At 36.1% G+C, this 72089-nt stretch overlaps 1 protein-coding gene and 1 pseudogene across 1 annotated transcript; both read left to right on the top strand.

Annotated features, from left to right (window-relative positions):
- LOC137390267 (uncharacterized) overlaps positions 1 to 17268 on the top strand; it is a 21994-nt pseudogene extending 4726 nt beyond the window's left edge.
- A 19464-nt stretch (positions 17269 to 36732) lies between these two features.
- Positions 36733 to 63633, top strand: LOC137389558 (uncharacterized). The gene is made up of 9 exons (XM_068075606.1): positions 36733 to 36940; positions 38584 to 38646; positions 38729 to 38903; positions 39218 to 39377; positions 46071 to 46251; positions 51043 to 51245; positions 53106 to 53382; positions 53593 to 53718; positions 62500 to 63633. The coding sequence occupies exons 1-9, from the start codon at positions 36733 to 36735 to the stop codon at positions 63030 to 63032; spliced, it is 1926 nt and encodes a 641-aa protein (XP_067931707.1). The 3' UTR covers positions 63033 to 63633.
- The last annotated feature ends 8456 nt before the right edge of the window (positions 63634 to 72089 follow it).

The raw sequence follows: 72089 nt of genomic DNA, 5'->3' as shown, positions 1-72089 counted from the left end.
TATTTGAACATTACCTCATTTTTGTGGAGCTTTAGCTCCCGTAATAAAGAGCCATACTCATTCACCAGTCACCTTGCTTGCAACAATAATAGATGTGCATGAGCGCTAATACTAATTCCGTATAAGACAACTTGTAACCAGAACCCACTTGCAAGTGGATAGTCAGCGCTGACTTCCACAACATTAATCCAATTTTAACTTTGTTTAGTTTGTGTATTTTTTTAGGTTAAGCGAACTAATTTGATTAGTACTGGCTCAGACACTAGTCAAGGTGTTAACCTGTAAGGTATGCCAATATTACCAGTAAAAAAAGACATATTTATTTTTGCAATTACGACACTGTCATTTCAAAACTAACAGAAATTCTAAAACTATAATAATAATCATGACAAAAGGTTACAATTATCTGAAGAAAGTTAAACCATAAGACAAACGGTTGTCCATGCTTTTTTACTCAGTCTTGCACACCTACGAATTTCAACAGCCAAAGGAGGCAGAATCGTAGTAGCTGTCCTCTTGATAGCTTCCCCTGTTAGTCTGTGGAAAGATGTGCAGGTTCTGAAGCTATTGTTCTTTATGCTGTAGGGGGTTGGTATTTGATTAAAATTGTCTTGAGTATATCACAGAAGTATACAAGTTGGAGGTTATAATTAGTTTCTGCTATTTTAGCCGTGTCAGGTAGAAGTTGACAGAGCTGTGTATGTGCAATCACCTTCAATATCTGTTTGCACTTTTCTGATCCACACTGGTTAGTATAGGTTTTTAGAACATTCACCTCTTAGTTGCCTCTAGCGATTTCCCAATTTTCTGGTTAATACTGTGAATCAAATTTTCAAGCTATGTAAGCCGAGCCTTGTCATAACTCACAACAAAAACAATGTATCCATTCTAGTTGTAGTTCATAGCCAGGGCAACTTTTCGTTTTTATTAAGTTTTTATTAAAGCTACTGGTGCGTGAAAAAGCTGGCTAGTGTGTGAAAAAGCTGGCTGGTGGGTGAAGAAGCTGGCTGGTGTGTGAAGAAGCTGGCTGGTGTGTGAAGAAGCTGGCCGGGGTGTGAGGAAGCCGTTTATATTGACTTGTGCTGGTGTTTTACTATCTGTTGATTTCAACAGCGTAGAAGGTTACTTGAAGGAGATAAGAGTAGGTAGAGAGTTCTGAATTCATATTGCTCTGCGAATGTATAGAGAAGTTACCTCTCTAAAGCCTTACATCAACTAAGATAAGGAATAGGTGGAGCCTAAACATGGACAGTGATTATAAACACTCTGATCATCGGTTAAGCTTTGACAAATTTTCTAATTGATACGAGAGTATAAATGATAAAAAAGTCAGCCCACCTACTTTACTAAAGATCTAAACACATACAGGAAACTGTTAATAAACTGTGATGACTATGAATACATGAATAAAATGATAAATGAACAATGGTAACGGGTAAAATCCTCTAAAGTTTAGTTTGAATGAGCTAACTGTTGGATATTATTGATATTGTTTAGTTTAATTTAAAGTTTCTAAAGTTTAGTTTAAATTAGCTAATTTGCTTCGAGCTGCCAATTCTGGCATCTCAAACACTCTTTGCATAGAAGGTTACTATGTACCGGTTAAGCATTGCTCATGACTATTTATAAGTGTACGGTTAAGCAAACAGTCGGATACATAAATTGCAACCGAAATGAAGGTTTTTATTGAAGACGATTGTTCAATAGCGGAAGTTGTTTGGTATTTAGTGGTTCCCAACTTCACATTACTTTGTTAGTACTATTGCATCACCATACCACTTGTTAGTACATTACTTTGTTAGTACTATTGCATCACCATACCACTTGTTAGTACATTTCTCTGTTAGTACTATTGCATCACCATACCACTTGTTAGTACATTCCTATGTTAGTACTATTGCATCACCATATCACTTGTTAGTATATTCCTTTGTTAGTACTATTGCATCACCATACCACTTGTTAGTACATTCCTTTGTTAGTAATATTGCATCACCATATCACTTGTTAGTACATTCCTTTGTTAGTACTATTGCATCACCATATCACTTGTTAGTACATTCCTTTGTTGGTACTATTGCATCACCATATCGCTTGTTAGTACATTCCTTTGTTAGTACTATTGCATCACCATACCACTTGTTAGTACATTCCTTTGTTAGTACTATTGCATCATCATACCACTTGTTAGTACATTCCTTTGTTAGTACTATTGCATCACCATATCACTTGTTAGTACAGTCCTTTGTTAGTACTATTGCATCACCATACCACTTGTGCATATAAAAGGTAATTAATAATTTGTCTTTAAAAGGAAACTAATATGCTGATGAATAGATCATGGGCACCATTGATTCTACATAGAAAAGAGGTTCACCGACGCTGAAGTTACAGAAATAGCTGATGTAAAAATATGAATAGCACTTTTCTTACAGGATTTCCTTGCAGAAGTCATGTCATTATTCTTATGGTAGCACAGACAGTTTCACAGTGCTTTAGCATTTCTCAGCTCATCCAGTTTGTGCCTTGTTGAAGATATGGCAGAGGCTAGTACAGAGCTGGTTGGTGACTATAAATGTGGATTTTGCTGTCTAGAGTTTAAACGTATGGTTGATCCACGGACACTCCCTTGTCAGCATGTGTACTGTAAGAATTGTCTAGAAGAACATGCGGAGGAGAATGATGGTAAAATACTCTGTGAAGAATGCGAGTAAGTATGGTGAAATAATTATGCAGATGGTCTCACTATGTTCTATATGTATCAATCTAAGTGTGTGTTTGTCTGTTGTATGTCCAGTTTACAGTGATCGGCTAAAATATGCATTCTTGAACTCCTAGAAGAAAACTAGTAGAAGCACATATGAACTACTAAAAGAAAAGCATGGGCCCAGACTTTCCCAAAAACAACGCTTGCAGTTTGATGTACCGTGAGAGATCATTATGTGTAACAGTTATAAGCACAAATATTCGAAAGTGGGTGCATGGTTTAGTGCTAGTGGGCTTGGTTTAACATCTCTGCTTCCAATTTTTTGGGTTCAATTCTTGTAAGGTGCAATATTTTTTTCTCTCATTATTTATCTTTTTATAGTAAAGATTTAAATTAGCTTAAGGTACTCAAACTCTTACAATTCATATATTCATGTTCACGAATTCATAATAATTCGTAATTTACTCAGAAACCTTTTTAATCTGTGTAGTGTCGGGCTAGTATCACCTAGTTCATGATAAGTTTACCAGCGTCACTCAGTGACTACTATATAATGTTAAGTCTTTATATTGCACATTACCTCATTGCTATGACTACCTCAAATATTTTAATAACATTGTCGATATTATGACAGATACAATCAATTTTCTCATTTTTTATTAGCGCTGTCTATGAGAAACCTCTCATATCTAATCTTCCGAAAGTGATGTCACAACGAGTGGTCGTTAAAACTAGACTTAAGTGTGAATGCCATGACTGTACAGGAAAGCAAGCTACCTGTTATTGCTCACAATGCGCACGCCGGATGTGTGACACCCATAAACAGGTTAATGCTTATATGTCATCTAGAGACTTGTGAGAGGGGGACTTTTAATGCTTAGATGTCATCTAGAGACTTGTCAGAAGGGGAATTTTGCAATGTCCAGAGAACTGAGAACTTTTTGTTGCATTATCAAAGCATTCAATGAATCGAGTTACTTATTTGAGCAATTACAGTTTATATGATTTGCTTTGGCTGTTTTGGCAAGTTGTATTGTGAGCTCATCTTTTGGTCTCATCTAAATTGTGGTTTTTAACAGGGTCACTCAGGTTTCTTTGGAGAAAGTCATACTGTGGTACCAATATCAAAATATGCTGCCACACCTGGCAAGTACAAAAGTGTTACATGTAAAACTCATGGTGATGAAGTGATAGCCTGTTGCCGGGACTGCGGCAAGCAACTTTGCCAAAAGTGTGACCTTGAAAAAAAGGAATGTTCAGGTAAGGGAGCTTAACTCCTAGGAATTCAGCTCCTCCATTAATGAACGATTCTCTATAATATTCCAGTGACATATAAATTAGAAACACAACATAGTAAACTAGTTGAAAATATATAGCTAAGTATTGAACTGTGATTTCCAATGTGCCTGAGCTAAAGCTATCTTTGGGATATTGTTTAGTGTCTGCTTGCTGTAACGTTAAATTATATAGTGCCATGTTTCATCACAATTACTCCTATTTTGTATAAACCAATTCCTGTGTATTCAGCTAAATCTTTTATAAAAGTATATTTTAGACTGGCTAAAGAGAGCCAAGGAAATGTTAGGCATATTGGAAAAGCTGATTTTCACTGTTTTTGCTAAGTAATTCGTGAAGGGGGCTGGTCTTTGCTGATGCATTTGTTTGATAGTGTTAGTCATTTTTTTCCAATGTTTGTTTTGTTCTGGAATTACAAATGAGTTGAAACAAGATATTTTGGAATGCGTTAATATTTTCCTGTTTAGGTTAGGGTCAAAGTTAAGTTTTAGTTACAGCCGCTGTTATTTAATGTTTTTTGTATAGGTCCTTGCGTTTGTAGGTTTTTGGTGTTACTGATTATTATTATTGGTTAGTTGGTTGGCTGATATTTTATCCAGGACATCTGGTTTTAACTTTCAGTAGTTAGTAGATTCGTCTGGTCTCACTAATACCTATGTTGGTGTTTTTGCTGATTGTCCTCATGTCTTTTTTAGACTTTGTTTATTAGGTTTGATCGTCGGTTTGACTTTTAGTCTGAATTAGCTTGATCAGTTTAGTCTCTAAAGTCTTTCACAGGTTTTCTATAACTACTGTACTAATGCTGTAACCAGTTTTAGTAATGAGCGTCATATGATACTCGTACGAGGATGACTCAATGAGTATGGCATCATATGAGCATATGAAGATGTGTAGTGGCAGCCAGTCGGGCACCAGAGTCGTGGGGACTGACTTCCTGGTCACCACGGTCACTGGGCCGAGTTTTCCTGCCACTGGGAAGGCTCGGCCACTATTGAGAACAATTGGTGACCGAGTAACCCGCACTATTGAGAATGATTGGTGACCGAGTAACCCGCACTATTAAGAACGATTGGTGACCTAGTAACCCGCACTATTGAGAATGATTGGTGACCGAGTAACCCGCACTATTGAGAACGATTGGTGACCGAGTAACCCGCACTATTGAGAACGATTGGTGACCGAGTAACCGGCACCATTGAGAACAATTGGTGACCGAGTAACCCGCACTATTGAAAACGCTTGATGACTGAGTAACCCGCACTACAGAAGACCGATCGTAAAATTAATAGAAAAATGGCTGTAGCTTAATAAAAGAAGAAACGTAACAAGAAGCAAGAGGCTATTGTTTTAGCAAAGTCGTACTGCACACTTGCTCTTGGAATGTATGTTCTTGGTTTATTGCCTGTTCTTCATGCATTCTTATATATATTTAATAAATATATATAAATACTTATATATATTTAATAAGTATATGTATATTGCTGGTGGCTCACACTCAGGTTGTTTATTGCTTGACTGTCTTTTGGAGAGTAAAGGGAACCGGCAGTTTCCTTAAAGGTTGATTTTCAACAAAATTCACATTACAGTTATTTGGTATCAAAAGATTCACCATGTCTTAAGCCTGGTTCCCATATCGATTGCGATACTCCGGCGGTAATATTGCGCAGCAAAACACTTGCGGTGCTTGGCGCGGTTCTAAGTTCACATAAAACTGCGTCGCATGTGACCACATGGCCAGGCAGCCTCGGAATGTCAAGGTCTTCTTAAAATTGGCCGCTCTGAAAGGAAGGTTAAAATTGCTCGTACTACTTCATTTGAGACAAAAAGCAAGAAGAAGACAGCCACAATTGCGGAGCTTTTGGGTTCGAAGTATATGTAAACACCGAAAAACACACTGACAGTTTCATTCTCTATTTAGAGAACTGGCGAGTGGCGACGGAGAGTATTTCTTTTCAGGTATGTAGGTCGTAGATGTATTTAAAAAAATGTTTGGTCGCTTTGTTATTCGTGGAACTAGCTTTTTGATGGCAATTAATTGTGTATTACTTGTGTATTAGTACTTGTGTATTAATTGTGTATTACTCATTCTTATCATCAAAGCCCCCTGACTATGCGACACTAGATAAATATTTAGCTTCTTGACTCTGGGCCGGCCAAGAGCCATTTCATCTAACCGAAATGCGTATTTTAACAGTTTAATACTAAAAACAACCAGAGATATGCGAATATTTTAATACATGTTTGTACGAGTCTGATGGTCTCCGCTTCCACCTACGTGTGCTCTATGGGCTCTATTTTGACTTGAACTGCACTTATATCTGCCATGCTTGTAGATATATGCGGATGTCACCAGAACGGTTTGAGCATTTGCTCAGTTTGGTATCACCACATATGAAATAAAGGCGATGCTGAAGTTGAGAGGTGATCTCGCACAAGGTACGACTTGCACTTACCATCCGGTATCTAGCTACAGGTAGCCATATTTACCATTTATCTTCAGCCAGTTCCTATTAAGGTGGTTTATTTTATGTTGCTTTGTTTCATATGTGAACAGATTTTATTACCAAAGCAATCAGTACTATTGATAATATATTATGTATATCTGTTTGGTCGTCAACATAAAACTTACTGCTGCAAATTCTCTTGCAGGTGATTCACAAAAGTCGCAGTCATTCAATTTTCGAATTGGACGTAGCACTGTGTGCAAAATAATCAAAGAGGTTTGCCAAGCCATATGGGATGGTCTTTATTCAACATACCTCTGTACGCTAAAGACCAAGGAAGAATGGGCCACCATCGGTGAACAATTCACAGAAAAGTGGCTCTTCCCTAATGTGGTGGGGGCGATAGATGGAAAACACATTATGATAGATTGCCCTAAATTTGGTGGATCGTTGTATTACAATTACAAACATTTACATAGTACTGTTTTGCTGGCAATGTGTGATGCCAATTATCTTTTCACATATGAGAGCATTGGCAGTTTTGGGAGAGATAATGACGCCGCCATTTTTGGTCAGTCATCATTTTTCAACGACTTTAATGATGCGAAACACGACCTCCCTTCAGCTAAATTGGTGAATGGAACATTTCTACCATACACACTAATAGGTGATGACATCTTTCCACTGAAATCGTGGCTGATGAAGCCATATCCAGGTCGAATTCTCACACAAGACCAGAAGGTGTATAATTACTGTCTGTCGGCGTCGAGGCGCACTATCGAAAACTCTTTTGGCATTGTGCCTGCTCGCTGACGGATTTTCTGCAGGCCAATCAGGGCAGCCATAGAAACAGTCGACAAAATTGTGCAGGCTTGCGTTTGCCTGCACAATTACTTAGGCTCAACTGACAATGCCATCTACATACCGACCGGGTTTGTTGACAGTTATGATTGCACTGGCGATGTAGTCCCGGGAGACTGGAGAAAAGTAAAACAGACCGAACTAGTCAACCTTGCTCACATAGCTGGCCCTAATTACACAACCAACGCAAAACTTGTAAGGGAGCAGTTTAAAAATTATTTCAACAGCGCTGAAGGCAGCCTGAGCTGGCAAGTGAAATACGTAAATAGTTGCGGGAAAAAGCTTGACTAAGCAACTTATTTTATATTTTAAATTTAGTTATTATATTTATTTATTATGATACCAAAATATAGTAATGTAAATATTATTTTTCATTTATTATGATACCAAAATACATTAATGCAAAGTTGTTGGTTAAGCTGGTTATTACATATTATAAAAGTACATATGAAGTGGAGAGGCAAATGATTGCTGTGGCGGTTCTCGGTGTGGTTGATGCTGTTCAGCATTTAGCTCTGCTGCATCAACAACAAGTGTCAGTATGTCTAGATGGCATTTGTATTTTGTTAGCTATTTTAACTTCCGCAGCTTCGGAACTAGTGCCACGCAGAAGAGTGTGTCCTCATCCCTGTCATTCTGCTGTTGCTCTTTTATTGCGGCAAGTATAGGCCAATAGATCTGGTAAATAAATTGCTCATCTGATTAATATTTGTTAGCTAGAAATGACTAAAAAAATATTCTGTGAGCATTTGGCAGCTGTGAAGAACTAACACAAAATGCTCTGTCAAATAGTTTATTTTACCTCTTGACTATCTGTAGTTTTTTGCCATGTTATTTTTCTGGCTTGAGTTCGTGAAAATACGGTTGATGCGGACAAGGGTGTGTCGCTGCTGGCGCAGGGTCTGTCGTCGCAGGGTCTGTCTTCACAGGGTCTGTCGTTGTAAGGTCAAGTGAGAAAGGGTCATCGGACTCTGTTGGCAATAAATGTGCAACAGCCTTTACCTCTACAGTTGAGTTTGATTCGGGCTCTCTGTGTTTGATGTGTGTTATGAGGAACCTTGCCACTTCAAACTCTGGCTTTAGTGGCCCCACATCTGCTGCTCCACATCCAGAAGCACCTAAAGAGATTCAAAACTCAGCTGGTTAATATTTAGCTTTAAAACAACATTGGAGATGCTTCAAGTTAAAAAATGAATGCTAGTCCACAACACTCAATTACCTCTTCTATCTTTCAAATATTCAGAGAACCTTGTCCTGAAAGTTCTAAACTTCGCTTCGCACTCCTGCGCACTCAAAATCAACCGCTCTGCAATTTCTTGCCAGGCATTTGCCTTCATATTTGGTATTTTGTAGAACTGGTCTGCAATAATAAATTCAAAGTCACAAAAATGTCCCATACTACACACACATATTCAGCAAATACTTCTGCATACATACACCATAGAATGTATATACATGTATAAGAAGCTTAGAATGCAGTTGTATATAATAACATATGCAAGTATTTTTAATTAATAATACATATCAGTATTGTTATAGTGCACGTATATATATATATATATATATATATATATATATATATATATATATATATATATGGATACACGATCATGTGTTGACTCATGGGCTGAAGAGGACATGCATTTGGACCTTGACCCAAGGGTGAAAGAGCTTGCTGAAAATATCATCTACAAGATGTCAGCTGCTAATGATTATGGTAGCAGGGTACCACTACGAAGAGTTAGCAAGGCCATACCTAAGAAGCTGTTAGAAGACATTAACATGGCACTGGAGTCGATCTCAACTGGATCAATCAGTGAAACTAATGCCTTAATCTACAGTACAGCAACCGTCATCTTGGAGGAGATGGATATTAAGCCAATGCCAACAAGGCTTCAAGCCATTCCATCCTGGCAGCTGAGGCTACAAAATAAGATCAAGGACTTGCGCAAGAAAGTTAGTAGGCTCAGTGAGAGATCTAACCACAGTTTGGAGCGTCCAAAAAGGGAAGCCACAATAGAAGCTCTAGAATCTGCCAAACAGCAGCTAGTAGCACTCTCAGCACGACTGAAGCGGTACACCAAAGAGCGAGATAACAAGAGAATGAACAAACTGTTCATCAATAATCCATCTAGAGTGTATTCCCAGTTCAAAGGTGAACTGCAGAGGCCAATGTCTGAGCCTCCCCGATCTAGCACTTCAAAGTTCTGGAAGGACATCTGGGAGAAAGAGACCACTCATAACACCACTGCAAATTGGCTGAAGAGGCTTAAAGAGAACCATCAACACACTGTGGCTCAGCAAGGACTCACCATCAGCAAAGAAGACATCAAGTGCAGAGTGCAGCGTATGAAGAACTGGGCAGCACCTGGCCATGACATGATTCAAGCCTTCTGGTTAAAGAAGTTGACATCACTTCACACTAGAATGGCTAAGCAGATGGAATACCTAATAGAACAAGGTGACCATCCAGAATGGCTGACCAAAGGACGAACTGTGCTTCTGATAAAAGATCCAAAGCAGGGGCCGATTCCCAAAAACTATCGACCAATAACGTGCTTGCCCACCACTTGGAAACTGCTCTCAGGAATAGTTGCAGACAAACTGGAAGAGCACATGAGTCACTATATGACCAGTGCTCAGAAAGGAATTGGGCGCAACACCCGAGGAGCTAAACATCAGTTACTGGTGGATCGGACGGTCTGTCAAGACAGCAGGAGAAGGCAAACCAATCTTGCCATGGCTTGGATTGACTACAGAAAGGCATATGACTCAATTCCCCATAGTTGGATACTTGAGTGCCTCAGTATGTACAATGTTCACCCTGCTCTTGTGGCATTCATCAAGATGTCAATGACCAAATGGAAGACGGAACTGGAGGCTAATGGCAAAAAGCTGGCGAGTGTACAAATTAAGCGAGGCATCTATCAAAGTGACTCCTTATCACCGCTGCTCTTCTGCATATGCCTAAACCCTCTAAGCAATATGCTGGAGAAGACTCAATATGGGTACCAGTTTAAGAGTGGCACCAAGATAAACCACCTCTTCTACATGGATGACATCAAGCTGTACGCTAACAAAGAAAGGGACATTGATTCGCTAATACACCTCACTCAGGTATACAGCAAGGACATCGGAATGACCTTCGGTATTGAGAAATGTGGAAGGCTAATTCTTAAGAAAGGCCATTCTATGCTCACAGATGGCCTAAGAATGCCAAATGGTACCATCAAAGATATAGAAGAAGGGTACAAGTACTTGGGGATTATGCAAAGCAACATCAACCACGAAGCCGAGGTACGTCACAAAGCCATTACCGAATACAAGAAACGCCTTCGGCAGGTCTTACGGAGCCAGCTCAATGCCAAGAACCAAATCATGGCAATAAATACCTACGCACTGCCAGTAATAAGATATCCAGCAGGCATAATAAAGTGGACTGAGGAAGCCATCAAAGAAACAGATATAGCAACTCGTAAACTGCTGACCATGCACGGAGCACTCCACCCAAAATCTGATACTATTAGATTGTATCTTGATAGGAAAGATGGCGGTAGGGGACTCAAAAGTGTACAGCAGACAGTTAAAGAGGAGGAGCAAAGCATCAAAGCATATGCAGCCTCCATGGCCATCTCAGATAATTTGCTAGCTGAATTTCAATCGGCTGCTCTCACAACGGACCTACGCCCTAGTGATGAGGAAATTGACTGGCATACGAAACCTCTTCATGGTGCTTACCACCAACAAATATCTAAGGTTGGCGATCTTCACCAGACATATATGTGGCTGAACAAAGGAAACCTAACGTCCAATACAGAGTCGCTAATCATGGCAGCCCAGGAGCAAGTGCTCCCAACAAGGCAACTCCAAACGAAAATCTATCACACTAGAGACGATCCTAGATGCAGACTGTGCAAAGATGCACCTGAGACCATCCAACACATCATCAGTGGATGCAAGCAGCTAGCAGGGAACGCATACACTGAGCGGCATAATCATGTCGCAGGTATTGTGTATAAAAGTCTATGTGATGAGTATGGCCTTAATAAACCACAACACTAGTGGGAAGCTCCTGGTAAGGTGAATGAAAATGACCGCGCTAAGATCCTCTGGGACTTCTACATCCAAACTGACAAGCATGTCCTAGCAAACCAACCAGATATAGTGGTGGTAGACAAGGAGAACAAGAGGGCTACTATAATAGATATAGCAGTACCCAATGACTACAATATAGCCAGCAAAGAAAAAGAAAAGGTAGAAAAATATCTCCCTCTTGGAGAAGAAATTGAAAAATGCTGGAATGTAAGAACAACCATAATCCCAGTAGTCATTGGGGCACTGGGCGCAATAACACCGGCGCATAAAATGTGGCTTGCCCAAATACCAACAACAATCAACTCAGGTGAGTTGCAGAAAAGTGCGTTATTGGGAACAGCTAAGATCTTGAGACGAGTGCTCAAACTCCCAGGTCTCTGGTAGGAGACCCGAGTTAGAGCAGAATTTACCACCCATACGGGGTATCCGGGGTGAGGAAACAATTTTTTTTTTTTTATATATATATATATGTATATACATATATATATAATGATCTATGATGATGATGATATTTCTATCATAGGCAGGCTTGGGGCCACTAGCAGTGCAGTGCGCACTGCACTGCACTAGTGCAGTGCATAGTGCAGTGCAATTTAAAAATAGAAATGTCTAGTGCAATGCTAGTGCAAATTTGACATGAGTCCCTGGGTGCACTAGTGCAAGTGCAGTGCTTAGTGTGACATGGTATGTACTAGTGCAGTGCCTAGTGCGGATTAGAAAATTCCCATAAACGCACTAGTGCAAGTGCAGTGCACAGTGCAACATAAAATGCTCTAGTGCAATGCCTAATGCGGATTGGAAACTTTTTCATAAATGCACTAGTGCAAGTGCAGTGCCTAGTGCGACATAGTATGCACTAGTGCAGTGCCAAGTGCAGATTGAATATTATAATTTTCCTTTGATGGAGATGATGGAGATGGCATTATGTTTTACTTTAATATTGGTATTGAATATGGAACTTTGAGATTTCTTTGCAATGATGTTAACTTAATGTTGTCAAGCCTATCCAAATTTGAGGCATTTGGCTGAGCTACATATGCCTGTATTAGCATCATCTGCTCCTGTAGAGCGTCTGTTTAGCCAGGCTGGTCGAATCTTCCGCACAGATAGATCTAAACTGACTGACGCCAACTTTGGAAGGCTAATGTTATTTCGGTCTAATAAACATCTTCTCTGAACAATGTTGCTTATCAATTTTGCCATCAATATGACTTACTGTTTACACGATACTGGTTAATCCAAGGATAGATTTTCTTGTTGTACATAGTACTATTAGTACATTTATGTAATAAGAAGTGAATTCTTCCATTCCATGCTTGCTTAGTATATTTAGTTATTGTAATTGTAATACATTGCACTATTTGATATCTGTTGTCATCTGCACTATTTAATATTGAGAATTATTGTAGGTCTATGGTTTGTTTGAAATTTTAGGTGAGGCTATTTTATTTGACAAATACATGGCTGACATCTTTTGCACGGCTATAATTGTACTATTGCAGTGGATAGCAGTAGATATCTGTTGATTAGCAAGCAATTCTTGCAGCTGCTATGGCAAAAAAGCTCATTGGTCTAGTGTCTAGTGAAGTTTAATAGTGAAGTGCCTAGTGCATTTACACTGCACTAGTCCTAGTGTAATGTCTAGTGCACAAAAATCTTTGCTATTGCAGTGCCTAGTGCATTTTTGACTTCACTTTTTGATGCACTAGTGCTAGTGCAGTGCCTAGTGCACAAGAATTTCTGCTAGTGCAGTGCCTAGTGCATTTTATATTATTACTATGCCATGCACTAGTGCTAGTGCAGTGCCTAGTGCACCTTACTGTCGTCTAGCCAGCAAATAGTGCAGTGCGCTCAATACTCACTAGTGGCCCCAAGCCTGATCATAGGTTATACAATATATATTAGATACATCATAGGTGACACTATACATGTTAGATATATCATAGGTGAAACAATACATGTTAGATATATCATAGGTGATACAATACATGTTAGATATATCATAGGTGATACAATACATGTTAGATATATCATAGGTGATACAATACATGTTAGATATATCATAGGTGATGCAATACATGTTAGATATATCATAGGTGATACAATACATCTATTAGATATATGATAGGTTATACAATACATGTATTAGATATATCGTAGGTGATACAATACACGTTAGATATATCATAGGTGATACAATACATGTTAGATATAACATGGGTGATACAATACACATTAGATATATCATAGGTGATACAATACATGTTAGATATATGATAGGTTATACAATGTATGTTAGGTATATCATAGGTGATACAATACATGTTAGATATATGATAGACGATACAATACATGTTAGATATATTATAGGTGATACAATACATGTTAGATATATCATAGGTGATACAATACATGTTAGATATATTATAGGTGATACAATACATGTTAGATATATCATACGTGATACAATACATGTTAGATATATCATAGGTAATACAATATAAGTTAGGTATATCATAGGTGTTACAATACATGTTAGATATATGATAGGCGATACAATACTTGTTAGATATATCATAGGTGATACAATACATGTTGGATATATTATGGGTGATACAATACATGTTAGATATATCATAGGTGTTACAATACATGTTAGATATATCGTAGGTGATACAATACACGTTAGATATATCATAGGTGATACAATACATGTTAGATATAACATGGGTGATACAATACACATTAGATATATCATAGGTGATACAATACATGTTAGATATATTATAGGTGATACAATACATGTTAGATCTATCATAGGTGATACAATACATGTTAGATATATCATACGTGATACAATACATGTTAGATATATCATAGGTAATACAATATAAGTTAGGTATATCATAGGTGATACAATACATGTTAGATATATGATAGGCGATACAATACATGTTAGATATATCATAGGTGATACAATACATGTTGGATATATTATAGGTGATACAATACATGTTAGATATATCATAGGTGATACAATACATGTTAGATATATTATAGGTGATACAATACATGTTAGATATATCATAGGTGATACAATACATGTTAGATATATTATAGGTGATACAATACATATTAGATATATCATAGGTGATACAATACATGTTTGATATATCATAGGTGATACAATACATGTTGGATATATCATAGGTGATACAATACATGTTAGATATATCATAGGTAATACAATATAAGTTAGGTATATCATAGGTGATACAATACATGTTAGATATATGATAGGCGATACAATACATGTTAGATATATCATAGGTGATACAATACATGTTGGATATATTATAGGTGATACAATACATGTTAGATATATCATAGGTGATACAATACATGTTAGATATATTATAGGTGATACAATACATGTTAGATATATCATAGGTGATACAATACATGTTAGATATATTATAGGTGATACAATACATGTTAGATATATCATAGGTGATACATTACATGTTAGATATATTATAGGTGATACAATACATGTTAGATATATCATAGGTGATACAATACATGTTAGATATATGATAGGTGATACAATACATGTTAGATATATCATAGGTGATACAATACATGTTAGATATATCATACGTGATACAATACATGTTAGATATATCATAGGTGATACAATATATGTTGGATATATCATAGGTGATACAATACATGTTAGATATATCATACGTGATACAATACATGTTAGACATATCATAGGTGATACAATACATGTTAGATATATCATACGTCATACAATACATGTTGGATATATCATAGGTGATACAATACATGTTAGATATATCATACGTGATACAATACATGTTAGACATATCATAGGTGATACAATACATGTTAGATATATCATATGTGATACAATACATGTTGGATATATCGTAGGTGATACAATACATGTTAGATATATCATACGTGATACAATACATGTTAGATATATCATAGGTGATACAATACATGTTAGATATATCATGGGTGATACAATATATGTTGGATATATCATAGGTGATACAATACATGTTAGATATATCATACGTGATACAATACATGTTAGATATATCATAGGTGATACAATACATGTTAGATATATTATAGGTGATACAATACATGTTAGATATATCATAGGTGATACAATTCATGTTAGATATATCATAGGTGATACAATACATGTTAGACATATCATAGGTGATACAATACATGTTAGATATATCATAGGTGATACAATACATGTTAGATATATCATAGGTGATACAATACATGTTGGATATATTATAGGTGATACAATACATGTTAGATATATCTTACGTTATACAATACATGTTAGACATATCATAGGTGATACAATACATGTTAGATATATCATAGGTGATGCAATACATATTGGATATATCAAAGGTGATACAATACATGTTAGATATATCATACGTGATACAATACATGTTAGACATATCATAGGTGATACAATACATGTTAGATATATCATACGTGATACAATACATGTTAGACATATCATAGGTGATACAATACATGTTAGATATATCATAGGTGATACAATACATGTTAGATATATCATACGTGATACAATACATGTTAGATATATCATAGGTGATACAATATATGTTAGGTATATCATAGGTGATACAATACATGTTAGATATATGATAGGCGATACAATATATGTTAGATATATGATAGGTTATACAATATATGTTAGGTATATCATAGGTGATACAATACATGTTAGATATATCATAGGTGATACAATTTATATTAGATAACCGAATATATCATAGGTGATGCAATGCATGTGCATATAGATATTCACTTGCAGTATCCATCTACGGTAATATTTCATTCTTAAATCAAGTTTTTACTGCGAAATCTTCTTTAAGTCTATCAACACGATTCACAAAAGCAACTATCATCACCTTAATAACTCCGTTATTAAATCAATTCCTCAGCATGAAGTCCATCTTCTCTATCAATCAGCACAACATCCGCCTATCAACAGCAGAACAATTTCATTGGTATTTTTTGTAGGAGTCCTGGCAGGCTCTCTTCTCCATCAAAGAACACTGATCAAAGATGACGAGAAAATCTCTGCATGTTTGAAGAGTGTTTCCAATTCTCCTCTTTTGTTCACCTATGTTGAGTACATGCAGATATTTTACCAAACTATTACAGGAAACACTGTCACTCTATCATGTTTTCCTTTTCAAACCATTAAAGACATAAAATCTCTAATTCAAGACAATGAAGGAATTCCACCAGACAAGCAACGCTTGTTCTTTGCTGGCCAGAATCTGGACGATGGCTGCACGCTCTCAGACTACAATATTCAGAAAAAATCCATCCTCCATCTGGTTGATCCGTCTGCGTGGTGGTATGCGGATCTTTTTTAAAACAATGACCGGCAAAACCATCAGCCTGGAAGTCGAGGCGTCCGACACCATTGAGATCGTCAAAGGTAAAATTCAAGACACGGAAAAATTCCTTCCAGACCAGCAGCGTTTGATTTTTGCTAACGAGCAGTTAGAAGATGGTCGCAAGCTCTCCGACTACAATATTCAGAAAAACTCGGTCCTCTATCTTTTCCTAATTTAGCTGTGCATTTATATATTTTATTAATATATGAATGCATATTTGTATTTTATATTTTATTGATATTATGTTGTGTTTATATTATTGTTTATACTTTATATTTCTGTGATGTAATTAGTAGAACAGAATTATCTTATCAATTACTCAGCGTAAGGGAAACTGCTCTAGTTTATTAGTGAATGCAAATGGTCACCTTTAAGTAATTTTGCTAGTAGCTCCTAGATGGAGTTCTGATCTTCATTACTGGCTGTTTTAGCTTATGTATTTTGTTGATTGGTGTTAAAACATTGTACAGTTGACCCATCAGTATGTGGGCAATTTAGGCTATAGTTCCAAACGAATACTCCCAAGGGCAAAGAATGTGATAGGTTTTACCCAACCCTTATATATTTAGAACAAGAGAAAGGTATGATATTTATACCTCTAGACTAAATTATGTGAATAGAAAGGGTCTGAGAGTTTAAATATAGTCACCCTCATGTACTCTCGGTAATCGACTCTTCGGCTTGTTCTAGTGACACCCCTGTCTGTCATGATGAAGCTGTATTGAAAATGTGAGGATTATGATTAAATATTTCTCATTTTATACTAAGGTTGTTAGCCTTATTGTCCAGGACTGAAACTATATGTCTCAGGTATTGGATTGTGAATCTTGTAGTTTTAGGGAGTTCTTGATTACTCTCTAATGTTTAACGTCAGTGGAGATTTCATCGAATGGAATAAATTGTCATCTGGTCGTAAATGCGCATGATGCAAGTCGTTATCGTCTTGGTATGACCAAATAGACGATACGAGTTTTGTTGCTAAGAGTCTAGTCAAGTGTGAATCTTCAATTTCAATCTTTGAGAGTTAATCCACATTTTGATCTGAAATTTGAGTACAAGCTCTTGGTGATTATCCCACCACCAACATACGTAAATGCTGTAAGCATGGAAATGTTTTCTTATCAAATCTGCTATGAAATTTGCAATGGTCGTGTACTTTGCTATTCCCTTTATGCCTAACTGTACATAGTTAACATCAGATATAACACTACATTGTATTATTCATTGGCATAAGCAAAATCTGCACTTCCATTCATTTTAGACTTTCTTCTTTGCATCATTTTCAGTTTACTATTTATAAAAACTTCCAGAAAGCTTATTTGGGTTTCTCAAACAACTTATTGAAAGTTGTCTGCTCTCGTCTCTCACAAGTTTAATGTTTCAGATGAATAGTTGCTCTTCATTACTAATAATACTAGCATATTTTTCTTAAAACCCATAATTGTAAAACTGAAAAGGAAGGTACGACATACTGTTTAATATTTTTAAACGCTGTAGACCCTAATTATGTAATGGAGGACTTTGTACAGATGCACTGAGTAAAAAGACGACAATATTTGAGAAACATCGAATATTATAAATTAGAAGTGGTTGGATGGAATATTGACTCAATTCTATAATAATATCTATAATATAATTATTCTTCAAAATAATTCATCATGAGATGTAATCATAAGTCAAGGTTTGATTGTAATATTAGACATGTTATTGCGTAACAAAACATTTCTATGATTTGAGAAAATCCTAACAATGATAAGTTTTGTATGTTTTCTCATGATTTTTTAATTCTCTGCAGCAAAATATTATCATTGTTGTTCATCTATATGTACATGTATGTTGATTGTCTCTAATATACAGTAGTTTAGGATGCATGAAACTAATTTGATGGCAAAGGCAAACAAACGCTCAAATCTTTCCTTGTAAGCTAAAAGATTTCATGTAGAACCGGTCATCACCGGTCATAACTAGTTTCCACTAGTTATCAGTGAAATTAACTTAAGTTAAGTGCCGATTGTCATTTTCTCTACCAGCATGACAAAACATGGTCCAAGTTCTATTGGGTAATGCTTGTATCTTTAAATGCCATCGAACTAAACTAAAAAAATTCAGCCTGGATTAAATGTCCTAGCTTAATTTCGCAGCTGTTTGGAGATCTCGGTCAGCTTTTTGAGAGGTTTACTTTTTGAATAGTTTTATTGTGCCATTGTTAAAGCAAACCCAATACTGCAGTTTCTTTTTGTTCTCAAATTTCTAATTACGTCAAAAAATTTAAACCGCAATATATGAAGCATTGAGGTAGGAGGGATAACTCCACAGCTAATCAGGTTCACTAAAAATGACATGTAATAAGAGCTGACATACATGTATGAAAGTACAGTGTGACTAAAACCGCAATTTAGTTAGCAAGAAGAACAATAATAATTAAACATGTTATATTTTTTTTTGGTTTAGTCTTCACCCTATTTTCAGTTTGGCATTTTGTTATATTCAATTACCTCAAAAAGCAAAGCAAAGCTCCAAGTACAAACAAATTGAATGACATGCATCTATAGGGATTTGATGATCAAACCAATTAATAATCAGAGAAAAACACAATTAAGTGTCACGTAATGAAAATACAACATAATTAAAAATATGTAAAAGCTCAACTTTAAACTAATCAACTTCAGCTAGTAATACCAAAATAAACGAAACTTCCTCTCCCTCTCAAACACAAGTTTGTTTCCTGCCTACTTGATATCTGCTAAACCAAGCTAATCATTTTAGTCCCTCGTTTTCATTAGTAACTTCCTTATATACAGCTTGTTCAAATCTCTGAAACACTTATTCAAGTACATTTTAGTCCCTTGTCTTCATAAGTAACTTCCTTATATACAACTTGTTCAAATCTCTGAAAGACTTATTCAAGTACTCAAAATCAGTTACTATAATCTAAACTACTCTCACAATCTCACAACTAATAGCAAAATTTGAAGTTGTTGCTCTTATATAATATTGCTCATTGAAATTGTCAACAGTCTGTGGTATATTTACAGCTCTTTTTATAAAAATGATAAATTCAGGTTCATAATGAGGTCACTAGTTCTGAAGACTTTACTGTGCTATATTAGGTCTCCAAACTATTTATATTCAGTAATAATATGATACATGTTTTTGTTAATTGAGAGAGTCAGCAGTATTACACAGTCTGTGCCACAGCTTTGTATCAGATGTACTGAATTCATGGAGTTATCTGACTACGCATTCTGTTATGTAACCATGAAGTCTTCTGTAATGCGTACTAGCTCTTATTTGAATACAAGTTTTTCACTCAATCAACTTTTGTAGTGTGGAAGGGTTTTGCTCGATCTCCTCACAAATAAAAATATTCTAACAATCATAAGAGCCAGGCTTTGCATCAATTGTTATCTTAGAGTGATCAAATGTACACAGGAAGTGCTAATATGGATATCTTTTCACCCTATACACAATAAGGTTTGTGACCTGCAAAAGCTAACAGAATTTTCCAACAAAGTTGTGAAGCTTTTGTGGGGTTCCTTTTGTTGAATGAATGTAATAAAAAAGGTTGGCGGTAATTATGACACGGAGTTCCCATAATTTTCACCACGGGCCAGAGCTTTTTAGATGAAATGGTGGCCCCGAAGAGAGCTGAGAAGGGAAAGGGGAACTGATAAAGCGATTATCTGTCGGTACTCGTATTTATAGGCTGCCAGGGTGCAAAATAGAGCTCTGGATTTATTGCCGTTTATTCAAATTTGAACAGTTAATTATAATGCGCTCTCTTAACACATGTCCGTTGTAGTATAATATTATTATTTGTATGTTTCATAATAGAAAATTTTTATGCTAACCATTTATTACCATAGTGTTTTAGGTCTTGCATGTTACAATATACATACTCAGAAAATTGTTGATACTCATATTAAGCGATTAGTGAGTGAAAAATATTACCATTTTTGCTTTCAAAATATTTTATTGTGGCAAGAGTTGAGCTAATTATTGCGCAGCCAATCAACCGGCGATTTTTCCCTTAATTTGCTAGATAAACTTTCGTTTTTCAACTTCTGAGTGTGTTACTGCTTGCGCTGTAAATTATAGTACCACTAGAGATACTGCGTTCATAAATTATTGTTCCGCTTGATTTTCCAAGGGAAAGTAGTGTATAAATTTCTTTTCACTGTTTCTGACTTTAGCATTGTGATATCAGCCAGTGTATCATAGCTGCATTCACTATAAGTGATGTTAGCTATTGAGCGAACATCAAGGATTATTACGATTGGCTGACTAGGGTGTGAAAGTTGGGAGAAGGCACCAGCTAGTCTGTTTATTTGTTCACCATCCAGTCTGTTTATTGGCTTGACCTTGACTCTGTCTAGCGGCTCGCCTTCGACTCCGTGTGAGCTTGCCTTTGAGTTTGGAGTTGCCTATCCTTGCCTAGTGGGGTTTACTTCAATACATGAAACTTGTCTTGTGTTGAGAGCTAAACTTTACTCCCTCTCATCTATACTTTTTAGGGGATCACACTATACCTTTCGAGCATCAAGCAATGTAATGTCTAATATATGAAATTTATCCTACCAAAACATACTAACTAAACCAAAAACCAGAGTGTATCATGGGGTGTACGATGAAGACAACCTTTCTCTCAAGTAATAACTAATGCTAACCCTTTGAACCCTAACAGCCATTATTCTGGCATTGTGCGTGTCAAAATCTTAACTGCCGGAATACCTTCATTCACATTGCTCTGTTTACAAATGCTGTTTCTAAGTAACAGTTTGAACTGATCAAATTAATTCCTGCACAGGGTGTTAGACTAAAATTTCCATCCATTTTTAGCCGTTTTCAATTATTTTTAACTTCTTCCTTTGTTACAATAACAAGTTTTATTAGAATGATGTTACGAACGATGTTGTTGGTTGGTCATGGAGGATTGTGATGCAAATGAAGAACTTTTAATACTAACTAAATGTACAATTTTCTAGTTTATTTAAGTCAGAAAACGATGATAAACCTGTGCTCGATAGATATGATGCTGTTGTAAACATTTTTTCATGTTTTTAAAATTGCATGAATTTTTATGGTTTTAGCACGAATAACTGTGAAACACTTTTTTTGTTTGGTGAAATTTGCTGTGTGTTGTCGGATGTATTTTTAGCAGTGTTTTGTCAAATATCATTGTATTATGAGCACATTTAAATATATTTAATAAAAGTTTAAAAATGTTTGATCGTTGGACAAATTGCCCACGGTTATCGACACACGTTGACAAGTATGGTCAGGGTTCAAAGGGCTAAGGTTGCCCACTTTCTTTGTCCTGTATATGATGGTTGTACTAAAATGTACTCCTGTACTAAAATGGGTAAACATCTGCTGACCAACCATCAATGATGTTGCCTAGCAACTGCTTACATATAGCCCTGCTCAGTTTCTTTGGCCTGTTATTGTGGTGTGCAGGAGCTGAGAGGCTTGAAAGTATTTTACATCTTACATGCAGATATTTTAGAACTTTTTGCAAGTGTGCTAAAATCAACAACAGCTTTATCCTGAGCAGTGATCATCCTCACTTGAGGACATCTTTGAAACCGACTGTAACGAGTCAAACAGTTCTTCTTGCTACGTAATTTCTCCTGTCTTTCTGATAGCAGCTGCTTCCTCTCAGTATTGCTTCTCTGAGCTAAATGTTTGTAGCTCAGTCTATTACATTTGTACAGATACAGACACTATGTACATATGCACATATTTAACTACATACGTACATAAACATATATACATTACATACGTACATATATATGTAGCCAACTAGTTATCTAACAGCTACGTAAGTAAATCTAATAAAGAGGGCTCAACACAAAGTATGACACTAACAATACAATCAGTTTGAAAAAAATGGATGTAGGCTACTTAGCTTTGAGCTATTGTCAGTTTTGGAGATGTAGCCTGTAGGGTATCCTCTCATTACGCCGAGCTCTAAAAGCAGGGGTGTAGACCTATGTTTTCAAGTGAGGGTACCATTTAGGTGACTTATTATTTACAACTAGGGGTTTGGGGCGTTGTGAGCCCCCAATGGGGTCTGCGGCAAAGCCCGAGCCGCCAAGCCATATGGTGCATTTTAGACTACTTAAAACAACTTTCCTGAGCTTTGAGGAATGGTCATAGGAGATGGTGTGGAAATGATATGAACTATGAATGCTCAATAAGAACACAAGGCAAAACATGAGATATCTATAATAATACAAGACGTAGTGTATTTTCTGTCAGCACCAAAGAAATATCATCACATATCACAGCAAGAAAACCATGTGCCTAGAAGTAAAGCCATAAGGGTGACAGCACTACCCTAAATATAAATGGATAACACAGCTAGTTTACTTGTAGGTGGCAATATCACGTTCTCTATCAGCAAAGCCTCTCACATATTCAGAGATGACTTGCTGTACATCTAAGCTGTCTGTTTCTGTTTTGTAGGTATGTAACCATAAAAGATGATTCAGTCTCTGTTGACCCACACTGTAACGCATGGCTGTCTTTAACCTTTTTAGAGCGCTGAATGACCTTTCACTACTAGCATTAGTGGCTGGCAAAACATTGATGATGACAAGCAGGTCATAGATAGTGGGAAACAAAGTTTTGTACACAAAACAATCTGTTTTAAATATAGAGATGAAATCAATGATATTTGCAGCTTTGATTGTCATATGCAAAGAAAACAACTCACTCTCAAGAGTAGGCCTCTCTATCTGATATAAAGAGCAGAGCTTGGTGATCACCTGCATATCACAGGTAGGATCAGTAAGCACTCTCTCTATATCGGAGTAGACAGCAATACCCTCCTGCCTAAACATATTCTTAATGCCATTGATGACCAAGTCCAGCACTTCCGTGTAGTTCTTCCTTAGCGCTTGGTCAGAGGTGAGTTGAGCAGTGGTGTAATTGGTCTCATCGTATAGTATAGGTGCTCTCCTAGCACGTGGCTATTTAGGAAGATTGATGCCTAAAAGTTAACATGCAAGTTATGAATGACTAATTTGGGAAACTGCTAAGTAATAAATGAACACAACACCGCTGGGTTATTAAACCAACAAAAATAAATAATGTCAGTTTAATGACTTACCTAGCTGCTCTCTTTCCTTGTCTACTTCCTCCTTGAAGCTTAAGAACTGCTCCTTCATCGTCTCTAGCACATTTGTTGTCTTTTTAACCAGCTTCTGCGCATCAACAGTGGATAACTTACTGGTCTGCAGTGTTTTGGTCAACTTGTCTGTAAGTGGTAGCACTTGTAAGTTTCAATCCTAGACAACATTAATGATAAAAATTAGCCTAAGAATTTAGTGTGTGATAGGTAAATATTATTCACATAATTCTTTTTTAAATATAGCTAAAGCAATATGACTCAGTAGTCATTGCAGATCAGACTATTGCAGTAAGAAACTCAAGTCTCAACGGCAAAGAGGTCGAGGCACATTTCACTGTAAGAACATCATTATGCTGCAGCACTACAATATATCTATTACTCACCCAGTCTTACCAAATATAACGCTGTAATCTTCCATCTTTGACTCCACCCCAATCACTCGACTTATTGATGTTGGGTCACTGAACTCTGCTCTCACTAAAGGTCACAACGGGAATTAGAGATTTAGTCGAAAAACTAATGGTCGAAACCGTTGTTGCCGACAAGCTATTTGTCGAATTTGTAGACTATTAGAGTCGAAATTTAAGACTATTTGCCGAATTCATAGAGTATTTGTCGAAATCTAAGACTATCGGTCGAAATAATCAAACACTTTCGCGAAAAATGTTATTTTTTTAAGAGAGCACAACTCTAAGTACAAACAAACCGATTGCAGTTACAGTACTGCCATATCTTCTGATTTTGGTAGTTGCTATTTAATACGATTATTAGGGTTGTGGCTCATTAAAATTGTGTTGAGTCAATTTGTACTAGCAACAATCTTGTTGCATCTACAGCTGCAAAGTGTGCAGTAGGCGATTCTCCCTTGCATCAATAATACTTACTGAACATAAGGAAATAGCAGCAGCTGTACTCCATGTATGCTGTGATAGTAAAAATACTCAATGCATATACACTGCATGGTTGTGAAATGCTCACTACTGCATTTCTGCAATGTTATTGCTACCTATTTTACATCTTGTCATCTATAAGGACTTATCAATCTACTGTAATAGTTTTTGTAATGGTCACAACCTTAACTATTATATATGTATGATTTGACTTCACAATACAAGATTATATTACCAGAACATAACTATATATACAAATATATTTTAGTATGTATTGTAAACTAAAACATCTTATACATTGTATGGGATGTTATGTCATGTTGCATGCTATGTCGTGCTGCACCCACATGTCATGTGGGTGCGGCATCGAGGCTGTAAGGTAGTTATGACTGTAGCCTTGAGCAGAAAATCTTTGAGACGTAATATGCTGATTTACCATGAACATAAACACCATTTAAGTTTCATTTAAGTTACGGCCAAACAATAGAACATATGTTATGTTTCATTTAAGACTGCTGTACTGGAAATCACTAAAACTGAGTAACTCGATAGTGTGTATCATTTTTATTCAGAATTTGCAAGCAGATTAAATATGCAATTAAAACTTTGTATATTTCAACTCTACTGCTTTCATTTAACAAACACCTGGCACGTGTTTATAGTTCGTGCAAAAGATAAATATAGAGAAAGTGTTGAGTTGTTGAGCATTGGTTTCAAATGCTTAACAAACTCAAACAAGAGGAAAGTGTAAACCCTGGAATGACTTTCCAGTGGTTTGAGCCAAAATCTATTAATAGCTGGCTCTTTGCTTCGTGTTGATGATAAAGTTTATTAATAAAATTATTAAGCGTACCTCTTTCATAATTATTAACACATGTTTTGATAGCGCAGCATACAATATGATAATATTATTTGTTTATAGCGGGTCAAATTCCTCATCATCAATTATGCATCTTGATCCAGGACCTAATGACTTTAACAACAGTGACATTGATGATACGTAAGTCAATATAAATATAATTATTATTAGCAATAACCATACAATAAATATGACAGAAAAATCTATCGCTTCTTTAATAAATCATCAATACGACAATGAGTGGTTCTCATATACTAACTACACAATAATAATTATATGTGGGATTCACTTATCAATTATATATAAAAGAAAAATGTCTCAAGGCACAAAATTTCTATATCGATTCAAACTATGGAATTATTGTCCAGCATCGATTGAGATGAACATCTACGTAGTCGTGCTACCAGGTGGTACCAAAACATCCGAGAAATCAACGAAGAGCAAAACTGAAACAGAAATAAAAACACCATGTATCATTCCCATGTGTTATATGTTCATGGCGGTAATGCAATGCAGTTATCTCGCCTCACATGTTTGCGATTCTGGTGTTGGTTTATAGAAAGATAACCATAACTAACATTTACTTTTCTAGTGTGGTGAACTATGAGATTTATCCAGCTGGGAGCAAGCAGCAAGGAAATGTTGTGTCATCAAATGGGTACAGCTATGTCGTCAATGAAATTTACAAAAAATTTGATGGTAGAAAGACAGTCTATTGGATTTGTAGCAAACGAAAAGAATGCAGAGCCAAAGTTACCCAGAGTGACAGTTTTGAATCCGCATACAATGCATCCGGCTTACACAAGTGTCTATCACAAGAATACCTACAGGAGTGAACTGCTTTAATAACTAAGGTAAGAGAAGTAATGTTAGAAGCACTCAATCTCATTAATAATCCTTAAAACTTATTTAATGTAATGTTTGGCTGAAGCTTTTCATACTAAATATTAGCCTATAAAAAGCTGTACATGACTCGACTGATATTATAGATTAAAGATGAAACAAAACTGAAACCTTTCTCAAGTGCTACCTCGATAGTAGACAACAACTTGAAAGAATTTATGACAAAATGTGCAACCCAACAGTAGTTTTTCAAGACAAAATTTAATTAGGATGGCCAATAAAATAAGAGAGAGAAACAGACCAAAACATCCGAAGTCAAAAGATTTCGAGGTGAGTCAGCCTAGAAGTTTATCATACATAATTTAAATATTGAATTAAGATAACCGGCCTTAATTTAAAAAGATTGATTATAATCTTATTGAGTGTACTGCTGCTTGGAAAACCTAACTTCACTTGTGCTTTAACTTTGCAATAGAGGTTGGTAATCTAAACATCTTATATGGTAATCCAACTGTGACACAAATATCAAAGCAGTATCTAAAATATTTTTAGCTTATACTTGATGTCATACCAAAAAACTTCTTGCGGATGGACATTTAAACTGATGGCGAAAGGCACTTAATATTTTCCACTGACACTCAGCTAGATCAACTAAAGAAACCTAGAACTCTGTATTTGGATGGAACCTTCAAGTGCGTGAAAAGGCCTTTTGAGCAGCTGCTAACGATAAACGCCTTCATAAGACGGGGATGCTTCAGCAAACAAGTGCCACTTTTATACGTATTAATGTCAAAAAGAAAAAAATTGGATTATGTTCAGGTACAAATCTTTATAGAATATTTGTATTACAAGAGTCGATTTTCACCCAACACTCCCTCTTTAAACGCTATCTCATTGTGTTATTAGTGCCATAATTTTTTTTCAGGTATTGAAAGACATTAAATAACGGCTAGCACCTGGTTTGAATGCAAAATATGCAATGGCTGACTATGAATTGGGTAAGTAAGTATTTGTTAACACTAATATCTGGAATGAACATTTAATTACACGGGCGTTCACATTGAAATGTTTCATGATGTAAAATAGGTTTGCTATGTCCACTCCAAATTAAATTTGTCACAAAAATTAAGCGGTTATATGTCCCACTTCAAAATATTATGAACACATTTTCAAACATTAAAGAAAATTTTTAATTTTGTAAAACATTAAGCTGTCTCAGTATCACCATGTTGTGTAACTGGACGCATCTGTGATTAGTACAACGATTTGGGTTTAGTCAATAGTAACAATGGTGATTCTCAATGCAATGCCAATGAATATAAATAGAATATTTTTCTCTATTTTAGCACTGTGGAAAGCAGCCCATGAAGTGTTTGGGAAAGAGCTAGAGATGAGAGGTTGTCATTTTCACTTTTGCCAATCAATCTACCGGAATATGAAAAACTATGGACTATTAAAGAGCTATCGTAATAAGAATGGTAAAGTGAGAGAACTGGTCACTATGTTGTATGCCTTAGCGCTGGTACCAGCCAACATTGTAAAAGAGGTGTTTAATTATATATGTATTAGTGCAGAAAGAGACATAGAGGAACAGGACTATAGAATGTTTAGCTTACTGGACTACGTTGAAAGATTTTGGTTAAGTGCCAATAATCAAGGAGCCCAAAAGACTAGTGCGTTTTTGGTTTAGAAATTAGAACCAACAACGACTTAGAAGGATAGCACAGAAAACTAAATGGGCTGCTACCGCATCCACACCCTAATATGTACATTATTTACTTTTGTCCATCCTACATAGTGAGGCAGAAAATATAAACTATGTAGCACAAATGTTAGAAAATGAGCAGCAACTAAGAAAACAGACACAAAGCACAAAATATAGAAATAAAGAATTAGAAAATTTATGGGACAGCTTGAAAAACAAAGCAATTTCACTTTCAAAGTTTATTAAAGCAGCCAAAAATCTCACACCAACATTTGATGGTTTTTGATTGTGCTACTTTTACTACCTATATTTTGTTTTATTTTCCAACATAGAATTTGATGATGTATTATGGCATTATATCAATAATTGTTATTTTTAGCTATTTGTCATTGCTGTTCTTAATAATATTATGAATTATGCCATATATTAATTTTATCAGGTCATTCACTACTGAATAAACTATTTAATAAATCAATTTTATTGATTTATATTAATTTTTGAATGATGTTACTACAATTTTAATCTAAAACTTTGAGAGTTGAATCTTAACAATTATATGAACAAATATTCCAATTAGCTCTTACGAAAGATCCCAAAGCACTACTCTGTAAAATTGCAACATTAACTTTTTGGAGACATAGCTACAATGCATCAATGCACTTCTATGAATATTAATTATGCAGTTACAAGCATACTTGTACAATATGCATATAGGCACATCTTATACACATGCATGTATGCAATTGATTAGGGTGGTTGCACAGCTATACTGATGAATAAATCCACTAGCTTAGAAAGTATACAGGATTATAACACAGTTGCACATAAAAGAACTTGTATTATACCACTACCATTGTGCTATAATTCTGAACAAAAGTGTATAGCCATTACTCTAAAATTAGGATACACTTTCAAAATACTTCACTAAATGTAGCATGTGAAACAAATGAACTTCTGTGTCGATAAAGTAGTGATAGCTTCTAACAAACTCTCACAAACTTTATCATGTAGTAAAGAAGCATGCAATACGATGTACATGTATAAATTATTACACCAAAATGTCGCAGAACTCCATAAAAAATCAGTTGAATGCATATCACAAGTGTGTATGCGAAGTACTTTCTGATACAACAGTTATAGCATAGCATATGTTTAGCTGATGGAGCTAGTACACAAATTTTAAAACTAAACTAACACTAAGTTGAAGATAAACTTAACTAACAGGTAAAAACTTATTAATAATATTAGAATTATTATTGTTTTTGTATTAGTTTCGACTAAAACACCTGAGTTTTCGACCAATAGCCTAAGTTTTCGACCAAAACTACACTTTTCGACGAAAGGCTTCAATTTCGACAAATGGCCTATCGGCAAATGCGTATTTCGACTAATAGAATTTCGGCAAAATCACCATAAACCGTCACAACTCCAGGAGATAGCTGTAGTTTGCCAAAATCTTAGATAAAGTCTCTGCACGAGCAGTTCATTTAAAATTAAATTATTTCTTGATCTAAAGCTCAAAAATTCGATGTCATTAAATCTTTCCAACTTGAAGTGAATCCAGGCTGGTGCATAGGAAGATCACTCAATCACGAACATAACAAAATAACTATTAAAATATTTAATTTATATTATAATTGATCTAAATGTTTGTTGAATAATAATGAAATTTTTATCGTCGTAGGAATATTGCAGTCTGCTACAAAAACCATGTGATTACAAAAAAAACATTGAAAAACACTAACCTGCTGCTTTTTTTGCCCAGAAATTCATGAGAGTTGGTACCTTTCTTTTAGGCGCCATGGCGCTGACTTTAATTACATAAGATTTTTACATAACTCAGCTTAATAATTACATAACTCAGCTTTTCGAGATATGGATCAATGGGAATTACGCATAGTGTGTGGCATTGTGTGATTGTCTCTTAGCAACAACTGGGAACTAGAGCTACTCTAGTTCAGTGGGTTCTTTAACAAGTCGTTACTTATCAGGAGACAAAACAAACACGTCCTAACTTACTGAGCTTCAAGCCGTAAGCGAGTCACTAGAAGATCCCTTCTCCCGGTCTCGCGCTTTTCTCCTTACCTCCGGTCAAGCCGGAGTTGTAGCGAGCCGATAATATCACATCCTCCTTTGTTTGATGGAAGCGACTTTCTCACAGGGGATGTTCATCTAGATTCTGGGAGATCCCGTGAGGTCTAGTCCTCTGCAGCCTGTATAGCCTGTAGGCGACTACTTGCTGGTCTTCTGCACTCTCAAGTGCACATGGGTAAACGTGGGTTTCCCCTCAGAGTCTGGTGTCTCTGTGAGTAGAACCTGGTAATTCTACTTTGCTTCTAGGGCGCTTCGGTACTCCGGGTATCCTTGGAAATGCGAGGTTTAGGAAAAGGAGTCTGGGAACTCCTTTAAAAGGGTTGAGAGTCTAGGATCTCTCCAAATGTCGCCGAGAGTCTGGAATCTCTCCGACGTGACATCCCACCTTGTGAAGATCACACCGTGCTTTCTCCTGGACCGAGCAACAGGTCCTCGTTGGCAGTGTTCATGTATTCTCTCTCTCCCGCCCAGTCTCCTTCTAGAGAAAGGTCTCTGGCTGTGTTGGTTGGTTCAGCGCGGTCTCCTGTGGACAGGTTTCCGGCCGAAGTCGCCTGTTCAGCACGGTCTCCTGCAAGCAGGTATCCGGCTACAGTCACCTGTTCAGCACGGTCTCCTGCAAGCAGGTATCCGGCTACAGTCACCTGTTCACCACAATCTCCTGTTGTGTGGTTTGTGGCTAGTGACGCCCCACTGTCTCCCTCCAAAAGAAGACCTTCGTTCTCGTGGTGGTCTCTCTCGTTGCCCGAGCCTCCACCTAATGCCATACTGTTGTCCCTAGCGGAGATGGTGGTGGCAAGACGGTAGCAGCAGGTTTTCTCTGAGATTTCGGGGTATGGGGAGCTGCCCGGGAACCAGGGGAGTTAGCTGAAGCAAAAATCTCCCTGAGAGGACGAACTTTCTCATACTCTTGTTTTACAGCACGGAGCTCTTTCTCTCGTCTCTCAAGCTCCTTCGGTTCAGCCTCGCACCATCTACCTAGTGTGGCACACTGTTCTCTGAGGGCCCACAACTCTCCCTCAAAATCAGTCTGCTAGTCAACTGAGTTTCGGTTAGAAACTATCCGAACATTCTTATAAATACAGCGGTCTTTCTTTGACTAAAGGGACACTCGCTTTCAGCATGATACTTGCCATCACATATACGACATCGGCTTGGCCTGTCGCACTCACCCGCCATGTGCCCAAGTTTCTTACAATTATTGCATCTAACACGGGGGCAGGTTTTCACAAAGTGATCTGTTGAGCCACACTCATAGCAGCTGTCATTCCTTCTCCGGTATGAAGAGCCATGACACTTTCCCCAATGACCATTCCTGTATGCATGGTCTTTGGAGCCATCTGAATCACTGCTAAGACTGTAACAGTGCCAGCGATAGCGTTTTCCATGACTACCTTCACAGCTGCTAGAGCCATGCCTGTCGCCATTATGATGCCCATGGCGTTCTTGACTACTCTCACGGCTGCTAGAATCGCGTCTGTAGTCATCATAACACCCATTGCATCCTCGAGCCTTGTAAATATCACTACTATCTCTATTCTTTCGACGACAGTCTCGGACTTCTCGCCATTCTACCTCACCAACCTCCTGTTTGACACACAGCTGTCCAGTAGCCTCCACGCTTGCAGCCTTCGAAGAGGTACTAGCCCCTGGGATTGGCTTTATGGCTTCCGGTGTTGCACTAGGTTGAGCAAAAGCAGGTCGATTAAAACTAGGCTCTGCCGTGAGCATATTTGAGGCCTCTTGCACTACATTTCTGGTCCAGAGAAGGTTTCTAAACCTCTCCCAATCCAGATTATTTTGGGCCATCAAATCTCTACTCAATCTTGTGTCACGTAGTCCATTCACGGCAATGACCAAAGCAAAGCTCCTCCGTGAATCATCATTCATGCCAAAATCAAGCTGCCTACTAAGCCGCTCTACTCTAAGGAGAAAATCTCTGTCGTCTTCTCCTGCAAGTTGTTTCGCAGAAACAAACTTTTGGGTCTTGACGTAAACGTTCTCCTCTCTTTCATAATGCCTTCTCAGCAGGTCCCAAGCCTGGTTGAAAGTTGAGTCTGGGTTATTAGACTCAAATCCCAACGATCTTAGGGTTTCCCTACCCTCTTGGCCTATGGCTTTTAAGAGTGCTAGTAATTGAGCCCTAGGAGTGAAGTTGGGGACCACGACGGCCTCCCCCTCCACCGTAGCCTCACTATCCCCCATCTCAAAGTCCTTCATTTCAATACATAGGGTAAACTCTTCGCTAAACTTTTTCCAGCTACCGAATACATCAGTAGCCAAAATCTCTAGCGCAGGCAAGCTAGCAAAAATATTTGCACCCACCCTTCTTCCAGCCATTATTCTATATTAATTTGAAAGAATTAAATAGAATTCACTGAACAGAAATAGTAACGGAACATTCAATTGAAATCCGTTCGTGTATCTATTGGTAGTCACCACACCTCAATGCACCTCGCCGAGCGTCTACACACTCCACAATTGTCCAACACAATTCAATATACTCACCTCGACTTATCACTGTATTATCGTATTAATTTAGCACTACACTATCGTATTAATCTATCACTACACTATCGTATCAACTTATTACTACACTATCAAATTACCATATCACTCCACTATCGTATTAATTTACCACCACACTATCGTATCAACTTATCACTACACTATCGTATTACTTCTCTCCTGAAAGTAAGCACTCGTGGTACCATGTGAACTAGAGCTACTCTAGTTCAGTGGGTTCTTTAACAAGTCGTTACTTATCAGGAGACAAAACAAACACGTCCTAACTTACTGAGCTTCAAGCCGTAAGCGAGTCACTAAAAGATCCCTTCTCCTGGTCTCGCGCTTTTCTCCTTACCTCCGGTCAAGCCGGAGTTGTAGCGAGCCGATAATATCACACAACTAGCAAAATGGCAGCCTTCATGAAAACTAACTTCTTTCGCACAACTTTCATTTTTAACCACTTATTATCGCTTCCACCGATTTTGGGACGAAAAATAAGGGAGTGCCAGGCACACTTGGCACCTTAGGAATCTACGGCCCTGTCTAAAACATACCTACATACTGTATGTAGCTTTTTCGGCAACTGTCAGTTTCAATACATTCCTATTCTTTTATCACTGTAATCATACCTGCCAACTCTCACGCATTGAGCGTGAGACTCACGCAATTACCCCAAAGAAAAAATGAAAATGCGTGAGAAATGCGTGAGATTTTTGCCCCAATTGCCACAATTTTATATACACCATCATTGATACATCAATTTCCCCAAAACCAAATCTCACGCATTGCCCCACTCTTGGGTTGGCAGGTCTGACTGTAATCATACAATCACACAATTCAGTGAATGCACAGAAAACTTCAGCTAAGTGTTGTGATCGTAGTTAAGCTCGCACACTTGGGCGATTGTAATATGTTGGTTCTAAGTTGCTCAAGTAAGGAATATTGCTTGGAGAATTGAAACGCAGTTTATTGTTCGCAAGTCTAGACCAGAAGAGAAAGTTTCAGTACAAGACATGTAGTTATAAACAAAGCTGATAAAGCAAAGCTGATAAAGCTAACACACAGTATAATACAAAGTTGATAAAGCTAACTCATAATATTATAATTAGAGCCAAGTGATTAGTAGAGTTAGAAGGCGCGGATGCATAGAATATACATAGAATGTTACAGCGATAAGTCACATGTTATTAAGAACGAACAGCTCCGAAGGGTTTGTGGGATTTCCTACAGCGTTTTCAGGGTGTGAAGCCCGAGATCCTGAAAAAATATATTCTCTGAAATAGATTGCTACTATTGCAGTAAAGTATGTACTATCCAAGGCGCGAATGCAGTTTCGTTTTGTATGCGCTAAATGGACGTATTGGGATAATCTCGAATAAGCAACAACGCTTGAGACCTATACACCTGTAAGCATAAAAACACTTTTTTAACGTTTCGTACTTCGTTTTTACTTTTCATGGTATAGACATTTAAACTAGTTATCTGAAGCTGTCGAATAGGTGCGTAGGAAATTACTTACCTACCGCGCATGCAATGCATAGCAACAACTACCGTTTTTTGAATATTGTAACAAATTTTACGATGTCAGCGTGATTCGCCAAGAGGCTCATCAAGAGTTTGTTAAAATTAAAAAAATATTGGTCCAATGATCGTTTTCAAGTTTCCATTGCAATTTCCATTCAGTTTTGGATTTCTTTGAATATTTGAGTCGTTTATTGTTGCCATTTCTCTAAGATGCTGTTGTTTGTGAGCACTAATTTCTGTCACATGTTTATTCTATCCTTATTCTTATTGCATATTCTGCTTATTCTGTCAAATTATTATTGTTTTTGTCTTCATTTCAAGGCTGCAAATGGTTTTTGTCAAGAGCTGTCAGCAGATTATGAAACACAACGTACATGCTTAACTTTTAATAGTTCGACTGTTTTGCAGACTAACTTTTCTCTTTATAAGCTCGACTGCTTATGGCTACTCTGAGTTTTTTAATCGTTGCCAGGTTCTTATTTGACTTAGTTCTAAATGTTTTGGTTATAAGCAGATCCTTATTATTTGCAAAGGTGCAGATCTTAGTGCCGATACTTTGTATCCGTTCAGCTTGTCACTCGTAACTAGTGCAGCTTCACACTTTTGGCAAGTTTTTATTTAAGACACAGTTCTGAGCAACGTTTTTGAGATAGCCTTTATATTAAGGAATGCAGATGTAATGGCTTAGCTGTGCAGGTGGCCAATGCTGCTGAAAATACTGAAACGGCTGCTTCCAAAGCACATCTACATCAAATCATGCTCGACCAGGGTTTTGATGCGAAGAGTATAGTAGTGAAAGATAACCGATTGGACAAAAAAGGCTAACTCGGGCCGGCTCGACTTGGCAATCGTAGCAGAACTGATGGAGTATTATAAAAGAAAAGTGAAGGCAAAGATTATTTATTTTTTCTTGTACACACATGTTTTTACATGGCACAAGTGAAGCAAATATATATATATATATATATATATATATATATATATATATATATATATATATATATATATATATATATATATATATATATATATATATATATATATAGAATAATTTAAAGAAGATAAGATTTTTGACTATTATATTTACACTACTAATAGTTTTGTGTTAAAAAATTTGTTATCGTCTTTTACATTATTCTATATGCACTGCCTTTACGGCATTGAGCAATTTTTTAGTCCCAAGATTTCCACTAGATATATTAGTATATATATATATATACCTATACATACATATATATATATATATATATATATATACATATATATATACATATATATATACATATATAGATACATATATATATATACATATATATATATGTATATATTTATATATACATATATATATATGTATATATATATATGTATATATATATATATATATATATATATATATATATATATATATATATATGACCAGTGCTCAGAAAGGAATTGGGCGCAACACCCGAGGAGCTAAACATCAGTTGCTGGTGGATTGGACGGTCTGTCAAGACAGCAGGAGAAGGCAAACCAATCTTGCCATGGCTTGGATTGACTACAAAAAGGCTTACGACTCAATTCCCCATAGTTGGATACTTGAGTGCCTCAGTATGTACAATGTTCACCCTGCTCTTGTGGCATTCATCAAGATGTCAATGACCAAATGGAAGACAGAACTGGAGGTTAATGGCAAAAAGCTGGCGAGTGTACAAATTAAGCGAGGCATCTATCAAGGTGACTCCTTATCACCACTGCTCTTCTGCATATGCCTAAACCCTCTAAGCAATATGCTGGAGGAGACTCAATATGGGTACCAGTTTAAGAGTGGCACCAAGATTAACCACCTCTTCTACATGGATGACATCAAGCTGTACGCTAACAAAGAAAGGGACATTGATTCGCTAATACACCTCACTCAGGTATACAGCAAAGACATCGGAATGACCTTCGGTATTGAGAAATGTGGAAGGCTAATTCTTAAGAAAGGCAATTCTATGCTCACAGATGGCCTAAGAATGCCAAATGGTACTATCAAAGATATAGAAGAAGGGTACAAGTATTTGGGGATTATGCAAAGCAACATCAACCACGAAGCCGAGGTACGTCACAAAGCCATTACCGAATACAAGAAACGCCTTCGGCAGGTCTTACGGAGCCAGCTCAATGCCAAGAACTAAGTCATGGCAATAAATACCTACGCACTGCCAGTAATAAGATATCCAGCAGGCATAATAAAGTGGACTGAGGAAGCCATCAAAGAAACAGATATAGCAACTCGTAAACTGCTGACCATGCATGGAGCACTCCACCCAAAATCTGATACCTCTAGATTGTATCCTGATAGAAAAGATGGCAGTAGGGGACTCAAAAGTGTACAGCAGACGGTGAAAGAGGAGCAAAGCATCAAAGCATATGCAGCTTCCATGGCCATCTCAGATAAGTTGTTAGCTGAATTTCAATCGGCAGCTCTTACAACGGACCTACGCCCTGATGAAGAAAGTGACTGACACACGAAACCTCTTCATGGTGCTTACCACCAACAAATATCTCAGGTTGGCGATCTTCACCAGACATACATATATGTGGCTGAACAAAGGAAACCTAACGACCAATACAGAGTCCCTAATCATGGCAGCCCAGGAGCAAGTGCTCCCAACAAGGCAACTCCAAACAAAAATCTATCACACTAGAGACGATCCTAGATGCAGAGTGTGCAAAGATGCATCTGAGACCATCCAACACATCATCAGTGGATGCAAGCAGCTAGCAGGGAACGCATACACTGAGCGACATAATCATGTCGCAGGTGTTGTGTATAGAAGTCTATGTGATGAGTATGGCCTTAATAAACCACAACACTGGTGGGAAGCTCCTGGTAAGGTGAATGAAAATGACCGCGCTAAGATCCTCTGGGACTTCTACATCCAAACTGACAAGCATGTCCTAGCAAACCAACCAGATATAGTGGTGGTAGACAAGGAGAACAAGAGGGCTACTATAATAGATATAGCAGTACCCAATGAATACAATATAGCCAGCAAAGAAAAAGAAAAGGTAGAGAAATATCTCCCTCTTGGAGAAGAAATTGAAAAATGCTGGAATGTAAGAACAACTGTAATCCTAGTAGTCATTGGGGCACTAGGCGCGATAACACCGGCGCATAAAATGTGGCTTGCCCAAATACCAACAACAATCAACTCAGGTGAGTTGCAGAAAAGTGCGCTATTGGGAACAGCTAAGATCTTGAGGCGAGTGTTCAAACTCCCAGGTCTCTGGTAGGAGACCCGAGTTAGAGCAGAATTTACCACCCATACGGGGTATCCGGGGTGAGGAAACAATTTTTTTAAAAATATACTGTCCTGGACTTATTGTTGATGCGGTAAGACACTGTCAAAGAGAAATTAAACAAACCTGACATTAGATAATGTTGATTAATTATTAGTTGCTTTACTGGCTAACTTTATTTTGTAGCAACAGTTCTAATTTTGAGGCAATACATACCATTTTTGGGGTCAGTTTATCTTAGGAGAAACTAAAGTCAATGTCCAAAGGCTAACTGTTACACATAGAACTATGAACATTTTTTATTCACGTAACCACAAAAGTTTATAAAAGTAATTAACAATTATAAAATAAAATAACTTCTAGTTATTTATGCTGCAACCTATATATACTGTTTATCTATATATGGTTATATATAAACACTTCCACCTTGACATTAATCTTACCTCAAAAGCAGCTGGCATTTTCTAGATAGCCGTATATAACAGGAGAAGCGTTTGCTCTCAATTGAGCTATAAATTGCTTTAAAAGGCCTTTGCGGAGCCTTTCAAACTTTGCTGCTTTTCGGTTTTAATTTTCAGTTATTCTCTTTGCACTCAAGTCCACATCATCTCTGTATTTGCTGTTTAAATATTCTCTAATCTGTAAAATATATACATGAGATTTATTATGATATACGCAATAATTTGCAATATATTTCCTTTTATTAGTAAAAACCTTGCCATTGCTGTTTTGTGTTAAAATTTAAAATGACCTGCCGTTTAAACATGGTTGAACAATTTCAAAATGTTTTATTCTGTAGCAATTAGGGCATAGAATAACTGAAAATTAACATTGTAGTTGTGGTCCCTGTTTTTTAGAGCAAGTCTCCATCAAGGTCTCATCAAGGTCTTACTGCTGCGCAGGAACAGCACAATTGAAAGGTAAAGGGTTGGATAGCTGTGACTGAATGCTAGCTAGTTGTATCAATTTTAACAATTTTCTAATTTTCTTGCCTTGTTGAAGATATGGCAGAGGCTAGTACAGAACTGGTTGGTGACTATAAATGTGGATTTTGCTGTATAGAGTTTAAACGTATGGTTGATCCACGGACACTACCTTGTCAGCATGTGTACTGTAAGAAATGTCTAGAAGAACATGCGGAGGAGAATGATGGTAAAATACTCTGTGAAGACTGCGAGTAAGTATGGTAAAGTATGAAGATGGAGGTAGCCTTAGTTTAGGATAAATAGTCCAGTTTTACTGAATAAATCGGTGGGCCTGATGAAAATTGCATAATTTGGTCTCCAGCTTCAAAAGTAACGCTACAACGGCATCTATCATCTATACAACGCTGAGATCATTGCCCACTTGTATATTCATCTTGAGTTTTTATAATATGATAATGAGACTGAATGCCATTAATGTCTTATAAAACTCTTTAATGTGTCTCTATACTAATGCTCACAGCTTAACTTCTATTGCATACAGCCGTTGTGACATTTCTCTTATTAGCACCAAGTATGAGAAACCTGATATTGAAAAGTTTCCAAAGGTGAGAACGAAAGTGACAGCTTTTACAGCATGGACTTGTGATTGTCATAACTGTACAGGAAAGCAAGCCACCTGCTATTGCTTGCAATGTGCCCGCAGGATGTGCGACACCCATAAACAGGTTGGTTGTTGGTAATAGCTTTATCAAAGATTAGATTGTATGTTATCTATGCACGTCACGCACTTCGCTCAATGAAACGCCGAAAAATATTTTATCTTTGCCATAGGTAATCATCTGTCAACATGTTTCAGGGTGTTCAACTATTTTATGTCTAAAATTTCAATCGTTAAAAGTTGACTTGCAACAAAATTCACATTACAGTTATTTGGTATCAAAAGATTCACCATGTCTTACTCTGTTGTGTTGCAAGCGCCAAATGTGTGGAAATGTGATTACAAGCTCTTAAAAGCTCAAACACGAAAAGCCGCCGTAGATTTGAATCTCTTTATTTCGATGACGTAGCCACGAAATTTATTTATTGTCTTGTCATGTATGTTATCACGTGAATTGAAAGGCCAATAAAAAGCTCAATATAAAACTTATCGTAGCACTAGTTTATGACAAACACTTCGGGTTTCACCGAAGACCCCTTATCAAATATAGATGCTCGCTACTTTACAGTTTTGTTTCGGCCTGGTCTAATCAGCAAGTCGTAATCTGATCATGTGACCAATACTTCGCAAATAATTTCTGCAGCACTTTCCGATTATCACAAGTGACCAACAGGCTCGTCGTGATTATCAGACAATGATATGTACTCCTTCAAGCTAAGGCTAAAAAATTAAACGAATTTTTACGGTAAGTTATAAGATATCAATGCTAAAAGTGACAGCATTACAATGACGATAAAACAGACGCGTAAGAACAATAGACATGGTTTTATTGAATGTGTGAAGTATATTTGTGAAAATATTTCGACGAATAAGTTTGCATGAAAGTGTAAACAGAAACCATCTCTCACAACTACATCGCATTTGAGCCGTTTTGGAAAGGGAATCCAAACTACGGCGGTCTCGCGTGGCTGCGATTTTCTGTTCGTTTTTGAGCTTTTAAGAGCTTGTAATCACCTTTCCACATAGTTTGCACCTACAACACAACAGAGTAAGACATGGTGAATCTTTTCATATAAAATAACAGTAATGTGAATTTTGTTGCAAGTCAACCTTTAACTAATTTTCACTTCCGCACATGAATCTCTTAACTTACATTATATGATGTAAAGATTTGTGTTGACATACAAAGTTGATGCTATTGTACCGCATCTGAAGTTCATTGAAAAGTAACAATTTTACCTGCAAAAATATAAGACAGTAAAAATAAAGAGTGAAAATAACAAATAAATACAATACCCTAATAGGGTTAAATCTTCTCAGTGTTTAGATACATATATATCTGTTTGTCAAGCAGTATAAGTTTGATTTAGGCAGGTCTACTCTCAAAATATGTCTATCTATATATTCATTTCTCAAAGTTTTTTGTCGTTGTGTATGTCCAGCAATAGATATTACGATCTTGTAATTAAAGGTCCGCAATCTGATGGATTTGAACACACAGAGATTGGTACCGCAAGTTCAAAATCCAGGCACTTTACCACTGAGCCATATAATGCATAATGATCTATGTTGTTATCATATACGATATAGCGTATGCACATGCTAATTGTTCAGCATTGCGCCCACGCATCATGATGCCCTGTTAAGAAATATTTTGGGACATAAGTATACAGTCAAACATGAATAACTCGAACTTCATGGGACCGAGCAAAAGTGTTCGAATTATCAGAGCGTTCAAGTTATCAGAGCACTGTCACAAGTCCATGTATTTACTTATTTATTAGTAGATACATGTACATATACAAACTATAATACAAATCAAAGGCACAAATGGCTTGTTTCGAATTAAATGCTTCTAATGTAAAGTTTAAAACGTTTTTATCAAAAAGTATAGAGATTTTTCTATCACTTGAGATTGGTTCATTGTTTGAGGTGATGTTATTGCCAGGACGTTTTTTAGATTGACATTGGCAAAACTTGATCGTTGTTGAAATGCTCAAAAGAAAAGACATTTTTTTCTTTTGGGGGTTTACCCACGATCAATTTTGCCGTTTTTTCTTGAAGTTTATGCAAAGATTACCTTACTTTACCTGGGATTCGTTAAGAGCAACACTCCGAGGCAGTTCAATTAGAAGTTTTACGAGGTTTTACGTACATTCTATATCACTCACGCTTTTTTAATAGATACTTATTGAATGTACACACGTATTCTGTGTTTAGGTCAAACGATGAATAGTTTTTTGTAGCTCAGACAACGTATACGTTTAATTACAAAATTTTTTAAGACCTTTTAAACATTCAACATTCCGACGTTGATTCAACACGGAATCAACGTCGGAAAACTATTCATCACAGGCTAGCCGGGTCACGCACTCAAGGATTTTCGCCACGCACATCCAAAACAACATGCGATTTTTGTTTTGTATGTGCGTGGCGAAAATCCTTGCACGCGTGACCCGGCTAGCCCGTGCTATTCATCGTATCGCAGTATAAATCAAATTTCACCAAACTTTTAGAAAAGTCGTTGACAAAAATATTTTGCCGATGGTGGTGATAATGACGCTTATGAATTATGAAAAGATGAAGTTTACCTCTATGGCTTTGAATAAAGTGATTTTCTAAAGCGATAACAACCGTTTCGGTAGCCGTTGGGCAAAAAAACAGTTCGAATTAACAGTGTTGAGTTCGAGTTATCTATAGCAATTTATCATTACGTGGGAACGGACCAAAGAAACCGTTCGAATTAACCATGTGTTCGAGCTATCCGTGGACGAGTTATCCATGTTTGACTGTATGCAACACGATGCTTCTTCGCCTTTTTTCACTAGGGCTCATTTGTTCCACTCCAAAGTATCAACAATAATTTATCTCAAACTTACAATATGGCAATTTGTGAACTGATAATATACGTCATTAAAAGATGTACTTTGCTCGCCATTGCAAGTTCAGCTTTATTCGTTATGGTAAAAAGGTTTTGCAAACAGATAAATGATAAAGTTTCAGCTATATAACGTATTCATTCATGCATTGCGCCTACGTGTTCCCATATGAACACGATGCTTCCCATTAAACCATTTTAACAAATATTTCTCTCTAAGTAAATATTTGGAAACTATTGTACTGCTTTTTATTTGATCATAATGATTTTTATGGTTTTCGTATTTTGTATTAATTGTATCATTACCAAATCATCTGTTTCGTAGTTTACATACTTGCTATTTTTTTCATATCTACATTTAGTTCTCTACTAATTTATTCCAGCTGCTCAAAAAACCTTTTCCCAGCTACACTATGTTTCCATGATTCTCATTTGGACATAATTTGTAAGATTACTATGAGATTATCTGTAATATTTCTGTACTATCGTGTAAGATTACACATATCAGTTATTCCTCACTCTCTTATATTTATGTATATGAAAGTTCTCTTATTACATTTATAAATTTCTTATAACTTTTTGTTTATATATGAGTTTTTAAAGTTTGTTTCATCATCGTTATTATTTTAACTTTGCATTCTTTAAACATAAATTGCATATCGTGTTTTAACTTTAAACATTATTCATTTTCCTATCACTGTTATTATCACAATTTTCCAATCGTTAGTTTCCAATCTTTATTATTAATATTGATTGTTCATCTAACCGTTTTTGCTGACGTTGCTCTAATAAAATTTCAATTACAAAATACTACCATATTTTTTAATTAATATATAATTTAAATATAAATATCTATATACAGTGTATACATCTATATATATATTTCTCAAAGTTTATCCTCTGTGTATTCGTGTATCTGTCGTTGTGATTCTCCATCTACAGCTATTAAAATTTTGCTCTATGATGGTTTTGAACTCACGAAAATTACTATCACAAATTTAAAATCCAGGCACTCCACCACTGAGCTACACAATGCATAATGATGTAAGTTGTTATCATATACAGTATAGCGTATGCACACGCTATTTTAGCGTTGCGTCCGCAGGTTGCAATGCCCTGCGGAAAATTTTGAGCCCAAGTTTATGCAACATGATGCTTCTTCCCCTTTTTTTGTTAGGGCTAATCTATTCCGCCCCACGATATCAACAATAATTTATCTCGAACTTAAAGTTTGGCAATTTGTGTACTGATTATATATGTTATTAAAATACATACGTTGCTCGCCATGGCGAGTTCAGCGATATCCGTTATAGTAACTGTTCTTAAACTTCTATTTTCGGTTTTTCGTAGGGTTCATTTGCTATATCCGCGGTCAAGGCCAATTCTTTATACACGAACAATTGTATTATCTATGTAGGAAGAGCCTCAACATTCTCTCTCCGTTCGGTCAGACAAAGACAGTACGATATCTCATCTTTACATTTGCATTAGTATTGTCGTATTCAAAGTTTTGATGGATAGCTTCTGGTGGAACAGTAACCTTTTTTATACACACAAACTTCTATGCAAGAATTGGTAATAGTAATTCAACATATTCAGGAATTTTATTTTGTTTTCTCAGTTCGTGTTAAGTGTATCATTACCAAATCATCTTTTATTGTAATCGTAGCAAAACAGACTTAATTTAGCTATTACTTGCTAATTATTTCACATTTACATTTAAACACTTTTATAGTTGTTTTATTTTATTTTTTAATTTATTTTACTTGCGCAAAACACTTTTCTCATGATATGAAGTTTGAAAGTTACAGTTGTTTGACAAGGTGTGAAAGCTTTACAGTTGTTTTTATATTTGCTTAAATTATGTTAACTACACAAAACGCTTTTCTCATAATATGTAGTTTCAAAGTTGAAATGGCAAATGGTGTTATATGTTAAATGCAAATCAATTTTCTGTGCAAAGACTTTTTTATTACCTGGGCAACACCGGGTAGTACAGCTAGTATATGTATATTTCTCAAAGTTTGTCTGCGTGTTTGTCCCTGGTCACTATATATATATATATATATATCTATATATATATACATTGTATATATAGACACACATGTATATATATATATATATATATATATATATATATATATATATACATAAGCATTTCATGTCGATCATGCTATGCTATAAACCTTTTGCTGCATCCAGAGGTTTTCATGAATGTTCATCGATTCGGAGGCCTTTGGTGAACCAACAACATGCGGTAAGCTATGAGTTTTTTCAATGTAAAGAACTGCAGGAGATTTTTTTCGGTGATGATGCCGTGCCGAATTTCAAATAACTTGTGACAACCTTGAAAAATTATGTAAAGAAGTGTGATGCATTGGCAATGGGCTTAATTCAAACCTTGGCAAAGATTTTGAAAGAGTTTGGAACTCAGCTACGTTTACTCACGCTGCCTAGCAGCTAGTTTTTAATTTGAGGTAGTAGTTATTCTCCCTTGTGTTAAAAATAAAACTAATTATTCGCGGATTTTAATAATTCGCGGATTTGACTTTGAATTATTAAATCCATCGAATATTTTATCCTGTAAAGTATACACAAAGGCATATCTATATATAGTATGATATGAAGAGCATTTATCTGTTTGGCAAGCAGTACGAATTTGTTTTAAGCAGATATAGTTCTGTTCTTCAAATATTTCTATTTCTCAAAGTTTGTCTGTTTGTTCAGCAATAGTTTTTAAAATCTTGGATTAAAGAATCTGTATTGCCAAAGATTTGGTCTTGGACCCTTTTGTGCACCAGTCCAATGCCTTACCAGTTAAGCCACATGAGCTGGTTGGATTCAATAGGCGGTATAATTGTCGTTATATGGGAGCAAATAGGCTACCTTTCTCCATTACGACTCAACTTGATGGCGCAAGGTCATGGAGAGCGTTTGCGTAATTGTATGTATGCTCTACAGTGAGGGCAAGTAGTTAACTCTTATTAGTGAGCTTAATCAAATTATCCATTGGCACTGTGCCAGGCTAATAGCAATTGGGAAGCAACTACATTACCTCTCATTTTTTATAAACTGATTTTTAATACTTGGGCAATGCCGGGCATCCATCTAGTTATATACATCTGGACATCTGATTAGAAAAAATTAGATTATCGATGCTTTCTCTAAGGTCTGCACCCAGTATGGCAGATTGCTGACTCCTAGAGATGTAATCATGGTTCTTATAAGGAACACATAAAGTGACAGATAGAACCAGCATCTGTGGGAGCCAGAATCCCTTGAATAAATACATGCTAATAAGCACAGGCTACGAAATGGGAGCTTAGAAACTGCGCAATAAAAATGATGTTGAGTCGAGTCTACTATCTTTGTATTTACGTATGTTCGCAACAAATTTAAATTATTTATCCTGTAATCGACTCTATTATTTCCTTGGTAGTTGCTAGTTTGCTATTTTATTTGACTCTCGCTGCATACAATCGATTTGTTTGAGTTGCTTTTATTAATTTTTAAAACTTGTCTGGCTCATTGATCAGGTAATAGGGAGGTTATGGTCTTTGATAGCAGCTGACATTTGACATGTTGGATGTTATCTCTTTAGATATTTTCAATTTATCAGTCATGCGAATAAACCTGATCTTCATAGACCATATAACCAAAAGAGAGTTTGCCTCTCCCTACCATTAAACATTATACTACATGTATGTAGAAAAGATGCTAATTATTCTCCTATTGTCTCAACTCTGTGACAATAGGAGTTGTCTCAACTCTGTGCTTGACACAATTTGACAAGTAACTAGCACAAGTTAGAATTTGGTCTAGTCATAACTAACAGATACACACTTATACCTTTGCCACTATTGATACTGTTATCTTTAACAGGGCCACTCTGACTTCTTTGGAGATAGTCATACTGTGATACCAATATCAACATACGCTGCCACACCTGGCAAGTACAAAATTGTTAGATGTAGAGCTCATGGTGATGAAGTGATAGCCTGCTGCCGAGATTGTGCCAAGCACCTTTGCCAAAAGTGTGACCTTGACAAAAAAGAGTGTTCAGGTGAGGGTATCACGTTTTTAGTAACTTTCTCAGTTATTGGTTTATATATCTTTAAAGGTCCTGTTGAGTCAGGTGAAGCAACTTGTGATCATCAGGTTGTTAAGCAGACTCCTTTTTGTTGAATCATAAAATTTAAGGTCGTCTGAAACATCAGTTCTCTTGTAACTAGCTAAAATGTACATGAAATATTGGCTAGATATTATTTAAAAACAAACCAACCAGAAAGGTTGCGCTGACTGAAGCAAAAATCAAAGGCATAAGGCAGTGACACTAGAATATCTGAAAACGTTGCGATATGATTTCCGATACAGCGCAAGTCCCCTGCCGAGTGCAGAAGCACGAAGCAGACCTGTTGTGAACCCCGAAAAAAATTTCAACCTTGAAAAAATTATATATTTTTATCCTGTATATATATATATATATATATATATATATATCCTGTATCTATATATATCTATATCCTGTATCTATATATATCTATATCCTGTATCTATATATATATATCTCTCTCTATCCTGTATCTATATATATATATATATATATCTCTCTATCCTGTATCTATATATATATATATATATATATATCTATATCCTGTATCTATATATATATCTATAACCTGTATCTATATATATATATATATATCTCTATCCTGTATCTATATATATATATCTCTCTCTCTATCCTGTATATATATATATATATCTATATCCTGTATCTATATATATATATATCTATAACCTGTATCTATATATATATATATCTCTATCCTGTATCTATATATATATATATATATATCTCTCTCTCTATCCTGTATCTATATATATATATATCTCTCTCTATCCTGTATCTATATATATATATATATATATATATCTATCCTGTATCTATATATATATATCTATATCCTGTATCTATATATATATATATATATATATATATATATATATATATATATATATATATATATATATATATATAGATACAGGATAGATATATATATATATATATATATCTATAGATACAGGATAGAGATATATATATATATATCTATATCCTGTATCTATATATATATATATATATCTATATCCTGTATCTATATATATATATCTATCCTGTATATATATATATCTATATCCTGTATCTATATATATATATTTATAAACTATGCAAAAGCGATATTATTAGAAATGAGTAGAATATATGCTTATTCAGGTAGACTTTTACTTCAGCCATTATTTAGCGGTCTTTATTCAATAAAATAACTAGAAAAAACTCGTTCCCAAAAGATCATTTATTATATGAAATTTTTGAACACCATCAACTGCCAGTTAATTGCTTTGAATAACAAGCTTTTTATAAAGAAACTGCACGTTAGAAATAAACCATGACTAGTTGAAATAGACCCTAATTGGTTGAAACAAATTGGTTCTTGAACAACGCTCAATTCTTTATAAATGTAGTCGAATGATTGTTTGAATTTGTTGCAAGCCATTGCCTAGTATGCAAGTGCATCTAGTCAGTTGCAAAGCTGATGCTTCAAATGAGGTTAACTGGTGATCACAAAGAAACCTCTTAATAACCTGATGTTAACAAATTGTTTTACATGAACAGGGTGTTAACGTATTGTTTTACATGAACATGGTCTTAACAAAATTCTTGGCGTGAAACTGGTGTTAACAGATTGCTTACATAAAAATGGTGTTAACAGATTGTGTTATATGAAAATGGTGTTAACAGATTGTTTTACATGAACACCCCTGGCCGAAAACTCCATTAAAAAATCTTAAAGATGTGGTTGCGTCAAAAAATTCAATTTAATGAAATTAAGACCCATAAAAGGCTAAAACATCAGCTACAATTTGATGCCATTTTTGTCTTTGTAGACCAACCTTGTCCAGAGATATATGTGTTTGAATGAGGCCCTCTTTTAAAAAGCTCACGTTCCAGTGGGTGCCTCTTTCGTGACGTCACAAGCAAGGTATCTGAAACGAAACCACGAGCAATAAATATGAGGTCGCTTCGTTAGCCAATCATGCGCGCGAAATTTTTATATAGGCGTAATAAATGTTATCACTCGTAAAACGCGTTGTCTATGATCTCGAAGATTCTCATAATTAGATAATTCATTCTAATCGTTACTGATTCAACGCGTTTCAACAATTACTAAGTTATATATAGTTTTAAAATGGCTTCAAGTTCGAGCGACCGCTACTCAGAGTTATCTGAGCAACTTTTAGTAAAAGATTGAAGTAGACAGCCTATGGTCAAAGCTGACAGGCGTCAGCAGCGTTTTGCTGCAGAGGAAGACAGAATGGAGGTAAATTAACTTAGAGTCTTATATACTTAAGTAAATGTAATATTTTTATAGTCATAAACACATATACTAATTAATAAAATGATAACTCTTTGCTATCTCCAATGATCGTTTCATAGCTTATCTGCCGTTTTACCTAGCTATAATATTTTTTTCGAATTTTCTTTGGTAAATTAGAGTCATGATTACAAATTATTTTCACTCGTAGGAAGTGGGTAAAATCGATTGATCATTGCAAATCTTTAATTTCCAGAACCAAAGCTTCGAATTGTTGGCTTGGCGTACTTGTGCCTTTATTAAATGTTTATTCATTTTTAAAATTACACTCGCAATCTATTTAACTCCCAATTTGGAAGCTGTCAATAGATACGCTTTAGAATGACATATCTATGAATGACATATTTATTGCATTTGTTTTACTGATTACAGAATGTTTATGTCGTCCCACCAGCCGAAGAAGCTTTGTCAGTGTGGAAACTGCCATAAAGGGGAAAGAGAGACTTGAATGCGTGCTGCATAAACCATGATGTTTTGTTTGAGTTTGTTGCAGTAGATGAATTTGTCTTATTGTATCAGCTAATACTATGTGAGTGGCCACGACTTGATGAATATTTTTAATAAAAGCTTTATGCCGAGATGAAAATATTTTTGCTTGTAAAAATTATATAATAAAATAATATTGTTGAAGATAATGCAAAACATGATTTGCAGAATATTGTAGTGAATTGGATATGGTATATGGATGTCCGCAAAACTGGAGAATGTGAGTTCAAATCCAGTTTGCAGCAGACTTCTCATCCTTAAAACTCTATCCCTATCTATATTCTTTTCAAAGACGTGGCTTGCTTATTTCACTTGGGTAGTATTCGGTAAGAATACTACTAGTAAGAAACTAGTACGTAGACGGTGTAGGCAATGATATACAGCCCCGCCCCAAGAATAGGCGACATAATGTGGGCGGGGCTTATGGGAGGCTGTATATTGTTAGTATGGGTAGCTGCAGAACTGTGCTGATACAAAGACGGCGTTCTACATAAGTGACTTGACAGAATTACCGTAGACCGGTAGAATTGGTAGTCGGTACCCAAATGTTTACACAACATTTGGAGAAAGTGAGTAGAACAAATTTTCAATTTTCGTTATTTGAGGCCTTTGAAACATTCATAATAATGCATCTGTAGCAGGATTTAAAATTTTATTCCAGCCAACATGAGCAAATACAAAATAAGATATATGCCAATAGAGCCGCGTAAGACTAGACTTTTATCGCAAATACCCGATGTGAATACGAGAGATAGAGACAGGTTGCCTAACGCGTGACATCATTTTGGGCAAGTCTGGGCACGTTTTGGTGGCCTGAGTGTTTTTACGGCGATCAGATTTTTTTGGTTTTAATCTTCAAATATCTTGGCAATGCGATCGTGTAACACAACAAACAACATATCAACTGATAAAGAAAAAAAATGCTTTCTTTTAAGATCAACTTAAATTTGATGCAACCACATCTTTAAGACTTGAAGTATGTTTGAGAAATGATTTGATAAGACTTGAATAAGACTTGAATGAGACTTGAGGTTTATTCGGATAATGACATACCAAACTTTGGACACCTCAGCAGTTATTTGGCTATTAGAAGTGACCCAAGATTAACAAACCTTCAGAGGTTTAAAGCTGATCTCATCTTAATTTATACTTACAATATTATAGTGAAATGTTACTGTCGCTTGTTTATAATCATATTAAAGACAACAATGGTTGACTTCATCCATTCAACTGCACTTGTACAAATTCTTTATTGGTGATATAGAATAAATAGTATCCAAAATGATGGAGTACGACCGTATAATTGTATCTGTATCAGATCTTACATCTCTGACTGTCTCTATTACCGATTCTGTCTTCTTATAACATCTGTGTTTCCTTATATACGATAGAGCCGGCAGCATCCAGCCGATACGGCTGACTCAGCCGATGTAGCAGATATTAAAGATTAAAGAATGAGTTTCTTGCATTGGCAAAAACTCATTTTCTATAGTAAGATAAATAAAATGGATTGGGAAAAACCGACAAAAAATTTAAACTCTCCATTAGTACAAATGTGCTATAGCACCTATTAATAATCTCTGGTATGGTTTTAACAACTAAAACTCAAGTACCATCATCGTTGGAATGATAGTCTGTTTTGGTTGACCTGAGGTTATGGGTCTAGTTGGGCTCCTTAGCTGTTTGACCTCTAAACAATACACACACCTACTTTGGCAAAAAAACTTAGATTTGACAAAGCATTCCTTTGGTAAGGCAAGGGAGCCATAAACACTTACTATTTCCAAAAAGTCTGTGACCAACTCAAAATTTTAAACCCTTTAAAAAACCTCGTCAGTCGCCCAATACATAAATTAAACTATGCAACTGAATGTTTTCCAGCCTCTTGTAGTTTTGACATTTTTTTCAATTCTGTCTGTTTGTCTGTATTGCAGGTGGCAAAAAAAATCACAACATTTCACTCATTCCTGAAATCAGAGATGAGATGAAAACACACTTTCAAGGACTTCTTAACTCTGCTAATGACAAAATAACTAAGTTCTGCAAAGCGGATAAGGATGCATGGAGAAACCTAGACAAGGAGGAGCAAGAATGGAAAGCCATGAAAAAGACAACTGAAGATTTGCGTAAAAAAATGGTGGATCTGAATTTTGCTGTGCTGTTTGATTGCTCGATCCGGTACTATTGATATAGTGTGATTAGTAAATTAGTAGTGTAATTAGCTAGTAAGTCTGTTATATGTTGTTATGATTAGTAAGTCTGTTATATGTTGTTATGATAAGTAAGTCTGTTGTATGTTGTTATGATTAGTAAGTCTGTTATATGTTGTTATGATTAGTAAGTCTGTTGTATGTTGTTATGATTAGTAAGTCTGTTATATGTTGCTATGATTAGTAAGTCTGTTATATGTTGTTATGGTTAGTAAGTCTGTTATATGTTGTTATGATTAGTAAGTCTGTTATATGTTGTTATGATAAGTAAGTCTGTTGTATGTTGTTATGATTAGTAAGTCTGTTATATGTTGTTATGATTAGTAAGTCTGTTATATGTTGTTATGATAAGTAAGTCTGTTGTATGTTGTTATGATTAGTAAGTGTGTTATATGTTGTTATGATTAGTAAGTGTGTTATATGTTGTTATGATTAGTAAGTGTGTTATATGTTGTTATGATTAGTAAGTCTGTTATATTTTGTTATGATTAGTAAGTCTGTTGTGTGCCGTTCTGATTATTGAAACCTGTGTTTGCATCTGAGTTTTTTTTTATCATTTTTAATGTGTTTAATTCGGTCTCTGTGTAGTCTCTGTGTGGTCTCTTTGTAGGTTTGTCATCATTTTAATTTGTTGAAACAGTTTGCATCAGTATCATGAAAAATCTCTCACAAATCTCTCCATTGCAGATGGTAGTTTTGATTGTGACCGTTTTATGGTTTATGCTTCATCACTGACTTCCATGCAGCTCTGTTTTTCTTTTTCTCTTACCATCTGTTTGTGTCTAGTTCCTTCAAATTCATGTTATGCTTTGTTACATCTTTGTGTCTCAATCTGGGTCTACACTAATTTCTCTTTCTTTCGTAGAGTTGTAAATAGATTAATTGTCTTGGTGATCACTTATGACCCATCCTGTACACATTTCTCAGCTATCTTAAGCCTTTTTCATTTAGATGTCTGCCATGCATGAGAGGCCAGCCCATCTAAAGATTTTAGTGTTTCTGACCTTTCTTTTTCTGGTGAGATTCATTATGCGTAGTTGTTCTCATTGTGACTGCGTGGGGATTTATCTTTCGTTTGGTACACCGTCCATGTTTCAGCTTCTTTTAATAGTGCTGTTAAGACTGTAGCTCTTTATGTGTTTCTGTAAAGGAAACCTTTGTGCCCTTTCTCTGCTTTGCAGGAACCAAACCACATGAGTACCATGGCAAAAATATATATATTCCACAAACATATATGGTATAATAAAATTCACTGAGTGTGCATTCGATCGAGCTATATTCAATGAAACTGAGACCGGCTCTGATTCCTTGGCTCATTTGCTCTCCTTTGATATTCATTGCGACACGGTAAGCCCTGCTCCTTGATTGCAGGACCCTACCCAATAACCAACCCGGTAGTCGACTTGGTAGCCCTACCGAGGGCCATGCCTTCGACTGAACCGAGATTCGATCGCATTAATGTCAATCTTTTTGGGCTGCTCTTCTAGCGTCTTCTCTGCAGTCTTCCCTATTTTGGGTCCTCGGTATCCCTCTAAACCCAGCGATCTGTCACCACGATACCACTTTTACCACAACTACAGCATGGCCACTCCACAACCACCCTCACATCACAACCACTTGACAAACACTACTAACTCAACGACCACACCACAGCTCTATTTCTAATGTATAGGACCGATCAGCTACTATAAACCTCCTAGTCAGCTGAAAGTCAAGTAATCCACACTTTGCACACTTGTGGTCGTGTGAGCCTGATGCTAATGCTTGTGATCTCTACTTTCTTACAGATAATGGCCGTCAATGCTGAGTGTAAAAAAATCCATGAGCGTATTGATGCGTATCAAAGGAAAAGGACCACTGAGGTTGAAGCGTATGATGCGGAAGTCATGTCTCAGATAGGTCAGCTAAAAATGACCGTAGAAAAGATTCATAGCTGGCTTAAAGAGAGCGATGTGACAGAGCAGCAGAAAAGGAAAGAAAAAATTACCGAAAAGCTAAAAAGGCAGTTTTCCAAAGAGATTCCTCATCTCCAACAGACTAGTCAACCATTTATAACTTCTGTTGGTGAGAATTCATATACCAACAACTTACATACCTATTGCTATCAGTAATAATATAACTTATATACTCAGTATAAATCCCTTTTTCTATTTTCCTGTTTTACGATGCTAGTAACACCTGTTAAACACATCATGTTAATTTAATGCACTATTTTTAATAGCCCTATTGCAATCTCTTCCATATGAATTTATGAGCAATGCTTTTCATCTTTAGCTAAAATAGTCCGAGCTGCAACCTCTGGCACCAAACAAGATACTCCGGCTGTTGTAGTAGGAGATGCGACTGTAGATTTACCCTTCTCAGCCCACACGCTTTTGTTGGTGTCCAACAAACATGAAGGTACTCTATTACATGAAGTATTTTGGCAATCAAGTATTTAGAGTGGTGATCATTCTTGAACTCTGTAGTTTTGTTTGCAGCTATCTGTTGATGTTTTTACATAAGCGTCACAAATTCTTGGGCCATCTTATACATGCTGACTTACTTTTTCTGTTTTGAAATTGACAGCTTCTGGGCAGCTCGCAATGTTTCTGGGTTTGAACTCTTTGCACGCTAGTCCAATTTGATTCAGTCTAATCCGTTCTAATTCTTTTTAGTATGATTTATTCCTGTGTGGTCTGTTCTAGTGCTGGGACGATATTACGATATTTCGGTATACCGTCGATATCACTTTCTGATACCGACCGTACCAAGTGCTTTCTGCCCATATTAAAATATCGAATATCGTCGATATTTGACGATATCAACGATAATATAGATTTATCGGTTTTTTGACGTCATCACCCTGTTTGCATATGCGCTTGTCTACGAAAAAGCCGCCATCTTTGTAGAAAACGATCGTCCTTCTCTTGATTAATAGTATGTTAGTTAGTAATATTTAATTTTGCTGATAACAAATTAACAAAAAGCCTCTATTTGCAGGCCTATTATCAAATAAAATAGAAACTGTAAAAGTATCCTGAATGCAAGATAGTAGTGAACAATTCATGTTTAGTTTGAGATTATTTGTGTAAAAATTAAAAGAAAATTTACATGAGATGATGACTTCAAATAAGTAATGCAGGATAACCTATACAAAAATAAATTGATTGATACTATATACAAGGGTTCAGGTCTGAAGAATAGATCTTCTATGAGTATTGATTGTGGCAAGATTGATGGTTATTTACTAGAAATTCCACTGTCATACAGCCCACGACCAAAGTGATATTGGAAAAAAGAAAGGGTACTGATGGTTGAGAAATGCAATATTAGCAGTCAAATAGGATAACTGCGATGGTAGCTGTAATGTACTGGGTGTGGGTGTTATTATATACAACAAATAGCAATAATGAAAGGAAAAGATTATATGTTTATATCTCTCCTCCTGCAAAAAGAGAAATGCAATATCGGCCAATATTAGAAGTAAAATGCACTGATATAGATTCTTAGAAAATCTGTACTACGTAGCCATTGTTCTGTGGTCATCCAAACCTATAATTAATTATTGTAATAATCTCATTAGAACCGTTAGAAAAAAATATTATTGCCTTCCCCTTTACTTACACTGCGTTAGATTTTTAGAAAATCTGTACTACGTAGTCATTGTTCTGTAGTCATCCAAACTTATAATAAATTATTGTAATAGTCTCATAAGAACTGTTAAAAACTATCATCGTCATTTCCTTTACTTATACTTCGTTGGACATCAGTTAGAATACAAAAGTACAGTACTCAAATGTGTCAGCAAATGAAATTGAAAATGAAAAAATTGAAATCGGCAAGAATGAAACGATTTCTGTACTCCTATGTTAATTGCCGAAACCTTCGGTAATTCGATAATGCTATAGACTGGTGAAAAGTGCACGTTTTTTTCGTGAAATGCGCAAGACTTTATTGTTCTATTCTCTGTCTCTCGGCGTTTCAATTTCCGGTCTTAACTTTTAATAAACCAAGCTTTTCAAGCGTTTTGTGACGATTTTCGTCCTAATAAATCTGTCTATTTATGTATAATCCGATCAGATGGGGTAGTTTTAGGAATTTGCGGTAACCTTTCAAAGGCTTGGTAACATATTTAAATAGGTTTATATGCGTTTTGTATCATTATTATACTTAAACGACTTTACTGAAAAAATAGTTAAATTTGTTAATAGGATTTCATTGCAAGGGTTTGGTGACGGCCGTTAACGGATAATTTTTCGGGAGTTGTGTGCACATGTGCGTTTATCATAATTCTCCCAAATCAATCGCTTCACTCTTGTTTGGTCGTGGGATAAATATTTAACCATCTCAAACTTATGTTTTACAATAATAAAATAAATATTAATTCAAGCTGTAGACCTAAACTACTGTACGTAATTTAACTAACAACAGCAATAATGAAATATGTTTATTAAATCTCTTATTATATTGAAATGCAATATTAAAAGTAAAATGGCAAGCTGCCGTGTAATATACAATTTGAAAGTTGGTTGTTGGTTAAAATAAATATTAATTCAAGCTGTAGACCTAAACTACTGTACGTAATTTAACTAACAACAGCAATAATGAAATATGTTTATTATTTCTCTGAAATGCAATATTAAAAGTAAAATATATTGTAATATACAGTTTGAAAGTTGGTTGTGTTGAATGCAGAACGGTTTTGACAACGATATGTAACTGAAATAAATATTAATAAAATAAATATTTAACTATCTCAAACTTATGTTTTACAATAATAAAATAAATATTAATTCAAGCTGTAGACCTAACCTACTGTATGTAATTTAACTAACAACAACAATGCCAACAATAAAGAAATATGTTTATTATATCTTTGAAATGCAATATTAAAAGTTAAACGGCAAGCTGATGTGTAATATACAGTTTGAAAGTTGGTTGTGTTGTGAATGTAGAATGGTTTTGACAGTGATATGTAACAGAAGGCAAACGTTGGCATTTACACGTCTGGAGTTTTTATGCAAACTGGAGTGAAATAAAGAAATATTCTTGTCATAAAAGGGCGTTGTACTAATGCCCTACCTTGTAGATAAGATGTAAAGAAATCTGGCTGATGTTCTAGATAATTTGAAAAACCTTCGGTAATTGGACAAAAACGTAGGCTGATAAACTGTGTACCACATTTTCGTATCTGTAAATCGGTCTATGCCTCAAACAGTACACAAACCTTCTTGGCAAATAAACAACGCCATAGACTGGTGAAATGAGCACGTTTTTCTCGTGCTGAATTGCGCACTGCTAAATAGTCCTATCTGTCGCACGGCTTTATTGGCGTTTCGTAGGTTGGTCGTAACTATTAATAAACCAAGCTGTTCAAGCGTTTTGTGGCGATTTTTGGCAGAATTAATCTGTCTATTTATATATAATCCGATTAGATGGGTTAGTTTTAGGAATTTGCGGTAACCTTTCAAAGACTTGGTAACATATTTAAATAGGTTTGTATGCGTTTTGTATCATTATTATACTTAAACGACTTTACTGAAAAATATTTAAATTTGTTGATAGGATTTTATAACAAGGGCTTGGTGACGACCGTTAACGGATAATTCTTTGGGAGTTGTGTGCACATGTGCATTTATCATAAATCTCCCAATCAATCGTTTCACTCTTGTTCGGTCGTGGGATAATTTGATGACTATAATATGGTCTGTACCATCTGACTGTGTAAGTATCGTTGATGTTTACATGATTAATAGTATTTTTTGGTGTTGTTTTGATACTAAAATAAAAAATTTGCAAACAAAAGCATTGTTTGCAATAATTAATTGCAGAAGCGTCGCTTTTCTAACGATAAAAGTTCTCCATAAAGATGGCAGACAACGATAGAATGACGTCACGAAAAAAAACGAAGGATATTCTACTCGATTTGATACCCGATTCTTCAAAGAATTACATGTACAGTGCACCCTCGAGATACGATGTTAATCCGTTCCAAGACTGGCATCGTATGGCGAAAAAAAACGTATGTCGGGGTATATAAACCATTGTAATTATACAATGGGAAAAATGCAAGGTAAAAATCGTCCAAAATTTTATAAAAATGCGGTACATATTGAAAACTAGTAACAAAATAGTATGTTAATTTAAGTTTTAGTATGTATTTTGAATTAGTTTACTGAATTTCAACTTATTATTACGAAATTTTATCCTTCATAAGTTTCTGTCTTCACTTTCATTATAAAATTTAGCGTGTCTGGTCGAAACCTTTTCCAACCAGAATTCAATAAGGCCGAGCGATGCAGTTATCGAAAGCGGCCTCTTGCACGCCTGACCATTTAATGGCTACCGAAAAGAAAAATGAAATTTTATTTACTATTATACAGGACGTACATTCCTTCGGAGTAACGTGACTTTAACTGGTACATGTAGCAAATAAAGCAGAGAGGAGGTAAAAACGTATCAATGTTAATTATGTTGCTGTACACTTGAAGGTTAATTTAATACGTAATGAAATGGAATTTTTAGCAGGCGAAAGAAAGTTGTCTAGTCCTGTCCAATTTTTCTTCTGATTTAAAAGGAAAAATGCTGGTGTAATGCAGAAAACTGCTAGCTAGCTAACGCTTGTAGAAGGATCCAGAGAAGGTGCTTCAGTAGTTTTTCTTGTATGAAATGTGCACAAGAATCAATGCAGCCATACGTACAAAGTTTGTACGTATTTATACACTAAAGGACAAGGCTTTAACAAGTTTCAGAAAGTAATGTGAATGCATGGACTATTTTGAGTAGCTAGTTATATGAGTTACATACATACAATGAATTGTATTCACATAGGAGATAACAAGCCCATTTGCAAAGACATGGTTAAACAAGAAAATAAAACATAAAATCAAAAAGAAACAAATAAAATATGAAAAACGTGCCACACAAAAGATAAATAATATATATTATACATGCATTGTTTTAATGTACCATTCCACATCAGTAAATTAAACACTTGAAATATTTCTGCCAATGTAGGGGTTTTCTGTATCTTCTACATCCTCGCCCTTACTAATTGGTTGCTCCTTTTGAATGCTGATCGTGTGCATGGCCTTCTAACTCCTTCAAATCTTCAGTCGTAAGCTTCTTCTTGTGCTTGCTTTAATGGAGTTCTTGTTTTAATAATAATTGCAAATGCTGATTGGTTGCGATCATATTCCTTGACAATGTTAATAATACGGGTGCATTCTTCTTATTTACGACATCCAACTTTGTTGACATAGAAATCATTTTTCCTTCGTTTTGTATCAGTCTCAGATTCCATAGCTAACGAATTAAATGTAGATACTCGTAGTTATATACGTATGCTGATTAAAAGTTTATAGTAAAAGATATTATAACGCTACAAATGAATATTTCCTCTGCCTTGAATATTTTACACGAAATCTTCCACGCGGAATTCTGACATGAGAGAAGTCGATCATCGTGTCTCTTTTAAACGTTCTAAAAATGTTTTTGGCACACTATGTTTCGGTGTCTTTTTTATTTCGACGTGCGTTATGAGCACACCGACCGCCAAATTTTAACTCGGGCGAAACTTTTCTCACAATTGTATGGTGAAATAAAATTCGTATAGCAAGGTGAAGATCTCACAATGTTTGATTTCGTAAAGTGAAAAAATCGTATATCAGGGTAATCGTATCTCGAGGCTACACTGTATACTGATACATGAATTTATTAGGGAGTTGTTCTCCCATGGCAGCTTTTTCTGACAGATAAGACAACTCCGAATAACATAACCGTTATTTCGATATATCGGTTGACTACGCCATCATATCGTACCGAAACGAATTTTTGATATCGTCCCAGCACTAGTCTGTTCTAGTACATTTCAGCCACTTGTAGTTTATTCTAGTTCATTCTAGTTTATTCTGGTCTGTACTTCTTTCCTATTATAGACTTTGCTCATCTGTTCTTCATGTTCAAGTCTCTCCTAATGTACACTACTAGTCCATTCTTAGTATTGAAAAAACATGGGGTTCTATTTATAAGTTGTGTAGATCTTGTTCTTATTGTCAAAATATTATTTTACGTATGACGACCAACTTCAACAAGTGGATGTTGATAATTCGTTGTATCACATGCGCTATTAGGTAAATGAAACTCTTTATAGGGCAATCAATGAGATAACAAATAAATCGTCAGCGTATTACCGTTCATCGTTAGCTACTTATTATAGTAAAAACGTAATTGAACCAAGAAATCACTCGTTATGGCTGATCAGAGAGAAACTAATAGTTTCCTAGTCCAACTTGATCAAATTATTTCTACCAAGAATTGATGAATTTCAGGTTCACAGTCTTTTATTAAAGATATAACTTTTATTGCTGAAAACCTAGACTTGAGCAATAGGTGAATAGAATAGGTGTGACATTTAGAATAAGCACCTTAGGGTGGCTGTCATTCAGACAAATTTAGAAGCCATGGAAGTGATTTAACTGCAACTAGCTATGAGAGAGCTTAAAAAGTCACTAGGTCTACATAACTGTTGCTAAACACAAATCTTGTGCATTTGACAGAATAACTAGCATGAGGCATTGCGAGGAACTAACTTGAAAGTGCTTGCTAAGGCAGCAATAATAGCCTAGGGTCTTTGTGCTCAAGATGTAGTACCGACTACTTAATGAATAAACCAAGTTCAACTAGACTCTCTCCTCTACTGCTATGTAGTCTTAGTGTGAAAAGGAAAATATAAAGGGGGGGTTCACACGAGCTCCGAACCGAACTAAATGACGCAAAACGACGTCGCTCTCAGCTGTAAAAAGTTTGGCCAAAGACATTTTTGGCTGAAATGAACCATTTCGCTCCTGCTCGAAATTTCGTGACCGAACCCTTGCTCTTATTGGCTGGTTAAAATTATAGAATTCTAGCGAACACTCGTCACATTTCTCCTTACGTGCGTTTGCGTAAAGTTAGAAAAGAAATAGGACGATACTTTTATTTCGTTAAATAAACAACACGAAGCAATTTACGACAAGGTTCACCCGGACTTGTGATTGTGTTGCATAAATGTAAGATGTTGCACTTAAGTTTTGCATAAATTTAAGAGAATGGTTGTGATTTTCTTTCGTGTAGAATATAAGTAATGTGTCATATTCATCCTGATGAAGTATCGTTGACTGATTTATTTATGTAAAACCACAGTACTATGATAAATACTGTTTTTGTTTGTTATGTACTCAGCATAAAAAACATTCATATGTTAATAAAAAAATATAATTATGTTGATGGGAAGGGTTGGCAAAATCCTTGTATCGAGTGATTTATTTTGAGCAGCTGAACGATCTTCTGATAAATCTGCTGTGTAATTATAATTTATAATTGTTCCTCAAAGTTTTTTGTTTACAATAGAAATATTTAACTCAAATACATAAAAACTACTAATGAAACCGTGTCCTGTCTCTATACGTATAGTATCTAGGAAGCGAAGGCACTTCGGATGTCGTGTGACATGTGCCACAAACCGAACCAGCCTTTGAACCGATCCTACGTCGGTTCGGTGCTCGTGTGACCATGCTTTAACTCAGTCAGCCTAAAGCTTGGTTGGTCTTGATTAGGCTAATTTTCTTTTATCACAAACTCTACCTCAATACACACAAGTAAACAAATAGCTAGATAATCACAGGGAACTTACATGTATATGTTTTTAAGTATATACATGAGTAGCATAAAAGCGTACTAGTAGTTACTGCGTCTAACTAACGAGCGAGTGTCTTTATATAATAAATAAAACTTTGAGCTTCGCCCTTTCCTCTCTAATCCCCTTTGGTTTGCCATACTTTCGTAACAATGTCTAAACAACTAGCACAGTTTTTTCGCCACAAGTAGGACTGCATGCTAGTGGTTTAACTCTTCAAAGTCAAAATTAATTTTTAAAAACATTTTGCAAATTGACATGGCTATATATAATCTTGCATTTCATAACTTGAAGAGTAATTGGTAGATTTTCCAACTGAAAATGGCATTTTATTCAACACAAATTTTCCTTTTCAATTATATATAAAATAGCTAGCCTTACTAAATTCTTTCATTCCATAATAATGGGAAAAAATGGTTTAAAGATAAAAATGTGTAAATCACCCTTGAAGTTCAGGAGATTATTGGCTATAAAAACAACAAAAATAATGTTACACATATGTTGTGACCTCTTATGTTAGCCATGTACACCATAGCGACCACTGAAACCTTGACCTCTCATGTCAGCCATGTACATCATAGTCAGCATTGAAATCTTTTCATCATAGTAGCTTTACTATTTTGCACTACAGAGGACAAGTTTCTATCAAGAACTACGAGGAGTTGTGAGTAGGATTGTAGAAGTTGTGTGATCAATGTTTTGTAATCTTTCAAGCTTAGAGTGGGTTCTTTGTAAGTTTGTAAAAAATAAAAGTGTTGACTTGGGCTGTTTTTAAATTATTTGAAAAATTATTTCTAGACCGAATACTTACTGATAAACATCAGAAACCAAAAGTGCCTGTAAAATGATAGTTGGGTAAGGGTAACTCACGAGTCAGATCAGTTGATCACAAACTTTGCTAAAATGCTTTTTTTTAGTTGCATTGCAATCAGAAACTCCTGGAGATTTCGTATAGCTAAATTCGCATTGATTGTGTCACTGATTTCATAGCAATAAGAAAAATTTAACCAGATTCTTGACTCTGGCAACTTAGGCTGCGTTTTTGGAAAAATAATAAAACTACTTAATTTGGCTGTATCAAATTTTAAATAGCGTGTATCTTGTAGAGAATTCTGGAGAAAGTACAATTGAAAAAATTATTCAGCCACTATTAGTAGTTGTGATGCAAATGAACTGTATGATATCAAAAAGCCGGTAGCAGTGGCTTGCTGACTTTAAACAGTTAATACAGAGGGATTAAGTGCTGATACCCTCTTCTGTGTTTCCACAAAAATGATAGTTGCTAATTTAACACCTTTAATATCTCAACAGCATCTTCAGCCATTGATATTGATTCAGCGCAACTTGTGTGAAGACACCTTTGCTGCCAGATGCTAGTTATTATATTTCAGTATTGCCAAACACTGCTGAATACTCTGCCCAAGATAGAGAGACAGTCTTCTCAGACTCTTCGACTTTTCACTGATGCTAACAACACACTCAAAAGGCTGTTAAATGCAAGCGTGACTCATTTTTACTTTCAGACAAGTCTTCTGACGCTGCTAGCGAAGTTCAAAGCAGTCCTTCTAACAGGAAGAATGAACTGAAAAACAACACCATATGGCCACCCAATTTTGAGCAGGATTTTGAGATTCCCACAAAGGCTACCATCTACAAAGATGAGCAGCGAGGTATTGAGATTCCCATAAACTACTACGACTCTCCACATCGCAGCGCCATGCCCCGTGGTAGTGGTGGTTTTAGTCGCTGCAAACACTGTGGAAATCTAGCAATGACAGCGGATGTTAGTGGTCTATGCAGAGTTTGCAGGGTTGACCCACAGGCAGCACTAAGACAGAGCGTGCCCAATCGACAGAGTAGCTACAATCGTATCCCAACAAATCAACCTGTTCAGATGTATAAACATGTCAAATCACTTCAGCTCTCACCGTGCAGACGTACTGGTTGTCAGGGCATAGCGTGTTCAAATAACGGACTTTGTATTCGTTGTATGGAAACTGAGCAAAGACCAAAAGTCGAATCCTCAAAGAATTCTCGTTACGAGTCGCTTTATTAAATTATTATTTTATTATTATTGCCTGTGCTTTCTAGATTCTTCTACCCTCTACTTAATGTGACGACACTGCTGAATTGACTTTACATCTACCACAAAGAAAACCACTATTTATCATATGTCACTTTTATAAATAATATTCTCTGTCTTCTGTTTTCCTGTGCCGCAATGATAAACATAAATAGAAATCAGCCAATGAGTTGTCTTTGCTTTTCCTTATTGACTATTTTATTAGGAATTGACTTTGATAAGACATTTCAAGCTGTCATAAAGATAGATTGCTATAATTTATTTTATGTATTTTTGACGAAGTCTTTGTGTATGTGTGTCACTATGATATCTTTACCAAGAAAGCTTATGGCAAAGTTTTTATAAATTGCTGGCGCAGGGCCACAAATATTGTTAATTTAAAAACTATGGAACAGTCACGTGTACATGAGCTCAATTTAGATCAGAAAGGACTCAGCACTCCAATTTGTCAGCATTAAAAATAAATCCACCAAGTTTACCAATTGAATCTGTTCACGCGATTCAGTTGGTAAACCAACCGCTATACCGAATACTTTGCTTCTGTAATTTTCAAAACTGTTACAAACATTGCAACAACATGAGAACAATAGCTCTTAGAACACTGATGTAACCAAGCGCAAATACGCCTCCTTTAAAAAAGTTGTGTAAGAGGCCTGTGCATGGTGCTTTTCTTGAGTTGATTGCTAATGTATATCCTGTTATATCTAGTTTTTTCTTGGCTAGCTCTGATCTGTACTAATTGTTCACCCTAGAAATAATATATTCATGTCCGTAAGTTTTATTCAAAAAACCTTGTGGGGGCCACCCCTGTTGGCCCATAGAATTCAGTCTAGGAATAGTTTTGGTAGCTGTAGCTAGTCATGAATTTCTGAGTGAAATAAACTACCAGACAAAACTGGAGTTGCATAGCCTGTGCGCATATAGTTACTTTATTATACATATTCTTTTAGCACACTACACACAGACGTGTAGGTCACAGCTATGTTAACTTTTTTATTTGTTTGTAATAAAATGGCTCTCAACTTAAATAACTAGCAAAACTAATTTGGACTATCCAGTAAAAATGTCTGGGAATACATGTTACTACATCTCTATATCAGCAAGCAGGGAAGGAAGATAAGGGTCTGTTACCCTTGTCAGTAAATGCTTATCAAAGCTATATGATGCCATTCTATTAGATCAGCTACCATTGTGACTATACGAGTAGCTTGAGCACAAACCAAATTGCCAGGGTATATTTTATTTTTCCCAACCTCACTCAAATTAGTGTAGCAAAATACTATAGTACTCGTGCTTGTAGGTCCCGTTGGATAAACTAATAGATTACACCTAGAGTTGTGCTCTCTTCTCAGAAAAGAACTTGATATTGTAGTCTACTGAGAGAAAAAAATGATCAAGCTTTTTTTTTACTCACCTTTGTAGAACACTACTTGCCCAATATTGTTCAAGCTATAAAGTTAAATACTTGAAAAATCATAAAACAGTTCAAAATAATGTATAATATTTTTGAAAAGCCATTGAGATCATTTTGCATTTATAGCCTGGGGCCCTTGTGAATGTACTAGAAATGTGTAAAGTAGCAGTCCTGTAAAATGAATAGAAGATGAATGATGACGTATAAAGAACCACTTTAGTGATGATTTTCTGTTACTGTCAGTTTTACTCACTTGCGTTCATCAAGTTGCGGTGCTAAAATAACTGCATTTCAAGAGCATCACCTAAAACTTACATGGATATGAGACTAATGATTCGAATGATTTGGCAGCAAAAATCAACTCAAACTTCATACCGACAAACAGATAGGTCTAATTTAACATGGAATCTAAACCTATAGGGTGTTCACTTGAGAGACAGTTTTTAAAAACTTATCACAAAATAAGCAACTTAGAGAGAATATTCTTGATTAGCCGAGCTATTTTGCTGATATTGGTGGTCGACTCAGCAACACGGTGTCTCAGCTTGTGATTTACATTTTTGGAATAGTGAGTAGTTATATTTTCAGACTTTTATGTATTTATTTACACACTTGTGATACTTGCCTGTGATAGTTAATGTGAAAATATGTCCATATGAAAGCTGAGCTACCGCGAGCTACAACAACAAGCCTTACAAAAACTCCAATGGTGGCGGTAAGAAATGAGACTATCACTCTATCTGAATCAGCACAAAAATCATGAAGTTCTCAAAAGCATACAAAGGTACTGATTACAAACGGCAGTAAACACACTATTATATGTTTAGCCAGGAAGTTCCGTCAAAGGCTGCTAACATATTCAATCTTTATATATTGATATGAGTTTTGCTATTGCAGCATATTTTCTCTGTGCTTCTTAACTATAGTTTGCTTGGCAGTCAGCGTGAGAGATCATCATTTGTAAATAAAGTAACGATTTGCATATTGTGATCAAGTGGGATTGTGGTAGTGTGCTTACCTTGAAATCTAAAGCTCTGGGTTTTTCTCCTATGTGACACAGCCTTTTTCCATGATTTTAGCATAATTCGAACAAAAAGAAGCTTTAGTATAGTACAGATTATATTATAATTGTTTGTTGATATATACAACCATAGATTTTGGAGTTGTGTGCCCACTTATCTGTATTTGTTTAGCCCTTAATTATACTCCATTCTATTATTTCATAAAACCGTAGGCTCGTAGCTAATAGACAATGGAATATGTCACTTTGTGTGTTACAGATGTTATTTATGTTTACAAAAATATTCATGTCTATGTGTTAATTGCTACAAACACACCTTTTGATGTTTAGTCCCGTCTTCTGTTTCTGGCATTCGCGCTATTGAGAAGCAAAATAAAACCCTTCGTCATAACATTTTTGATTTATCTTTGATTTTCTCTTAAAATTAACAATATAGACTATGGCAACTACTAGGTCAACAGGTTATAGGCCCAAGTCGAGGCTCTGTTATGATGGGGACTCTAGTAAATAATGTACCATCTGTGGAATACAAGATTTCTAAGCTACCTCTACACGAAGGACAAATTATACCAAAAAGCCATCCTACCAAAAGCACCCAGTTTTGATGATCACAAGGACTTTTATGATCATAATTAGACAGCTTATGCCAAGCTTGTGCAAGCGATAGAAGAAAGATCCCTCTCGATCATCATGAATGACACACCGGGTAATGGTAGACAAGCGCTAAAAATTTTGCATGAACACTACACAAGTGCGGAAAAACCAAGAATACTAATGCAATACGAGTAACTTACCACAATAACTATGTCAGACAATGATGACATCACCGATTACATAATTATAGGTGAAAGGGCTGCAAAAGGTCAACGAACAGCAGCTGAGCAAATCTCTGACAACCTAATTATTCCAATGCTACTAAAAGGTCTACCGGAATCGTACAAGCCGTTTATTGTCCTACACACACAACTTTACAATGTAAAAACATAGTCAAATTACAACTCTGAAATCGCACATCAACTGAGGTGACGAGGAAAGAACACTCTAGTATGTTAGCCACACAGGGAGCAATGCAACGGCCAACGCATAACATACCAAAATCGTACTCATGCATTGCATGTGGTGGCAAAACACACAAAGTAAATAAGTGTCCAATTAGGTCCACATGCACACACTGCATAAAGCCAAATCACTGTGAGGATGCGTGCTTCACTAAGAAATGTGAACACCAAAAACCCCAGACCTGTGAAAACTGTGAGTGGTGTCGACACCTTCTTATTCAAACTTGTCAATATGGCCCATCGAATAAAATCTAATGCTATGACACATCGACTCATAGTTGACTCGGGCGCGACATCACATACACTAAATGACCCCGATCGATTCATTAACTATGACAAAATATTCGTACCAACAAATCATTTTGTTGCAGTAGCCGATGGACACATGAGTAACGAAATAGTAACCACTAAGGGTAACGCGAAGTATAATGTGGTAGATTCAGAGGGCGTATCACACGAAGTATGTCTCCAAAATGTACTACTAGCTCCAACATTTCCTATTAGCCTATTCTCTGTGCGTGCTGCAGTAGGTAATGAAGCAAATGTTGTCTTTTCATAAGATAGCAACTACAGTGAAACTCGGATAACTCAACCTTCAAGGGACCGAGCAAAAGTGTTCGAATTATCAGAGTGTTCAAGTTATCAGAGCACTGTCACAAGTCCATGTATTCACTTATTTATTAGTAGATACATGAACATATACAAACTATAATATAAATCAAAAGCACAAATGGCTTGTTTCGAATTAAATGCTTCTAATGTAAAGTTTAAAACGTTTTTATCAAAAAGTATAGAGATTTTTCTATCACTTGAGATTGGTTTGTTGTTTGAGGTGATGTTATTGCCAGGACGTTTTTCAGATTGACATTGGCAAAACTTGATCGTTGCTGAAATGCTCAAAGAAAAGACATCTTTTTCTTTTGAGCGTTTTACCCACGATCAATTTTGCCGATATTTCTTGAAGTTTATGGAAAGATTACCTTACTTTACCTGGGATTCGTTAAGAGCAACACTCCGAGGCAGTTCAATTAAAGGTTTTACGAGGTTTAACAGTACATTGTATATCACTCACGCTTTTTGAATGGATACTTATTGAATGTACACACGTATTCTGTGTTTAGGTCAAACGATGAATAGTTTTTTAGCTAAGAAAACGTATACGTTTAATAAAAACAAATTTTAAGACATTTTAAACATTCAACATTCCGACGTTGATTCAACACGGAATCAACTTCGGAAAAATATTCGTCACGGGCTAGCCGGGTCACGCACTCAATGATTTTCGCCACACACATACAAAACAACATGCGATTTTTGTTTTGTATTGCCGTGGCGAAAATCCTTGCGCCCGTGGCCGGGCCAGTCCGCGCTATTCATCGTATAGCAGTATAAATCAAATTTCACTAAACCTTTAGAACAGTCGTTGACAAAAATATTTTGCCGATGGAGGTAATAACGACGCTTATGAATTACGAAAAGTTGAGGTTTACCTCTATGGCTTGGAATAAAGTGATTTTCTAAAGCGATAGCAACCGTTTCGGTAGCCGTTGGGCAAAAAACAGTTCGTTATAACAGTGTTGAATTCGAGTTATATAGAGCCATTTATCATTGCGTGGGAACGGACCAAGCAAATCCAGTCGAGTTAACCATGTGTTCGCTATATCCGAGGGCGAGTTATCCATGTTTCACTGTATTTACAAGCTGGTAAGACTAAATTCGACTTCGCTCTTGACATGAACTGATATTATCTTCTAATAAATGATAAGCTTCCGACAGCATATGCCACTAAAACCCTCGAACAGTGGCACATCTATCTGGGTCATTTGAATTAAGAATATATAATCAAACTAACTAACACAACTAGAGGCATGGCTATCAATAAGTTTACTAAACCCGGTACATTTCTAGTGTGTATAGAGAACAAGATCACTAAACAATCAAAGGTTCAGAATAGTGAGCCTGTTCTAGCCACTAAACCTCTCCTCCAAGTCCACAGTGATATCAAAGGTCAAAGATGGCCTCCATTTCGCCAAGGTTATTGCTATATAATCAACTTCGTTGACGAATACTCAACCATGCTCTTTTTATACCCACTTATGTCAAATGATGATGTATCGACAACCTTCAAACAGTTTCTCAGTGCTATCGCTCCGATAAGGCAAGTAAAAAAATACACACTGACAATGGTGGAGAGTACATAGGCAAGGTTTTTCAGTCAGTTCTACTCGAGAGAGGTATCAAGCATACAACTATTACTCCTCACACCCCATATCAAAACGGTAAGGCTGAGTGTTCGTGGCACATTGTAATGGAAATGGTTCGATGCCTGCTAGATGAATCAGGCCTACCAAAGCAGCTATGGCCATACGCCGTAAAACACGTTGTATATCTCCAAAACCGCAGCTATCAGCAACGTACCTCAAAAACATCATATGAACTGTTTACGACTCACAAAACCACCATGCGCAAGATACACAAGTTGGGTGCCATGTGTACCTTCTACAATGTAAAAACCCAAAGCAAAGCTCGACCCTAGGGATAAACATGGTACAGTGTAACCTCGGTTTTCGAACGACTCGCAGTTCGAACAAATCGGAGTCCGAACAAAAAATTCAAGCAATTCTTGTTTCGTAGTTCGAACTAAAATCGGAGTTCGAACGCCGGATGCTGAGCGGCGTTGACCGTGACCAACTGTTGTCGCCAAGAAAGGATGCCCCGACGTCCGAGATTAAACAAATGTGTAGCAAATGGGCCGAGTTACAGAAGTCACAAAAGTCATTAATGACTTTAATGGCACTATCATGAACTACTTCCGAAAAGTGCTAAAAAGAAGGCAGAAGCAAGTGTCATTGGATAGATATTTTAAGAGAAAAGAACATCCTGTATCCTAAAAAATCCTATTCAAAATTCTTTTTTTTATCCTTTTTTTATTTTTACACGTTCATGTTAGCGTAATCTTTCGTATGGAAGATTACGATAGTAATTACATTACTTTTTACGGGTTACATTTATGTTTATGTTATTAGTGTCTTTGCCATTTTGCTTAACATTTTCTGAGATATACATTGTTTTTTTTATGTGTTGGTCAGCATTTTAATGTGCAATTTCATGCATAAAATAATGTATAAAATACATGTACATGTACTAACAAGGTAAACATTCAGGGTGTTGGAACGGATTAAAACAATTTACCTTATTCGTAATGGGAAAAATGATTTCGGTGTTCGAACAACTCGGTGTTTGAACAACCTTCAGGAACGGATTATGGTCGAGAACAGAGGTTACACTGTATATACATTGGTATCAATACAGACTGTCAAAGCTATTACACTCTCGAGGACAATCAACGAATCATCACTTCTCGAAACGCTGTCATACATAAGTCGTTCGATCTATTTGTAAACACTGTAGAACCAGAATCGGAGCCTGATGTTCCTACTTATACTAAAAACGCTAAACATGCAGAGGGAGTAGCATCAGAACAATCTGTTACTACACCAAACTCAGATTGCCTCGCCAATGGTGTGCAAGATTCTAGTCAGGTCGACCAGGGGCCCCTAATGACTAGCACCCCACATGATATTCCAGAGACGTCGCAACCAACTGCCAGAGAGACTCGACCACAGAGGAACAGAAATATACCCTTTCACCTCAATGGTTATTACCTCTCTGGATCTATCGACTTTGCATATGCTGCTGTAGCCACTATCCCTGCAACACATAAACAAGCGATGAACAGTTCAGATGCAAAATATTGGAAAGCAGCCATGGATAAGGAGATGGAAATGCTCATACAAATTGACACCTGGGATCTAATACCTCTACCAGAGAGACGATCTGAAACCAAGGGTAGATGGGTATACACTATCAAGCAGGGCAAAGAGAAAAATCAGACTCAATACAAAGCACACTATGTAGCATAATGTTTTACACGAGTGCATGGTCTTGACTACTCTGAGACGTACTCACCCACAACACGTTTCACTTTTATTAGAACCTACTTACAAAAGGCCGCAAACAGTGGCATGTCCATACATCAACTTGACATTAAAGGCGCATACTTGAATGCACGTATAGATATTGATATCTATCTACAACAGCTACCAGGGTATGAACAATCTAATCCCGACTTGACCTGCCATCTCAAGAAATCCTTGTAAAGTCTGAAACAAAGTGGACGTAACTAGCACAAAATCTTGACAGTCTTCCTTAAATCTTGCAACTTTGTACCTACCGCTAGTGATCTGAGCGTTTATAAATCAAACGAAAACGAACCCACATACATACTGTTTTGGGTAAACAATATCCTGCTTGCCAGCAAATACCTGGGCTCCATAATTCACAAGGAAATAGACAATAAAAGCACAAAGTAAAAACCACAGCAACTAAATCAACAGCAACTAAATCAACGGTGAAACAGCAACTAAATCAACGGTTCAATATGGATGATCTAGGCCCATTGAACTGGTTTCTAGGAATCGATTTCGTTAGTAATGAAAAATCGTACATTATGTCTCAACAACGATATATTACCGAGATTCTAAAATGCTTCAAAATGTCCGTTGTAAACCAGTCAAAACAAATGCTGACAAAAGCATGAATCTGATGAAAGCTACGGGTAACAAACACGAATCTGTGCATGATTTTCCAAACCCCAACTAATTGGTAGTCTCATCTACCTACATGCTACAAGACCTGATATAAGTCGGGTGATCTACAAGCTATCCCAATTTCTCAACAAACCAAGTTTAACTCATGTCACAGCAGCGAAACATGTTCTCTGATATCTGAAGGGTACGATCGACTATTCACTTATGTTCTCACCCTATGATGGCGAATTTGCCGGATACTGTGATGCAGATTGGGCTGGTGACTTCGACGACCGCAGATCAAAAGCAGGATATATTTTCTCTCTAGACGATACTGCTCCAATCAGTTAGAAGACCCGCAAGCAGTTTAATTTTGCACAATCATCTACTGAGGCAGAATACATGGCTTTCTCTGATGTAACCGAAACGACCATCTAACTCCATTCATTCTGCCAGTCTCTCGATATATAACAACCGACTGCTAACATCACACACTGCGACAATCAGAGCGCGATAGCTTTTAGTGATGGCAACCCTGTCTCAGACAGTTGCACCAAACATTTTGACATCAAATACCATTTCATACACAAACAAAACAAACATTACCTATCGTTATATTAACACAACTGACAATCTCCCTCCCTGCATTACGAGACCGCTCGCAACCCCAAATCATCAAACTGCTATCCGTAAACTCAAAATTAGTGTCTGAGGGAGCCTGTTGATATATACAATCATAGATTTTGGAGTTGTTTGCCCACTTATTTGTATTTGTTAAGCCCGCCATTTTACTCCCTTCTATTCTTTCATAAAACCGTAACTAATAGACATTGGTATATGTCACGTTGTGTGTTAGCGATCTTATTTATTTCTACGTGTTAATTGTTACAAACACCCCTTTTTGTGTTTAGTTCCATCTTTAGTTTATTTAGAAGCAAGTTTTAGTTT

The sequence above is a fragment of the Watersipora subatra genome, chromosome 3 (genome assembly GCF_963576615.1).
Source record: "Watersipora subatra chromosome 3, tzWatSuba1.1, whole genome shotgun sequence".
Classification (NCBI taxonomy): Eukaryota; Metazoa; Bryozoa; class Gymnolaemata; order Cheilostomatida; family Watersiporidae; genus Watersipora; species Watersipora subatra.
Note: the sequence above shows the minus strand (reverse complement) of the source record. Positions and strands in the feature narration are given on the sequence as shown.

Bases quoted from the DNA above. Each gene is read 5' to 3' on its own strand.
- LOC137389558 (XM_068075606.1), top strand. From the start codon at position 36,733: ATGCATGGAGCACTCCACCCAAAATCTGATACCTCTAGATTGTATCCT. The intron at 36,941-38,583 runs GTGACTGACACA...CCTGTTTTTTAG, and splicing joins CCTACGCCCTGATGAAGAAA to AGCAAGTCTCCATCAAGGTC. The intron at 38,647-38,728 runs GTAAAGGGTTGG...GCCTTGTTGAAG, and splicing joins AGGAACAGCACAATTGAAAG to ATATGGCAGAGGCTAGTACA.